Here is a 72,089-nt window from a genome sequence, read left to right on the forward strand (position 1 = left end):
TTTGCATATTTTTCCTAGACATTGAGGATATGTGGCCTAATCAGCAGATCGGCTGACTTTGGAACTGAGGAAAAAGGTTTGAGTTTTGGCATCGGCTCAACAACCTATAATTCTTGGAAAATTGTTCACTCTCCTGTGCCTGAAAAAAAAGAATCTGTTCTTGAGTAATGTAATCTCCTGCCCATGAAAAGTGCTTTAATGCCATTGGACCTGACAGATCAATGCTGTCTCCTCCACGTGCTTCAACACCTTCTACATCCTTCGCAAGACCTTCAAGTGGATTCAACCTAAATCCAGAAAGACCGTCACCCATGCACTCATATCAAGCAGACTGGACTACGGAAACACCCTCTACGCCAGAATCAACAAATACCTGCTCCAAAAACGCCACACCATCCAGAACACCGCAGCCAGACTCGTCCTCGGCATCCCACGACATGAACACATCTCCCACCATCTACGAGACCAGCACTGGCTCCTCGTCGAGAAGAGAGTGACCTTCAAGCTACTCATGTACGCCTACAAATCCCTCCACAACACCAGACCCCAATACCTCAACGAAAGAGTCTCCTTCCATGTATCCCAGAGAAACCTCTGGTCCGCTGACCTCGACCTCGCTGAAACCCCACGCATACGCAGAGCCAGAACGGGTGGAAGAGCCTTCTCCTTCATCGCTGCACACCTTCAGGAAGAACCTATAGAGCTGGCTCTTTGGCTGAATCGGAGCTGCATGACCCCCCAGCACCTTGAGACCCACACGGGTAAGTAGCACACTTCACAAATCCCCGATTGATTGATTGAGCCAAGTTTGTGCTATATAAAACTGCAGAATATAAAAACAATAAACAAAGATACGCTTGTCCTTTGCATATTTGAGTTCATCTTTCAGTAGAAGCCGAAAGATGTGTGGTTACGAGGGAGCAACCACTTGACCATCACTTTACTTCTCATTAGCTTTTATTAGCTGAAGGTCCGCATTGGATAGCCAGATATCGTCAAATATGTCTGAACACAGAAGGGAATCCAGATTTTCATTTCCTTCCCTCTATTATCATTTTCAATCCAACTAACAGACTCACATGTCCACTGCTTAAATTAACTCATATTTCCCTATACTAAATTACTACTAATCCTTTTTGGGTTCTGAAGTAGTGTGCTACTCGCCGAAAAGCACTTTGACGCCTCGTCAGGGGTAGTTAAGTGCTATATAAATATAATTACAATATGTGTTGACATAAAACTTCTATGTATCACTATAATCCTGGTGTGCTCATTTTGTTTATTCATTAATTTATCAAGCTTTTACAGAACATGCAAGAAGCAGGTTGAAACATTTTGACCGCTATAAGGAGTGCACATGATGCACGGTTGAATACAATCAGGCATAGAACAAACAAATCAAGTACAATTCAGCATAGCAATATGAATAATTACAATATAACATACTGGTGTCTGTGGGGGTATTGCTTTAAGCCACTCCAAAGTGGAACACTAGGGACCCACATGTAAGAAAGGCCCCAACTCAACGGTCTTTGTGCCCACCTGGTGAAGCCACGAGAGAGATCAAGCAACAGATGGTGTGAATGCTTGGGGCTGGATGCATGTCGCCATCCGTCCCTGACTGATCCGATCCTCTGGCAGATATATATGTCGTATAAAGTCCCCAGAAGTTTTTTGGGCAACTCCTAGGAGGGAGCAGTTCACTGAAATTCTCCAACTGTGTGCAGGAAAAGAGCATGTCATGTGACCACTGCGCCATAGTAGGGGTGGGGCCGCGAAGCCAATTGATCGCCACTCTGATAGGAGTTTTGATAGGAGAAGACCCATGTCTATCAGTCTGCGCCTCCCTTGTGGAATCTTTTTGGAATAACCCAACAGGGCCAGGGCAGGGTACAGGGGGCGTTCCGAATCAGTTATTTTCGCCAGCTCACCAAAAACCAATCCCCAAAATGTGTATACCCCTGGGCAAGACCAGGCCAAGTGCATAAATGCGGCCGTTGGTTCCGCGCATCTGTCGCAGTCGGAAGCCTCCCTCAACCCGTATCTATACAATCTCTCGGGGGTGTAATATGCCCTATTGAGGTACTTAAAGTGGATCAGTCTATGCCTGCCATTTAGCGAGATACGGCATGTACTGGTGCAGCAATATGCCCACATTGCATCATCAATCGATCGCTGTAGATCTCGTTGCCAGTCTAACCTGGCCTTAGAGTACTGATTTACCCTGTGGGACATACCAATCTTGTAAATATTGGAAACAATCTTGCGGGGCGATTGAGCTTTGATAACATAGGTTAACTCAGTAACCTCAGGCGGCCTCAACAGGTCCTCCCCCAATATATCACGTAAAGCATGCCTCGTTCTATGAAACTGGAATTGCTGCGGAAGGGTATGAGGGGGTTCCCCCTGCCCCAACGCCTCCCATTGTTTAACCACGCCATTATGAAAGAGGTCGCCGGACGTTCACATCTTCAGAGAGTTCAATGCTCGTAGCACCCCCCGGTCCCTGCAGGGGGCAAACATCGAACCCAGTCAAGTGGCATGACTGGGGAATAGAACAGGGCTCCTGCTTGGAGCTGCAGTAGAAAATGCCAGGCGAGGCATGTAGCGTTGATGGAATCGAGTATACCCGTCCTGCGATCTGCATCTTCAAATATTAAGGCCGGGAGTGGTGGCGGATCAGCAATTATCATCTCAAGACGGATGAGTGGAGCGTCAGGAGGGCCATGTATCCAGTAGTATGCGTAAGCACACTGCGCGGCTCTATAATATACGTTTAAATCCGAAGCTCCCAGTCCCCCCATGTGGTACGTCAAGGTTAGTGTCTGCCACTTAACCCTAGCTTTTTTGCCCGCCCATGCTAATTTTATCAATAACATCGTAACCCGACTAAAAAGGGAGTTTGGTAAAACCATGGGAATATTCATGAATAAAAACAAAAACCGCGGCAGCACCACCATCTTCATAATCGAGACCCTGCCTAACAGGCAGAGAGGCAGCCTTATCCAAGTCTCCACGTCGTCTTCCAACCTACTGACAGCCGCACCATAATTTTCCCTGAAGACAACCTCTGAGTCAGGGTGCACCAGTATTCCCAGGTACCTAATCGAGTCCGTGGACCACTGCAGAGGGTATTCCGGTTCGTGCAGCGTCGTGGCGGGCGTGAGCAGGACAACAACAGACTTGGGCCAGTTAACCCGCAGCCCGACAGAGCGCCAAATTGTACCACTACGCGCAAGACGGAGGAGAGATTGTTTTCCGGATCGCGGACGTAGAGTAATGTGTCGTCAGCGTAGGTTGACACTATTAGTTCATATTTCGACAATCTAACACACCTGCGGCTGTGGTATTCACATAGTGCACAGGCCAGCGGCTCAGCCACCAAGGCATATAGTATTGGGGACAACGGGCGGGTGATCTTTAAGGGATCCGTCACCAGGTTGCCAACTCGGACTCTGGCGGAGGGATGATTATACAGCACCCCGATCAATTGTAGGAAAACCGGACCCAGACCCATCCTAGTCAAGACTTGGTGCATGAAGGACCATTCGACAGAGTCGAAGGCCTTCTCCATATCAAGAAAGACCGCAACTGCCTTAGTATATTGTCGAGTATGCTGTGAGACCCCAAATACCGTGCGTAAATTGTTAGTGAGGTTCCTATCTGGGATGAACCCTGCTTGCTCAGGGGCAACAAGAATCTGCGCAAGGGGGGCTATACGGTTAGCAAGGATTTTAGCAAAGATTTTAGTGTCAACGTTTAACAAGGATAGCGGGAGATATGACCCGCACTCCTCGAGCGGCTTCCCCAGTTTAGGTATAGCAACTTGTAGGAGAGTAGGATCTGCACTTATGTTGCCCCCACTTTTTTTCTGATGTTAACACTGGTTTCTGGCTATAGTCTGGCTGGGTCCCTGCTAATCAGGGCCCCAGTCTCTCTGTTCTCTCTAAACAACTGGGAGTGCATAATAGATGCACTAGTGATTGGATACTGTGGTACCTTATGAGCCCCTAGTATATGGTACCCTAGGTACCAAGGGCATAGGTACTTCACAGGCCTACCAGGGGCTGAAGCATGTATTATGCCACCCCTGGGAAGCAGACTAAATCTGACACCACAGGCCTGCTACTGCAGCCTGGGTGAGGTAGTGTTGGCACTCCTCACTGAGGTATAGGTTCCTATATCTCACCATACACCCACATATAAACCTATCAGTCACCCCTAAGGCAGGCCCTATCAATCCTGAGGGCAGGGTGCTTGGTTTACAATGTGAGGGGGTGCCTCTGCCTGAGCAGGGCCCCTCTGCAGCTGGCAGGGTCTATTCCCTGTGGCTGTTTGTGGATGCGGTTAAACCATATACTCTTAAGTGCATTATAACCTACCGGTAAATGCTAACTTTGGAATGACTGCATCAAAACATGTCGTGTTTGGTGTCAAACAACTTGGTATCATAACCCCACATCAGTAACTGGTGTGGGAGTATGATCCCACCCTTCTAGAGGGGACAACATGTACCCACTGTGGAAACACAGTAGAAATCTGAAAGCGCCCTGGCATCACAAAATGGATGCCACCAGCACAGACACTGGGCTGCCCTCCTGCTGCTGACTGAAACTCTCAGTGGAGGAGGCCCAACAATAGGCATCCTGTCACAGGGAGGTGGGTGGGTGGGTGCACTCCTAGAGTGCTTTGAAGTCCTGCACTGGGGGAGCAGTAGGCTCCTCTGTGCATATGCCAGCTCAAACCGGTTCAGGGGCTACCTGTCCCTGCTCTGGCGTGAAACTGGACAAAGGGAAGTGGGTGTAACCACCCCCTACCCTGACCCTCCCAGAGGAGTGGTCATAGAGCTAGTCCCTCCCTGTTTATTAGTATAAGATAGGGAACCCTTGCCATTGCAAGTTAGAGATCCCTGGATGACGTTTTACAAGAAGAATCCTGGTCCTTCGACGTTCCACTACGTTTGGAAGACGGAAGAATCTCCCTTGAAGTCAAGGAGTGACTCCCCTGCTTGGCAGGCACCAAAACTTTGAATCAACGGTCGCAAACTTTCCCGCTCCCGCTGGAACCCGAAGTCCCTGCAGCCCCGGAAGCGGATCTCCTGACTTCGACGGCCATTGTGAGTCCCCAGCAGAGCTGAGGCGAGTTGACCCCACGAGTGACGAGGAACAGCAATACCCGGGTACCGTGCACTATTGTCGAGTGCAACCCCTTCACGACGTTCTACGAACTTGTGCTTTGGACGATTTGTGGCCCAAGCCTCCAGCAGGTTGTGCACCGAAAATCAGAGGCCTACCACATCCCGAGGGACCGTGGGCTCCTGGGAAGCATTTCCTCACGAGGCGTCTTCGCGATCCCTTGTCCGTTGGCTTGTGGGTCCCCTGAAGACTTTCTGATCGAACCAAAGGGCTCCCCTGGTTGCTCCAGGCCTGCCCTCACTTATCCTCGCTGGGTGAGTCCCTCAGACCTTGCTGGTCTGCACCATTGACTAAAGTCACTTTCCACAAGACTTGCTGTTGCCAAGGCTTGTTGGCTCCAATCCGGTTGCCGACAATGCAGTCAGCTGTAGACGTCGTGGGACACTCCGAATCGAGCTACAGGTCATCGTCGATCTCTCCTGGTCCTCGTGAGCGAAGAGTCAAAACACCCTTGATCGCCTGAAATCACCCGACATCCGTGGGCATCCATCTACCTGGCCCCGGGTCACTGGCAAGTGACTGTGAACACTGTCCCTTCTGCTTTCAGGTCATCTTCTTGAATCCAGCCTTGGATTCCACCGAACACTTCTTCAGTCTTCACAAGCAGCAAATCTTCTTTGGCTTCCATAGAAAACAGCGACGCGACCGACACCAAAAGACACCTATGCACCTGGGTGAGGTAACTCGTGCACTCCGGTGCTCTAGTGTGTGTTGGCCCTCGAATTACTTACCTTGTAAGTGGCTTGCTTGTAGACTTCCTAAACCTTTAAAAATACAACCGCGACTTGCTCCATTGAAATCAATAGGGATCCCGCGGCTGTGTTCTCACACTGCATGCGGCTCCCGTGGGTCTGTTACTTACCTGCTTTTGCTGCATTAGTGAAGCACCAGCGATTCTACAGGCCCTAGGCCTTGTACCCTTGCAAGTCGACTTTCCTAAACCTCTTTTTTAGTATATGGTCTGGTACGCCCCTAGGGCCCCAGCCATATTTGTGCTTAACTTATTGTGAAACGTTGATATTTGAATGTGTTCCTGGCTTCTAATCTCATAAAGAGATTAGTAGAGTGTGTCTAGAAATAAATAAATAACTACATATATATTTGATATATATACCTGTGTGGTGTCCTTTCATTTGGTAATTCAAGAGATTATAAGGTAAAACAAGCTTCTTTACATTCCTCAGAGACTTAGCCTGAAGGCTGCTCTCCACAGCTACCACTAGGATAGCTTTCTTTAAAAGGTTGTCTTAAACCCATCTACCATAAGAGTCGAATTGGACTGGTGCAAGGTGGGCACTATAACTAGTGACCAGCATATGCCAGGCCAACTTCTCACACAACTATTACTGCCTCCCTCATTGTGGGCAGCATCGTTCCGGTTTGGCACATGTAATCGATGAGCATAGACAGATGCGGCAAAAGAATATCAAGAAATGCTCTGTAAAAGGCCACGGTGAGGCCGTCTACCCCCAAGGGTGCTGCCTGATCTCATTCCCGTCAGGGCCAGAACTATCTCGTCTTTTTCCACAGGTCTCATCAGAAACTCACGATGGGAATTCGAGAGGAAGGGAAGTTTAATATAGGAAAGATAATCCATGATTTCCTCATCTGTCCCAGATGAGCGGGCAGAATATAATTTTGTATAATAACTTCTAAAACGCGCCGCTATATCTGTCTCCTCCGTGAGCACCTCACCTTCCGCTGATTTGAGTTCCGTGACTTGGGTTTTACTGCGGCGCCACCCGGCCTTTCCGCCTCCCATACGCGCCGGCCGTGGCGTATTTACCTAAGTGTTTAAGTTCAGCATCCACTGCATCCTGGTATTCTTCCAAAAGTGACTTAATTTCAGAAGCCACTGCGTCATCCACATGCACCTGCTATCGCTGCTCCAACACTCCCAGCTTCCCTTCTAGATCAGCCAGGCGTCTGTGGATGTCACGGAGGACTCCCGAGTGCTTGGGCATAGCAATACCCCGAATGTAAACACTGAAGGTTTCCCAGATCATTTGGAAACTGTCCACAGACCCCACGTTATTGACAAAGAACGTCTTGATAGCCTCCGCAAGCTCAGCCTTGAAGGCCGAATCCAGCAGCGAATATGGAGGGAATCGCCATGTGAACGGCAGTATGCGTTTCTTAGGGGTGGCAATCGCTATCAACAGGGGGGGAATGGTCAGACAGAGTGTGGGGGAGGACCTTACAATCCCTGACATCATTACAAAAGGGTGTAGATGCCAACCAATAATCTATCCTAGTATGAAGGTTATAATAAGCAGAGTAATGAGTGTATCCCCCTTTAAGAGGAAATCTCGAGCGCCAGACATCGCGCAGGTCTAGACGAAGCATAGCGCACTCCAACGCCCTAACGGCTGCAGAGGGACGTCTCTCGGGGCCCACCGATCGATCCACACTCGGGTTCCTGACCAAATTGAGATCCCCTCTCCAGAGGAACCGACTATCTTTGCATTTAGGTGCTGCAGACACCAATGAGTCAAAGAATTCTGGGCAGTCATAATTTGGACCATTAATGTTCACCAGAACTAAGTCAATGCCCTTCCCCCGACATCTAGATATTGTATATCTGCCGTCTCTGTCAGTGTCAAGTGGTTCTAGGGTATAGGGAGATTTGGGGTTAATCCACGTAATTACCCCTCTGGCATGTGTAGTAAAACCTGAGGCGTGCGTGTTGTCCCGTAGACCTCTGCTGCGTAGGAAGGGACTGTCAAGTGGAAGGTGCGTCTCCTGTAACAAGGAAACGTCTATAGCATGATTTTGCAAGTAGTGTAATACCTCACGGAGTTTCCTGTAATCATTTAGACCCCTAACATTCCATGTGAGCGCTCGGAAAGCATCAACAGGTAAGTTCTCACTGATATTACTAGGTACCACCATCACACTTGTTTTGTCTCACCCTACATTTTGATCTGTGTTTCTGGCAACAGTCATTCTCACCATGTATGTACCGATAAAAAACATCTATGTGAAATGACATCCAATTGCTTCTCAACACCCACCAACCCCCCTCCCACAGCAGACCTTCCCCAACATGGTAGTAGGATATTCCCCATCACCTCCCCAACTCCTCCCCCACCCTTTCCCTCCCAAAAAAAAAGAACATTCCCAGGTGTTTTTCACGCGTGCGCGGAAGTTGCTCATCAGGCAAAGAGCACCATCAGGACAACCTATAGCCACACTCAACACACCGTCTCAAAAATCCTATGCAACTACCAAATATATGATGTCCCCCCCTCCCTAAGCACAACATCAGCTTGAGGTCCATAGGCATGGCTACCATGCAGGGCTCCGCCAGTACACAAGAGACACCAGGCCGGGCGCCTCATCACAGGTCTTGACCCCTCCATATGAAGTCAGTGCTTACACTCGGTTCGCAAACCAATCACTCATTTGGCTCAGACCCTCCTGCATGGATCCCTCCACAGCACAGTGGAGCAACCAAAACTCATTGGGCAAGTACCCTTCTAGGTCAAAGAGCAAAAACAGTTTGTAAAACAAAATTTCAAAACCTTATTTCCCCCGCATCAGACCCCTCAGGGAGCATCCCCAATGCTGTCCCACGACAAAGACCATACTTACCATACAAAGGCAGCGGACAAAGTTCAGTCCTGTTCCTCCAACGGTCCTCCCACAGCCTCGTCAAGCAGCTGCCTCTCAGGACTGGGACGATGTTCTCTCAACCAGTCTTTAAGCGCCTTCTGTAGGACCTTCACGTCTGTAAAGATGTGGGATTGGCCCTGCCTGTTGACACGCAACTTTGCTGGGTAAAGCAAGGCATAATCCACTCCAAAATCGCGAAGCTGTTTTTTCATCGGGGCAAACTGTCGGCGTGCCTCCTGAACTCGGATCGTAAAGTCTGGGAATAGGAAGATCGTGGAACCTTCAAACCCCAGAGGCGGCTTCTCCCTGGCCAACCTCAGCGCCACATCCCGGTCGCGATAGTTGAGTAGTTTAGCAATGATTGAACGAGGGGGCGCCCCGGGGTGGCCGGGGCCGCAAGGAGAGGTGCGCTCTTTCAACCACAAACATAGCTGAGAACGAGTCCTCACCCAGCAAGGTCTTCAATACCGTCTTGGTAAATTGATCCATATTGCCAGTATTTGTGGTCTCCGGCAGTCCCGTGATTCTGAGGTTGCAGCACCGAGAGAGCGCCTCTAAGTCTTCGGTTTTGTCCTGCAGTACCCGTAGGACTCTACCAAGGTGTTTGTGATCAGAGTCAAGCATGGTGTGTGCTTCCTTTACTTCCATCAGCCTTCGTTCGGACATATCGAGCCTCTCAGCGCGTTTATCTATCCTCTCAGCCATGCAGTCCATTCTGTAGGATAATGCATCCATTTTCGTGCCAAGGGCTGCGATACCACTCTGCAGGCTTTTTTCCATAGCCACCAGCATGCCACGAATATCCGGAAGCGAGTCGTCCGCAGGGTGCTCCTTCATACTGGAGGCGTCTTCAGTGGATGTGTCTCTGGACTTGGATCTTTTCTTTTCGAACGTTAGTTTCAGTTGCGTCCTGTCGACTCTGCCCATCCTAGCCTCCAGTAGGCCGCACGACCGGCAGATTTCCACCGATACAAGGGAGATCAGCGCAGCAGGTGGGGAGAAAACGCCATCCACACAGCAGGCTCCCCGAGGCAGCGACCCAGATAGGTCTTCAGGCCAGAGGTGGTGTCCAACAATATCAGACCAGTATCACTCACTCCAGGGAGGATTCCAGCAATCAACTCAAGGCCCCAGGACCACGTCTCTGCTTGCTAACTCTTATGGTGGTTATCAAGGCTGTCCCCTTCGCTTTGTTGAGCGTAATAAGAGGACACACCGACCCCCAGCCAATTCCGCCTGCAGCCGCTCCCGCACACAGGCGACACCAGATACTGCGTAGGGCCCCCAAATACTGCAAGCAACGCAGCGGGCTCGACGTCACCGATAGGCGAGACTAGGTCACCCCCACGGCTTAGGCCCGTCGATCCCAGCCAAGCAGAGCCAAGTCAAGCAGTCAGGTAGGGCGCTGCATCTCCCTAGCAGCCAGCGGTGTCAAGTAATGTCACAAACTAGGGCATTCAATGACAGAATGGCAGGCCCCGCTCCTGAACAGAGCCCAGCCCCCACCAGAGGCCCCCCAGGGGGCTCCACAATTCTCTACTGGGCTGGACACTCACTGCGATTATATGGACTGAGTACCTCCGGGGCTCCCAGTGTCCAAAATGGCGGCTTCATGTCGTATCCAAGTTCCTCAAGCCACCGCTACTTGATGCGGGGAGCGAGGGCTAATGTCGGTGCGTGCCCCAAGATGCCCACAAGGCACCCGGAGATTCAATGAAGGGTAGCGTGGTGTCTGTTCCCCCGGCGCGTCCAGCTCATTCCTGTAGTGCGCGCTTCTCCGTCGCGGGGTCCGAGGCACACAGCAGGGCCCCATCTCGAACCGCACCGGGTCCCGTGCAGTCGTAAAGTAGGGGATGCCACTCACCTAGAGGCCCCGCTGAGGCAGCCAGTGCAGTGAGCATGCGCCGATAGCGGCGCCTCGCGTGCAGCCCCGGTCTCCACGCAGCAGCAGTCCCAGTCAAACGCTGCCCACCGCACCTACGCAAGTCCGGCGTCTGGGGCCCAGTCAGGCCAACTTCAGCAGGCGGTCCAACCTTGCTCAGGAGGGCAGCACGTCGGTCGGAGGCGTCTCAAAACGTTGCCACAGATCTCCTGAGTTCAGGGGACATTGTCTCTGGTCATACACAGGCTGCAGTTGCCGATTAATTATCGGATATTATGACGGTGTTACGGAGCACTCGGCTCAAGCGGCCAACTTTGGTCGCGAGCAAGCTCCGCCCCTGCCAGAGCTTTTCACTTGTGATGTCTGAAGAAACCCCCGCCTATGCTGCGTTGCTCTTGTCCTATTTACACTGACAGTCACCCTTTTCATCATTTTTAGACACATTGATAGTTCAGGTTTTAGTGCATCAGTGTGAGCCTGTGTTCAATAGCTGTGTTTCTGGAGCACTGCGGTCATATGTATGTCTTTCTACTTGACTCTGTCTTGATTGATTGATATATCAAAACATACCATGCTTTCATGTATGTAGACCTCTCTCTGTGCTGTGAGGCTTAACTCACACTATATTACAAAGTTCATAAATAAATGCAGTGTATAAATTGAACACCCATTCTGACACACAGGTGAGAGAACAATATCAGATCCTAACTAGTTTTTAAACCTACTACCTTGCTCCCAACCTTATTATTGAAAGAACTAAGACACCAAATGGCCAAAGTGTCTTTCCTGTTCTGTGTGAAGAGCTCTGAGGAGAGCCCCCTCAGCAGGAGGCCGAGCAGGGGCAGTTAGGACTATAGTCAGTGAACATCCGGTGCCAGAACCAGGACAGTGGCTATACAAACTGCTGCTGTCAGATCTGCAGATCTTGTGTGCAACAAGGAACAACTTTTCTATATCACCAACGCCATAATGTGAAGCCAGTGGTACAGTGTAACCATCCACACAATACCATTGGTCCAGCATGGATCACATTAGCGCTTGCAGAAAACAGCTAACATTGTCTGCTGCCAGGCGCAAAAAAATGAGAATGAATATTGTCTTGAGTTGCATACTGTGATAGTGCTTGTGTGTGTAAGAACAGTATGCTGAGAGCACTGCACCGACTGCTGATGCCCCACAGGGGGGCTGTCCCAGCTGCCTTTTCTATTCTTCACCTTATACTGCACAGCCTTACACTCTGCCCAGTACTGTTCAAACAACAGCTTTTTCCATTCGATATGGACAGGGATTCAACTGCACTATTTCAGTGCCTAATAAGACACATTGAAACAGCACGAATTTCATATATATTGCATAGCATTTAACATGGAAGCCTTCTTCCACCCCAAACGTTAGTGATTTATAAACGAGGCACCACAGAACTGTTAAATGCACAATTATGCCTTGTTCCAAGACTTGAGCTATTCCCATGCTGTCGCCTCAAACGTGTCCACTCAGAAGCTGTATGCTGTATATTACTATGGGGTTATCACTAACGGCATCCGTGATGTCATCAATGATATCATCTATAATGTCATCAGTATGTCATGACTGATGTAATATGTGAGGGTATAAACAGTGCATGGTGGGGCGGAAGTTGTAGTTAGGCCAGTAAACTATAACTGGTGAATTTCAGACTTTTTTGTTTTTTAAACATTAGCTTTGATATTATTATTACAACATGCAAATTAGTAGTGAAATGCCACTTTCATCAGGATTTTTTTTTTTTTATTTAAAGTAAAAAGTGAACAATAAAACACAGGTACATAAATACTTACCAATTACATGTTACATGTATCATATAAGTTATTTAAAGTGTATAAATACATGAGAAATTAAGCAGTACACATTGTTCCAAAAAGGATATATGTATTTTTTGACATCTGTAGGATGGTTGCAATTTCCATATGCAACAGCCATGCTATTGAAACATCACAAGGCTCTAACACAAGGAAGAAGAGATGAAATGTAATAACTTAAAGCGCATTGTGGAAGACACGCAGCAACATTCATGTGGGTGCTTTAGCCCTAAAAACACACAATTCGTTTCACTGCACCTTCACAACACAAGTTTGGGTGAGACTGGCTGAGGGTCCAACAATCGAGAAACGTTCTCATACAGGGACCCAGCTTGCAACCAGTCCAGGATCTTTAGGATGCAAAGTTAGCGCCTTCCAGCATGTGGTTCTTTTCGGACAGGATGGGAAGCTCTTGCGTTGTTTGTCACCAGGCCTTGATTTGCTATTTCTACAAAGAGCAATCACTTCCAAAAACCCAGGCAAGACTGAAGTAATAGGAAGTCTACAGTTTTATAGGAAGCTTTCCTGATTCTGCCTTATCAGCCCAACATAAATACAGCTGGAAACTATGGGTGAAGAGATGCACTCCAGCATGTGATGGTCGCTCTCAGCCACCCAGCATGTCTTTCTACAATTAAGAACTGGAGGGACTGCATTCTGTGAAGCAGTCTTTTAATGCTGCTAATGTCATGGTTGTACTGTGACTAAGCCGGTAGCTGCATTATATGGAGTTCCAGCAACTATCTGGAGTGTTGACTTGAGGGACCCGGAACCAGAGTCAACCCAATCAGCATTTGATGTTAGAGTGGTTAGTAAGGAGCAAGTAACTATCAAATGTTGGGTTTCACAGTCGAGAACCATTATTTTGTACCTGCTCTAGTGGACTTATCTGCAGTCAGGACAGTGGACCACCAAGCCCTTGTTGAGTGTTTGCACCCGGGGATCTCTGCATCCAACACAACCCTCATTGCTCTGAATCCTTTGCGGGTGAGATGAATCCCAGGCAAATGCAGGAATTGCAGCAAAATTCTGCAGGTTTTACCGCCACTTTGAACTTCAATCTCAGATACTGTCAGCTGACCACAGTAACAAAGTTCCTCAAGCCAGTTCACGTGACATACTGTTGAATGCAGAGATCTGGAACTTTTATCTCAGTAAATTACATCATTCATTTGGACAACTGTCGCATGGATTATCTCAAAATAGATTCTCCTGTGGTCCCTCGTCTGCATCACAGCTCTGCGTACGTTCAGCTTGTGGCCACAGACTCTGGTTCGGTACTGCCAACATGGGAAATGACAAAGACCCTTTACACTGTAAAGTGATCAAAAAATGTCTTGCCTATAGTTATGAACTTGACTTTCCAAACAGGGACAGTGGAACCATCTACACAATAACAACTTGTTTGGGGGACAGAGTTTGACAATTTACAGAGGACTGGAAAACGGAAGCCTTATTGAAGGTACTGTGGGAGAGAAAATCCCGTTTTTCCCTTCATGCAAAATACATTCTGCATTGCGTATCAGAGACTACATGAAATTGATTATTGTGAAAAACGAACAGCACCTATTGTATTTACATAAAGGATATATGCATACAGCCATGGCCGCCATAATATTGCAAGTAATAGCATCTATTGTGTGAGTCCTTTGTTGCTGTCATCTCTCTTGAGCCCTCCAATGGAATTGCTTGCTGAGTGATTGAAACACAAGTGTATGATGGCGTTTTAAAGAGCACTGATGAAGGCATAGCGCCGAAATGCATTTGCTGAAAATAAAATGAACCAAAGTCCCGTGAGTGCTGAGGTCCTGCTTTTTGGAGCTGTTATATTTTACGTGACTCACCCTTCACGCTTGCAGGAAATAGCACCCGTCCTGAGTTCGGCAGAAAGGGTGTACCTGGAGCTTTCATATATATATATATATATATATATATAATAAATCCAAAGGATGCGGCACTCGGGAAAGAGAATTTTCAAAAGTAAATTTATTTGCCAAACAGCTCCACCTGCCCGAAAGCATTTGAGTAGGCACTCGACATCACTCTGGCCATTCAGCATTCAAATGCAGCAAAATTGGCAAAATGGAAATAAATGATGCCGGAAAGACTGCGAGCAATTGATGTTTGTTTGTGATAGCAGCCCTGAGGAAGAGGATTTCATCCTTGAAACGCGTCGGCACAATTACAAAAGCAAAGCATGGGGGCAAGCTGCATTTGAATGCTGAATGGCCAGAGTGATGTCGAGTGCCTACTCAAATGCTTTCGGGCACCTTGGTTTCATATATATATATATATATATATATATATATATATATATACACACACACACACACACCCACACACACCCACACACAAACACACAGCATTCCCCAATACTAGAGCCCCCGACCCTTCACGGCGGCCTAACGACAATGGGCTCGGAGTAACCCATCAAAACACCATTAAGTGTAGCACAGAATGTGAGGCCCAATACTGAAAATGAGGCTTTTATTCTTCCAATTTCTAATGTTTCTGCGGTAATGGCCTTGATTACAGCTGGAAGTAGAGACACATGAATTGCAAAGTGCGTTCGTGCGTGCTTTTAATATGATAGTCACATGACTGGATGTTAAAAATACAAGTCCCACAGTGCATTGTAAAATCATTACAGATGAACGGTCTGAAAGTTCTAATTTTACTTCACCATTATTGTCACGAATTTACGGAACCCACTTGGGCAATACCTGGCTTGTTAGTATGAGCATGCGTTATAAGTACCTGAAACAATTAACTCTGTTAACCGTGAGTTTCCTCTGATGAAGAGGCCGTGAGGCTTTGAAACGCGTAAGGAAACAGACATGTACTATGGACTGAGGAATTGTGGTTTTAATAAACATATGGTGTTAAACCATCCTGCTGTTAGCGAGTTCTCGTATCAGGGCAACCTTGTTTGATGGATATATATATATATATATATATATATATATATATATATATATATATATATATATATATATATATATATATATATATATATATATATATATATATATATATATATATATATATATATATATATTCAGCTCTACACTGCCGATCGGTAATCGTACCGAAACACAGACGACAGCACTCACGGGGGAGAGTTCCAAGAGATAATTTATTTGGGAACTCTGGGCGCGCAAAACAGACGCGTTTCGGCAACTCGCCTTTCTCGATGTTAAGCTCGGAACGCCAACACCGCCATTGTCTTAAATTCATGGTTCGCGCTTGCATTGACAATCAAAATAATAGAAAGACTAACAAAACCCTGAAATCAGGGTGTTAACGTTCCGCCATCTTTAGACGTTCCAAATGGTAACATGAAGCATCAACATAAATGCAATACAAAAATGGCGTAAACAATAATAAAGCCCTGGATGGGCATATGTTCATGTAGCGCGAAAAAGAACAAACTTTCTCAAGTAATAAAGCAAGGGACAGCGGCTTTCAATCCTCGACGCATAATGTTCCAGACAGTGCACAGTATTTCATGAAAAAAGAGAGAGAACTCAACGGATACAAACGTCATATACAGAAACAGACAGAAATTCATATTAAAGATGCAATCGAAATACTTTAGTCTCCCAAATGCACCGCTAACTCCTCACTACTATTCAGACCAAACGGATTTTTACTTTGCAGATCAATAATATAACGTGACTCAAGACGTCTGAGTCTTTGGATCCTATCACCTCCTCTAGGGTTGATAGGTACATGATCTAAACAAAAGTATGTTAACAAGTCTCGGTCCCTTTTGTGACATTGATTAAAATGTCGAGCGACAGGATAGGACTCATCAAAATTTGAAATAGCCCTCATATGCTCCAAGATCCGAATCTTGGCAGGGTGAATAGTACTGCCAATATAATATCTATATATATCTATATATCTATTCACTGAAAAAACCATAGGTTTCACACATATTATAGTTAGCTGGACATTTTACTGATAAAAAACCAATGAAATTCCCCCGTTATAGTTAGTGCAGGCAACTATAACTCACGCGACCGCAATCCTCTGCTGATGACATATGTGTCTTTATGAAAAAAAAATATTTGTAATATATGTATAGCTAAAATTTAATTGGAAGAAGACATGGGCAAATAAGTGTCTAAATACAGTATTAGCATCAGCAGAGGATTGCGGTCGCGTGAGTTATAGTTGCCTGCACTAACTATAACGGGGGAATTTCATTGGTTTTTTATCAGTAAAATGTCCAGCTAACTATAACATGTGTGAAACCTATGGTTTTTTCAGTGAATTTGCAAGGTTTTTTAAATGCTAATTCCTAACTATAACGTGTGTGAAACCTATGGTTTTTTCAGTGAATTTGTACGTTTTTTTTAATGCTAAGTTACTTTACGCCATTCGTGGCGTGCGCGCCCACTTAACGCAGTTTTTCAGTGAATTTGTACGGTTTTTTAAATGCTAAGTTACTTTACGCCATTCGTGGCGTGCGCGCCCACTTAACGCAGTTCGTTCTAACAGCCAATCAGAATCGCGCTCGCGCACGGCACCGTACGCGTACGGTAAGCTTACCGTAAGCGCACGGTAAGCGCACCGTAAGCTGCCACAGATATATATATTGATTTAAAGGCTATTTTCTCAGGATCTACTGAACAGATTTACACCAAACCTACAAAAGGCACTTCCTTGACCTGTAGACTACCTCTCTGCCAAATTTCAAGTAACTCTGTTCAGCCGTTTGGTCTGTAGCTGTGTCTAAAGGTCCTATGGAAAAATGCATGGGAAAAACGCGTTTTGGGACCCCCCTTTTTTCTCAGCCCCCGCTTGACGATTCCCCCCGAGACTTTCAGGGTAGGAGCGGAGGATAGCGCCCCACCTATTTTGAAAATTTCGCGAGGATTCGTCGACCGGCGCCAAAGTTATTCCAAATAGAATGTTGCGGATTTCCTATGGAAACGTGGTCCTAACTATAACTATCTACTGGCGACCGCCAGTAGATAATATATATATATATATATATATATATATATATATATATATATATATATATATATATATATATATATATATATATATAAACACACACAAAAACACACACACACACAAAATATATCAAGATTACATTAAAAAGATATCTGATGCATCAAAGTTGTAGCTTCATGTTATTCATCTTTCTTATGGAATGCAAATTAGTAGTGAAATGCCACTTTCATCAGGAATTTTTTTTTTTATTTAAAGTAAAAAGTGAACAATAAAACACAGGTACATAAATACCTACCAATTACATGTTACATGTATCATATAAGTTATTTAAAGTGCATAAATACATGAGAAATTAAGCAGTACACATTGTTCCAAAAAGGATATATGTATTTTTTGACATCTGTAGGATGGTTGCAATTTCCATATGCAACAGCCATGCTATTGAAACATCACAAGGCTCTAACACAAGGAAGAAGAGATGAAATGTAATAACTTAAAGCGCATTGTGGAAGAGACGCAGCAACATTCATGTGGGTGCTTTAGCCCTAAAAACACACAATTCGTTTCACTGCACCTTCACAACACAAGTTTGGGTGAGACTGGCTGAGGGTCCAACAATCGAGAAACGTTCTCATACAGGGACGCAGCTTGCAACCAGTCCAGGATCTTTAGGATGCAAAGTTAGCGCCTTCCAGCATGTGGTCTTTTCGGACAGGATGGGAAGCTCTTGCGTTGTTTGTCACCAGGCCTTGATTTGCTATTTCTACAAAGAGCAATCACTTCCAAAAACCCAGGCAAGACTGAAGTAATAGGAAGTCTACAGTTTTATAGGAAGCTTTCCTGATTCTGCCTTATCAGCCCAACATAAATACAGCTGGAAACTATGGGTGAAGAGATGCACTCCAGCATGTGATGGTCGCTCTCAGCCACCCAGCATGTCTTTCTACAATTAAGAACTGGAGGGACTGCATTCTGTGAAGCAGTCTTATAATGCTGCTAATGTCATGGTTGTACTGTGACTAAGCCGGTAGCTGCATTATATGGAGTTCCAGCAACTATCTGGAGTGTTGACTTGAGGGACCCGGAACCAGAGTCAACCCAATCAGCATTTGATGTTAGAGTGGTTAGTAAGGAGCAAGTAACTATCAAATGTTGGGTTTCACAGTCGAGAACCATTATTTTGTACCTGCTCTAGTGGACTTATCTGCAGTCAGGACAGTGGACCACCAAGCCCTTGTTGAGTGTTTGCACCCGGGGATCTCTGCATCCAACACAACCCTCATTGCTCTGAATCATTTACGGGTGAGATGAATCCCAGGCAAATGCAGGAATTGCAGCAAAATTCTGCAGGTTTTACCGCCACTTTGCACTTCAATCTCAGATACTGTCAGCTGACCACAGTAACAAAGTTCCTCAAGCAAGTTCACATGACATACTGTTGAATGCAGAGATCTGGAACTTTTATCCCAGTAAATTACATCATTCATTTGGACAACTGTCGCATGGATTATCTCAAAATAGATTCTCCTGTGGTCCCTCGTCTGCATCACAGCTCTGCGTACGTTCAGCTTGTGGCCACAGACTCTGGTTCGGTACTGCCAACATGGGAAATGACAAAGACCCTTTACACTGTAAAGTGATCAAAAAATGTCTTGCCTATAGTTATGAACTTGACTTTCCAAACATCAAATATAAACTCATGACTATTGTTATAGCCAATGGTGTCCTTTCTTTGAACACCTAGACACAAGTCAATTCGCTGTCTGCTGCATATAAAAATATAAAGTAGAGAAAATTCTACTACAGTTTAGCCTACTGGCAGGTTATTTGCATTAAAGCATACTTAACCCTTGCATCGCTCGGTGTAGCTATACGTAACACATGCTTGTTCTTGAGATGCATCTGCATAACACGTGACCGCTGCAAGAGGCTACTGTCTCCTTCCGCCATAACAGCAAGAGAGGACATTAGACCACTGAGATCAAGTTGTGTTACGATGTAACTTCTTATTACAGTAACCATATTCCTGCGATTAAGCAAGTAATCTACCTTCCTGAAAATGCTAGCTTCAGACACTCTCAGGTGTCCCTGATATTGTCGTAGAGTCAAGGGTGGCTGCTGACCTCTGTAAGGCTTTCTTGGTGAAGGTGGTGCACCTCTGCATGATCTCATGAGCTCCTGGCTTCTGTGGGATCTTAGGAACTTTAGATCTAGAGTCTGAGATAGAATAAGACAGCGATTCGTCTGAACCACTTGTCGAGAAGCTCTCTCCAAGCCCAGCATCCCTGCTAAGATGACTTCTTGGCATTGGTTTGCTGATCCCTTGTCCATGGCCCTCTACCGCACCACTGTTCATGTAGAGAAGCTCCGTGTTTGCTGGTGAAAGGTTGACGTTCCTTGGTGATGGGGTGGGCTTCCACTTCACACCACTTGCAGCCTGCTCTGGAAAGACATCCAGCTCTAGAGGTAGTGTGGACCGGACCTTGTTCGAAGATGTGGTGGGGAGGCTGCCGAGCGAACTAGATTGCTTTCGCTGCAGAGATCGCCCCATTCCGCCGGTCCCATCTTCGAAGTTGTTGTTCTGTGACGGCCCCTCCTCAAGGGATGCCCGACGAGGCGGAGTTGGGCAGGCAGCTTGTTGAATGTCTGGCGTGGATGCATACAAAGCATTCTTTGTAACAGCCTGGAACCTCTGATGCGGATTTCTGTATGGCCGCAGGAACATTGATGGGACGTACCCAACCTGTTCATTGTACCTAGAAAGAGAGGTAGAGCATCATTGCAAACAATCCATCTAAAGAAATCAGACAATGATGCATTGGTATTGTAGATGCAGGGTCTGGGTAAGGATGGACCAACTAATCTAAATGTTATACTTAATTTAAAAAGTATGCTTTTGGTAAATACTACAAAAAGGTAGTAGCTGTAAAGGATTTAAAAAATAAAAATTGTTTCAGCTCTACAAAAAAGAAGAAAATGAAATTTGATAACTATGGAGTAAACACAATTAATACCTCCAACCATGATTTGCTTCATGGCCTACAAGACATCCTGGCTGACATCTCAGAGCATTCATAAGGGGCTAGAGCCAGAAATATAAATTATGGTAGACCCACACACCCACACAATACTAAAGTGAGGAGCTTCCAGCAAGCAGTGAGTGCCCCCTCCAAAGCAGACAGGGCAAGTGCTGAGAAACTGATTAAGGAATACCCCTCAAAGCAGGGCCAATTTACACTTGGATTATACACTCATGCAAATTATGCGCACCTTTCTCACTCCTTTTAATTATATTGTATTATATATGTCTCAGGTGTGGCCCCTACCACCAGTCAGACACACCCAGCAGTCCTGAAAGTCAAGGTCTCTTTCTTGAACCTGTTGATCTAATAAAAATTTCCCTCAAATCACCTTGTTATAGAATAAAACATTGCCAACACTATCACACTATCAAAACATAGTTTAAAAAACATGACACACGACCAAAGAAATAAACACAAGTCATAGCCATATTGATCCAACTCAATCAGGACTGTGCTTCCAAAAATCATCTAGGCATGACAGTGACTATCAAATGTTAATGTCCACTGAGACCGACCCCATCCAGCTATCGCTTGCTCATTTCACCCATCTGGTGCGACGTGCCGGGGCGCAAGAAACCAAAACTTCCTACCATCTTGCGTACACTAAACATGCAGCTAAACGATGGACATCTTTAAGACCCCTATTTTAAGAAGACAGTAAGTGAAAGCAAGCGGGGGGAGGGGGCTGTCTGCAAACCTAGGACTGTCTTGTCAGCTACTGACTTTTTTGGTGTCTCTGGAACACCCCCTTTTGCTGAAACCCTGTATTACTGAGGGGGCCACAGTATTCTGTATGGATTAATTTTTTTAAAATGTTCTTTTAGTGTGCATTTTGGAAGGGGTGAGAAATAACAGTATTCAACCTAAGACTAAGGCTCTAGTCTAGTCCTGGTTCCCCAGCCTCAAGTTGTCGGGTAAGGTATTTACAAGTCAGGTCGTGCATCACACCAAAAGGACTCCCAGGACTGGAATTCATTGCAATGGCAGCCTGAAAACCATTCATGGATTGAAATCTCCCCATTTAAAATGGGAAACTTTGGAGATACTTACAGGTCCTGCTGTGTCCACACATTGGGCTCTGTTATAACAGCAATGAAAGCAAATTGTTAGAGACCAAACAGTAACTATCCACAAGATGTCACTGTGACATCTGGGGTCAAAACCCAGACTTTCATTTGCCAAAAAAGTGCATTCTGGGAACTGTAGTCTTCTTTCACTTCATTTGATCCATGCAATCTAGCACAGCTGAAAACAATGTTTTGTAATGGGAAATTCCTAAACTAGAGAAAATGTCATCCCATGAGATGGAGACATCTGGTAACCTTAAGCCCGTGTACGATAAGGAAAGTGAAGGGGACACCAACACGTAAAGCCAAAAACAAAAGAAGCTCACCAGACCAGCCACCAGCCATTGTCAGATTTTTCTAGAACTTCAACCACCACACCAATGTTCATGGACAATTCGTCGGAGTCCTTGGCCTCGTAAGACTTTATTGCGAAGTAAAGCTCTCCTAAACAGAATGAGAAAAGCATTATTTCAGGATGCAACTCCACCCATTCATGGGCATCTGGTACAACCGCTTTTAAACACAGTTGCAAATGATATCTTTAAAAAAAAAACTGACCTATGGTCATATCCGTCTAAACAATAAAGTAAGGGGCTTCCTGCAGGCAGTGAGTGCCAACTCCAAAACAGACAGGCCAGGAACTGGGAAACTGAATCAAGAAGACCCCTGAAAGCAGGACCCCCCTTATTTAGATTCTACACTCATGCATATTAGATTTATTGGAATTAAATTTACAGAAGGGCGTCTCTGGTGTGGCCCATACCATCAGTTAGACGCCCAAAGTAGTCCTGAGTGTCAAGATGGCCTCCCCCCATTCTGTCGATCACAAAGAGCCCCCTAAAGCACCTTGCTATGAAAGACAAGCAACAAGAACACAGAAAGACGACTATCAAAACATGGTTAAATATAGGAAGCATGACCAGATGGCCAACAACACTCAGTAGACCATGTTGTTGTGTTGGTGTCATAAAGTCAGTTGCATGCATTGATTATTCTTCTCTGGTGTTTGAGAGTGCCCAGGAGTACACAGTTCACAGTCAGGACTGAGGACATTAACGCAGGAGAGAGGGCCATATGATTGGTCGGTGTGAAAGTGGGTGATTACACAAGTTTGGAAAAAGAACTCTCAGACTTACCAGTGTCTGTGGACGGGCGTCTCGGAGAAGCTTCTCTGCTGGTTGAAAGTCTGGACAGATAGGGAGCAGGAAACCAGGCCAGGTGCTTCTCCTCGTTCTCCACCAACCACCAGCCTGCAGGAAAGAGCACAGAAGGCCCGGCATGAGCAACAGAGGGAAAGACCCCCAACCATGACGTGCTGTCTGGTTACAATCATGTAGAAGCCATATCTGGCTTGTATGTGATCATGCAAGGTAAGCAAGAAGATGTGAAGCACAGGAAGTCCTTTCTCACAGGAACTGAGCACATATATTATTTGTGAGGGACCCTTAAACACAGAACAGCTACGTCATGGGTCACGAGCACACACACATCATGAGCAACATCAATACCAGTCACCTCACAGGGTGGACAGGAACAAGCACATTATGGGGACAGCAGAGCCAGCTTCTGACAGATGCAGCCGACGCAGCATATGGGCAAGCGCCATCTTCACAGAGATCAGGTGAACCCTTCAACCCAAATAATTCAAAGTTTCTCATCCTTTCAAATGGGATGCAGCCGGCACCTTAAAACTTGTAAAGGAAGGTGTATCCAGGAGGGTGCAAGGGGATGGTCAGGTGAATAGGAACATCTCCTTTTCAGAAGCTCCTTCAAAGTCCGCTGCTTGAACAGATAAAGCTGCTCCCTGTTTCTTTGCGGAAGGCGGTCTGTGTATTGATTTAGCCTGTTTGGGAAAGGGCCTGGGAGTGATTAGGTTTAAAAAGAAGGCTGTATTCTAGTGGCATCAGACGGGTGAGGAGCTGGCTGAGAGACCTACCACTCTAGGATGCCCTGCACTGGTTGATCCTTCGATCACAATTAAAACAGGGGTCTGATGTAGAAAGATGCTTGTCAGTAGGTGTGATTTTTCCTCTGCCTGCTGGGCAGAAGCAGTGCAAGCTTCCATTGCACACAAGTCAATCATGAAAAACAACAGCGCAAGCTTCCGTCACAGGACAGGTAGACTGCAAGTGTAGTGAAGTTTCCAACACAAACCAGGACAGCCTAGGAAGTAGCATTTAAAACACCCCATGCACACGTCAGTAGGGGCAGAGATCTGGCATTCAGTGGCACAGGAGCAAGCTTCTGGCAACCAAAGTAACAACAGTGTGCAGCTAATCCTCACAGGACAGAGGTCATGTAAGCGGCCTCAAAATGCTTTCCAGTAAGCCCTCCGTGGTGTGCAGTTGGGCAAATGGGAGGGCAGTCAAATGGAAACGGGTGGACATGGCCGGTGACGTGATTCATGAGCTAAAACAGTGTGCCATTTTAGGATGGTCCCTGCACTCTGAAGGGGGCTTCACTTGCTGCTTCTAGAAGCAGTATGCTGCCATCCTTTTACTAATGCCCAGGCTAGTGCCTGGAATTCCTGTATCATAATTTGTTACCTGTTAAAGGACTGTGTGGGTACTTGTGTCAGGAGTACAGAGGTCTCAAATAGCCACAGAGGTACATCTTAATGTACCTTTGTCGATGGCTGGAAGCGTGTCAGACATTATCAGTTGGACAACAACACCAAACATTAATAGGTTTTCTGGGCACCTCTATGGGTGCCTGGTTGTGTGTAGGACATTAACCCCATATGAGTACACTTAACATTAACAAGTGTTTGGACACCTTTATGGGAGCCTTGGTCACCAGTGTGCATACACCTGACATTAATAACTGTTTAGGTTCCTCTATGGGTACCTGGGTGTATGTGTGACAGTAATGGGTGTTTGGGTACTTCTAGGGGTGTATGTGGGACATTAAAACATGTATGCCTGAATACTTTAGAAAACTGAAACCAAATCAAATATCTATTATGGGTAACTCAAATGTAACATGTTTCTTCTACGGTTCTTGCTAGTAAGTGAAAACATTTGTGAGTAGGTGAGTACCTGTGGTGTCTTTCAGTAACACGTCCACGAGCTCTCCACGACGGACCTTGAAGGGGCGGTTCTTGGTATCTGCGGCCTCATATGTCTCCAAGCAACAGTACTGCTCAGCTCTTATTGGTTGAATGACTGCGTCACTGGCATGTTGCCTCGACATCTCCCTGCTCCCGTCTCGTGCTTCCGAGGGCATGATGACGATGCTAGAGAATAGACATGGACGCCATTTAGTACAAAGCATAATGCAACAGCAAGAGTTTGGTGTCCTAAGCTTAGTGTGTGGTGGGATGTGGTGAGTGAAATGTTCACAGTGTGCTGTTGTGTTGGGAGACGAGGGCTTGGCAGTCGGACCAGCTGCTGTAAGTAATACAGGGAAGGTGTTTTATCAATGTGGTGATTAACTGGGATGGTAACTTACAAAAAACATGCTCCTGAAATCACATTTTCATGGATTTATATTCACAAGACCACCAACTTTGATGCATTCAAGGAGACCAAAGCAAATAAGAAAACCCCTGCCAACCCAAAACAAACATTCAATTGAACCCCAATACATCTATTGTCAGGGCCAAGTGAGATCTCCTCCCCACTCAACCACACCCTCAACCCCTCTTTCCCGTGAAGCAACCCATGGAACTATAGTGAGAATTTAGGGCACTTATTACCTAGAGTCACATGGCAATGCAGTGTGGGTACCAAACCCCTGCTGTTCTCAACTATGACTGGAGCATTCTTTTCTAACTTGATGGCATATTGAAAACTAGCGATGAGATCTAAGCCACACTGAGGACTGAATATAAAGTGCATTAAAATCTCAGATGCGAGATACCACAGATATCAGACCTAAGGATTGGGACAAAATCACAGTAAGTGACCGGGTAAAGTATCACTCTGGGGCCTGATCTAAGATCTCACACTTGAAGCTTGTCCAAAGCTAGCTAGATAGATCCTGCAGGATGGCTCAAGGCTGGACCTGCTGATCTAGCCTGTCCGCTTTGCAACATCACCAGGTTTAACCAAAGCAGTATCTAAAGCACTGTATCTGCCCCGGGCTTTCATATTCTCTGTTACGAGCTGTGCCGGACTCCCCGCTGAACGCAGGATCCATACCACTCGGGCCAAGGTTTACTTCCCTGTGTGGTTCCTGGATCATAGTTGAGTGATACCCCCACCTGGCCTTTATTTATTTGCAGAGTTTTATATAGTGCTGGCTAGACCCGAAGGTATCAGAGCGCTTTACATGAGGATCAGAAAGTTACATCCGTTGCAGGAATCAAGTATAGGCATAGGAGAAAATCATGAGATAACACAATAAAATAGGTTGCTAGCGCGCAGAATAGCCAAGATGCACTTCTTATAGGAAATGGAAGGTAGGGGGGAAAGAAAAACAGGGGAGGTGAAAGCAGATAGAGTCAAGCAGACCGGCAGGGGGAAAGTATTTAAGGGGGAACAAAGCAGACAATGAGTTAAGGTGAAAGGCATGCAAAACCGTGAAGAAACTGTGAAAAACAATGTCTGATGTCCGGCTGGGTAGGTGACAGCCGAGGGGGTGAACCAGAGCCTGACTCCTCTATAGCTCCATGGGACAGCTCCACCGGGCATCGGTCAAGGGTACTCTGGCTCCACGGTAAGTACAAACACTTAATTGGTTTAACAGGTAGGTGGTAGTTACAGGATGATAGATGGGGAGGTAGAGTAGGGAAGGAAGCATGACAGGGAGAAAGAGGAAAAACGATGTCCAATGTCCGGCTGGGTAGGTGAAGGCTGAGGGGGTGAACCAGAGCCAGACTCCTCCATAGCCAACTAAACAGCTCTATCGGGCATCGGCCATGATTGCTCAAACTCCACAGTATGTACAACATTTATGGTTTCAGCCAGGGAAGACTGCAAAGCGCTGCCCGCCTCAACCTCCATCTCTCCGGCACTCGTCTCTACTCAGCTGGTCGAAGCTCATTCGGCTCGAGTAGTATACAGACTCCGGTCCATGAATAACAGGGCGTAGTTCTATCTTGAAGTCCTTCATGGACGCCAACTGGTCTTCTTCAGTCAGCGCCATGCTGGATTTGGCATTCCACTGCTCTGATGATTGCTTGTTCTCCATGGGTACTCAGAAGTGTGATACCTTGGCTGCATGTAGCAATATTAGGTAGCATAGAGGCAATATCCACCATCTGCGAGGGATACACGGAACCCTCAGCTCGATAGACGCATCCAAAGCCAGGTTTCTGCACTTTAAAAAATGTTCTCTCTGTATGATCTCAATAGGGCGTCTCAAATTACCAGTCAAGGTGTGGCTCTTCGTGTTAAATGTCACCGATGGTGGCCATCTTGAGGTCAGGCATATCCCATTGCTCAGGTTTGCCCATGCGAGAAGTCAAATTGTCTCCTCTCACATGAGGTTTCATCAGGGGCCCGAGTCTTCCCACCGCCTTACGAGACACCTTCCTAGTATCATCGTGTCGCGATTCCCCAGGGGGACACTCCAGCCGCCATCTTATGGTCAGGCGTCATGGGGCGAACACTTCGCTACACTCGGCGTGCCCCCCTTCTCTTTGTAGCTCCCCTCTAACCTCAGGAATTACTAGGGGACAGGACCCCTGTTGGCGTGCAGCGTCCGCACTCACCCCCTCTGCCACAAACCGACTCCCCTTTAAAGGCGACTGCTGTCTTCGTGATGATGCTCGTATTATGGCATTGATGTCAAATTATCCAACTGTAAGAGCAAGCATTTATATCATTCCTCCGGCTGTCTACCCTCGCTCCCTGTCCTGACACCGATAGCACTCAGCCTTTTCATCTCTGCCGAAATTCAAGGTCGGCGGCCGCGGTAGAACGGCACCATTTTGTGAACCGCTGCAGCGCCTGCAACTCCTGCTGCGCATCACTAATGCAGTACTTGCCAGGGCTGTCTTACGGATTCACCTCCGTCACTCAGTGAAATGTCTTTCTCTTGTTGGGGGCCCCGGTCCCGCGGAGCTATCACTGCTATTTCCTCTTTTGCATCACGATAGCGGGCCAGGTACTGTTTCACGGGAGCTCGGGTGTTTATTTCCAATTGGCCTTGGTTCATGAACACTTGTTTTACACTATGGTTGGCATTAGCTCGCATTCTCTGTTACATCCATACTTCTGGGAGTATTGAAGTGTCCTTGCCGTCCTCCCTACTGGACAGATTTAAATACCTGCCCCTCCCCTGTGCTCCATTGTCCCCTTGTGTACATGGCTTCCAGATTTGGACACTAGTCTGGGTGACGCCCCATTGTTGGCTTGTGAAGTGGTACACACTGCAGTGATCTAAGGATCAAACACTGAAACCCAACACTGCCCAGGATCTTGGGTATACTAGGATGTTGGTGGATCTATTAAATAACACATCACAAATGTGTTTCCCCTGCAGTGGCCTCCAATGCTCTCTCTCTGTTGCTTCCTACACCTGGGTCTATCGGCTCCATAAATATTTATTATTTAAATATGGTACAGGAGCGAGCTCCGCATTGAGACCCAGAATACAGAAAGACAGATAACAGCAGCAAAAGCAACCTCATCCAGGAAGCTAGATTTGCCGCATCTTTGACACCTGTCTACGTTACCCTAACTCTCTCTTCCTTTCCAATCCATACGAGATATCACAAAATCCCAAAGACTTTTGTATGGTACCAAAACCTGAAAAGACAACTACACGATACCATTAACAAAAGTGTTATCCAACTCAACAAAAGTACATCTTTAAATATTCTCTAAAGGACAGGAGTTGATCTATGTTTCTCATGAGACTTGGCAGGGAATTCCTTAGAGAACAAGCAATATTGTTGTATTTAGCGTCATCTACACAGAGGCATGACTTCGCTACACTCCTACAGATGTTGTCATATGTGTTTTGGTTCACTGCTGGTTGGCTCCTCTACGCTGTCCCTCCCAGTCCAAATGCTTCCCAAATTCCCTGCCCCAGCTCAAGGGCGGAAGTCATGGTTTTCAAGCGTGGGGTAGGTGGTGCCTCTGGGTCTGCCTCTACGGGGATAGTCCACCTGCTGAAGGATGAGGCTCTAGCACACATTATTCCTCAATCTTACACTCGTCCCTCAGAGTGAAAACGGCCAAAGGTATGCCCAAAACACACAAGATGATGGATGGAATGTTGCACATTGGCGAAACATTCACCCCCAGTCACAGATCTGGGTTTAATCCATCGTTATTTTGCTCACCACGCCACCCCAGTTTAGACTTGGCCATTTGCAAATCAGTCTTGACCCTGTGCCTCCTGGGAACAGTCCAGCCTGAACTGCCAAGCCACGTCTTCCCTGGACCGGAATCAAGAATCCTAGGACCGGTTTCGGGGTTTCACCCCTCTTCAGCCAGGATAGCTTGACTCCAGTGGCGTAGTGAGCACGGGGCCCACATCTGGGCATACCCTTCCCACATAGGGCCAACAGCAAAACACACAAGATGATGGACGGAATGTTGCACATTGGCGAAACATTCACCCCCAGTTACAGATCTGGGTTTAATCCATCGTTATTTTGCTCACCACGCCACCCCAGTTCAGACATGTCCATATGCAAATCAGTCTTGACCCTGTGCCTCATGGGAACAGTCCAGCCCGAACTGCCAACCTACGTCTTCCCTAGACCGGAATCAAGAATCCTAGGACCGATCCTGGCTGAAGAGGGGTGAAACCCCAAAACCGGTCCTAGGATGCTTGTTTCCAGTCCAGGGAGGACCTGGCCTGGCAGTTCGGGCTGGTCTGTTCCCATTGGGCGCAGGGTCAAGCCTGATTTGCATATGGCTGGGTCCAAACTGGAATGGCATGGAGAGCAAAAAAACGATGGATTTAGGCCCAGATCTCTGTACTGGGGTGAATGTATGACATTGTTCTGAATTCTGTCCATCAATAGTTCTTTTTGCAAAGGTATGCCGAGACATGAGACGGATTTGCATATAGCTGTGTCTAATCTGAGGTGGCACAGTGGGCAAAAGAACGATGGGTTGGAATACTACCCTGAGAGACTGTCAGTGATTAGATTTATAGCAAGCATCCTCCCATCTCGGCTTGTGGAAGATGCTTTATTGTTCTGTTACCCCCAGTCTCGCATGCAGGACGTTGCTCCAGTTCCTTGCTCACGGGTAGGCGCCAGTCGTGCATGCAAGGCTGGATTTTGATCTCACGCTGATACATTCAGCACACAACAAACATGCAGTGTAACTTTTTGATTGAAAGTAAAGTAATTGTGGCACCAGACCTGTTTTCGGTGAAGGCAGGATCAAAATCCCTGGTCTGCGGTGTGAAGAAAGCAGTGACCACCTCGCCCTGCGAGATCTTAGGGTCTGTTTTCAGCAGCTCCTGGACGTAACTCTCCAGCAGCTTGAGGCGCGCCAAGAACCTTCTGGACTCCTTCCTGAATGTGAAGGCAGGAGCATCTGAGAGGTGAATGGGGAAATATACAAAAGGTCAGTGACTACTTAAATTTAAAGTGCACCCCAGCTCTGTTTAAGGAGTTCGTACTGTTTTTGTGTGTTTGAGGTTTGACGTAAGATGTAAGCAGCAGCATCAATGGCAAACAATCTATAGGTGTTTTCCTTGAAAAGGCTGGCAAGCTGAACAGCTGATCCAAGTCGTTGCCAGGGAATGGGATCCACCCTGTCCAAAAAGGATCACTAGCCAGTGGTTAATTTGTAAAAAAAACATAAGTGCCAGTGCTCTCGTCACGAGGCAGGTTCCACCAGCCCATTTCTCCTGTTAGCGTTGCCTAACACAGAATCAACTACTAACAATGAAACACTACAAGTGGGGAGAGGATATAACAGGATGTGGCGTAATGGCCAGAGCTGCTGACGTTGGAGCTGGGGAACCAGGTTTGAGTCTTGGTGTCGGCTCAACATCCTGTGATTCTGGGCAAATCCCTTAATCTCCCTGTGCCTCCCAAAAATAGATGTGTCCTTAACTGGTGCTCAAGCGCCGGTGTTGATGATTAAGTGCTGGTGCTGAGCACTGGAAACCACCGGCTCAAATTAATCACTGCACTAGCCCTCACACGAGGTGCTCTCACTTAGTTCCACTAATTTCGACATTTAAACTTGGGCCTCGCACATGTATTCGTGTTACCTTTGAACTTAGGAATGCTGCGCTCAGACTTCCTCATATGTCCGGCTTCAATGGGAAACTTCTTCTTCAGACTCACCTGGAACATAAAAGAGAGCATGTCTGAGTACGCGGGTCCCTTTCCTGTTATTCCCGCCAAAAACAAAGCGCTACTTCCGGGTTGGCGTTTGTGTACTCACGTGGAATTTCTTGAACTCCTCATAGGTCCTGTAGATGAGGATGTTGTTGCGATCAGACCAGAGCACCAGGAACATGTAGGTCTGCAGAGGAAGAAAGGAAAGAGCTATTAGGGGCACAGGACACGTGGGTTTGTAAATAAGAGCCTTACTGGCCAGATATGAGACCCCCGTCGAATGTCCCACCTGCTGTGTTAAGAGACCTTTGGTATTGATAGCGCTCTAAATACGGAGAACAGGACAATTTCCAATTTTTTGCACTAACTCATTCCGTGGTACTGAGCAAAAGGCCTAGAGTTATTTTGTACAAAATAAAGATGTGAATTTTTTTTTTAAAAAGAGGTAAAATGACAACTTAGTGACTATGTGCACCGTCGTTGGTCATTCTAATGATCAAATAATAAAAGTACATACAATACTGTTTACTTTTAGCATAAGTAAATATTCATCATCCAAGCAAGTTCAAATATGCACATCACTCACTCACATCACCACTATTTTCTGAATCCTGGACTCAAGGATTCTGCCCACACACATCCACAGAGGTTGTCTTTTGGTTCCAGGATCCATGCACCGGTAGACACCTACTGCCAGCGGCCTCCCCTCTTTGTGTGTCTGGTCCCCTAAGAGCACATGAGTACCACCATCAGCCACTTTGGGGTGTCCCCAAGCTGGACCTTCACACCACCTGCCCTCGATGGGAACATTGCTCCATCATTCCTGCACCCACTCATCTCCCACAAGTCCCTGGCTACTACTGGGCCCCACTGACCCCATGATCAGAACAGTTCACCCATGACCAGTGATTCACAGGATGAGCCTGTGAAGCTTGGAGCTCCAGGGTGATCTGCTGTGGCTTCTAGATCCTTCCCGGCACCTTTAGTTCCCATCACAATGTTGCAGTTTAAGGCCAGCTGGAGCTGTAATCGGTCTCTTCTAGGGGTGCAAGTGAGATTTTTCTGCAAGATTTTGCAAAAATAATAGGTAAAGGGACCCATGATATGAAGTGTGAAAATGGAATGCGAGGGAATGAATACCTTCTGTTCGAGAGTCACACAAGGTACCAGCAGGAAGCTGTTTTCAGCACAAAACGCCTGGCAGGAACAGTAAAGCTGCTCTAACCAGTCTCTTCCGGGTAAAGACACATGCACAATGCCATGCTCTCAAAGTGTCATGAAACTCAGTAGTGCGAGCCTGGCCTTTCACGGGTACACGGGATTGAATCGACCACGGCTCTAATGGCCTTTCGAATGCAGTAAACTGACCTGTGAATGACTATAATCCAGTCCTGAGGCCTTTTAAATGAATAAGACTTGTGACTGACTCTATCCCAGCCCGAAGGCCTTTCATAGCCACTGGCCTGGTATGTCAGTGCTTCCATCTCCGTACCCACTGCCTCTCAGTTTGAAACGTGACTAATTCCGCCCTTCCGTAATGGCTGTCGGATTCACCAACCTGATCGGTAAGTGACTGTACCGGTTCTACAGGCCTTTCGAGGCATTAGTCAGGCGAGTGACTGGCTCCTCCCCAGCTCTAGCAGCCTTCCAGAGACACTAACTTGACATGTGAGTGGCTCACAGACCTTTCAGCGGTACCATTTTGACACGTCACTGATACCACAGCAGCCCAACCGTCCTTTCATGGGTCAGAGTTCAACATGCGACTGACTCACTCCACCCACTGCCAAACCTATTCCACAATATTCTTTCTGTTTATTCACAGTTTTCTGAAGTGATACAGCGCCCCCTTACGGCCACTTAGGGGTACCGCAAACGAGAATTAGTCAATCCTAAAACAGTCAATCAGTTCGGGGAGGCAAATAAATGATTTCTAGCTGGGCTATGGCGAGGGACATTTTTTTCAACTATCCCAGTTCTATGCCCCGCAGCTCTTGTGAATCATACACACACCTTCGGATTTCATTCTTGCCGCCACCGAGACTAAGACTATTGGGGGGGGGGGGGGGGGGGTTCAAGTGCTGGCTTCACATGCTCTCCTGTTCTGAGGTTTGAAAGAGGGAGGATGTTGGCCTGAAGTTGATGCCTTTGACTGCTACATCTACTGGGGAACAAAAGAGATCGGCCTTAAAGAATACCCCAAAGTTTGTTTTTTTATATTCCAGGGAGGCTGCAGGGAGTTCTGCGAGACCTGTAGGTCACTCAAGAGCAGGAGCTGGGAGCTGCCACCCCCATGGATCGGATTTCATTGTTGGTTCGATCCACACAGGGGGTGTTTTCTTTCATCCATGGGTCTATGTGTTGGAAGTAGTGATATTTGGTTTGCTCCATGAGCCATTCCTCCTCCTCGTGAGGATTTGGGTGCCATCAGCGTGCATTTGGCATTGGACCAGGTGGGTGCACAGCACTTGCATACAGTCCCCTGAGCGCAAAAATCGATACATATTAAAAGTTAATCAAACATTAAATGGCACTGTATTCATTGTTGCCTCACTGGAAGTCTTAACGCTAACGTGATCTGACCCGCAGCGTTGTTTCTCTTTAGTAATTGCATCTGTCACTTTGCTGGTGATGTCACAAACAATGGAACCTGGTGTGCAAGTGATGGTTTGGTTTGAGGTTGTGCGAGTCACGGATTGTGGCACTAACTAACGAGGTTGAGTGTTATCAATTTCTTTCATAACCACGACTACCGTATTTCTTCAACTAGACCCATCTCCTATACTACGCCACATCTACTCCACTAGGCCATAACCCAACCACTAGACCACATCACTACTGCACATCACCCTCAACCACATCTCCTTTGGACCCTTCTCCTTTAAAGCCCACACTGTATGCTGCAGTCAGGCGTGCATCAAATGTATCAAATATGACCCCATCACGGCAGTGCTCTCCTTCTTAAAATGGCTCCCATTAGAGGCAAGATGAGTGTATCAAAGTGCCTTTTAACATACAGGAGGTTACAACTAAATACCCCAAATATCTTTTGCAGAAACCCACCACCTTCAAGGGTTCTTACACAGTTAGGAGATAAATAAACTAGTCCTCACAGAGCAAGCGATTTAAGAAAATATGCCCCGCTAGCCACTCAGGGCACGCAGCTAGGATAGATCTCCTTGCCAAAGCCCCTTAGAATGCAGTACTTACTTATGCGCTCCTTGAAACCTCACCTACCCGAGAAGCGCTTTAACACTTGACATCCCCATCTCCAAAACCAGAAATTCCCTTCTCTTAAAAAAGCAAAGGCTTTTTCAAATTACGCAAACTCCTTTGCAGCATTTGCTCCCCTTCGGTTGTTTTTGAAACAAAGTCTTTGAATTTGTGATACAAAAACGCTGAACGCTCCTTCTGCACCCGACATATTAATTCTAAGTGAGTCTGTGATTGCGTGCATCTCATGTGTACATAGTATTATAAAGTGTATTAATATGAGGCGCTCTGGTGCCTCCCAACACCTTGTTCGTATTTACTTAATACATCCACCCTGCACCCGAACAGAACCCAATCTCAGGTGGCTCGTCTATGAAGACTGCCAACCGATGCATGAAATCACATCTCCCCCTCCCACTAAAGATCGCACCCGATTCCTACTAATGTAATCTACCACATAGAAGCAGGAGTAAAGGCGTGTAATGGTTTCTGTAGAGCACATGGCTAATCTGAAAAACCAAAATCTACTACCAAAAGCCGAAAAAACACAAAAACACCCCACAAACCTGGGGACTTTGAGCAGTGTGCTTCCCAGCGTAGAAACACAACAGTGCCTCATCTCATGGTAGTAAGTACTATATAATGCAATTACAAAACAATACATAACCCACACTAAAACTAATTCACTAACGCTCAGCAGTCAGACAGTTGATTGTAGTTCATACAGGCCGCTTAATAATTCCCTTTTTAAGTCTCGCCTACGCGCGCTTGCGCTGCATAGGAGGACCTTTAGCAGTCGTTCAGCTCTTTTTCGAAGCACATACTCGTGCTTGTAGCGGCATACAGCTTGCGGGAGTGCGCAGCGGCGCGCCACAAGCCCAAGTATGTGTTTTGAAAAAGAGCAGACTGCGTATGCACGCACAAACGCACACACCACTCCCGGGCCAGCAAACACATGCGCGCGCCTCTCTCCTCGCCCACTCACTTGCTCCGCCTGCAAAACTCGGGATAAATAAGTCTTTGCCTAATGCTGAGGTTTGGAGAGGTTAGGTAAGCCAATGCTTGTTAAGTAAAGTCTACTCTAGACCCACATAGTCAAACAAGTAACAAAGGCGTAGTATACATCTTCCTGCCAAATCCCCCTACCCGTCCTCCCCTGGCTACGGCACAAACAGTTTAGACATCTGCGTTTATAGCACACAGAATCTGCCTTTTCTTTGTTCTTCAGGACATCTCTGTTCAGCTGCTCACACATCCTTGGCGCATCCATTAAATACTCAACCCGCAGATTATCAGGGCCGCCCCAGTGTGGCCGCGCGCTGCCCTATCGGGCACTTATATTCCATTATCCCCTAATGGAATATGGCAGCCCTAATTGCAGTTGATGCAGTGATTTTTTTAATTGGCTTTTTTCCTGCTAAATAAGAGTTATACTGGTGATAACTTAGAAATAACAGCTTGCCGCAGCTTCACTCACACAGTTTCAAAAAGATTTAAGGCTTCGATTTATTTTGGTTACATGAAAAAAAAATCTTCATAAAAACAGCATTCTGCTCTAGGACAGACAAGCGCCTCGTAGTTAAGCGCAAGCCGCGATAAAGGGCAAAATGAGCATGAGAGGAATATTAAAATCATTTATTTGAAACCTCTTCATACAGTGGCGGGCTTGCAGAAAAGTACATTTACATAAAAATTACTACGAATCATTTGGGAGCGCACCAGTATTGAAATGCAGCTGCATCTGTTTTATGTTCATCTACAACCAAATTTACAAAGGTAATTACTTTTTCTGCTGTGAAGTTCTGCCATTCTTCGCCGTCCTATTTGATCATTTTGCAAACAAAGCTTTCTCTAAAAGCCACAATTTTAAAATGTTATGTGGTTTTATTTTTGTCTGGCCTGTGCCCAATCATTTTTGTTTGGTTTGCGGGAACTGTCAAACTCCTACAGGAGAGTTCATGGGCCTCGTGAGCATGTAACTTAGATGTGAATTACATGAATTAAACTGTATCTAAAAATTATTTCTGATAAAATTTGAGGGGTGGGGGGCTAGCTAACTCAGTCTCCTAAATCTGTCTTCGCATCAGTCCATATAATACAAACATTTTTGGCTGGGACGCATCTTTGGGAAAAAAGATGTACAGGTAGAACTCAAACCATAAAAAAATGTTGAGGTTCCCAGAACCTCTAGTCTCCTTAAAATGTGGGTTATTCAAATGAATTCATGTATGGTCCACAAAAGACTTGTTTTCTAAATTAGGTCCTGGCAATGGCTTCCTGTTTTTTACGACCCTCATATTATTACCAATTGTTTTGTTTTTGCATATGGGTTTTGTTTATCTTTTGCCCTCTTGTTTGCACTTTTTCATGTCATTTTTGCACACAATGAAAACAAGCATTGGGAAGCCAATAGGTCTCGCCTGTGGGACCTTATAAGTATTTACTTATGCAGCACAATATCATTGGTACAACAGCATCAACTGTTGCATGGCTAAACACTTATCCCAAAGGCGAGACCTATTGGCTATGCCAATGCTTGTTCTGCTTGTCGCTCTTACACTCACATAAGGCAGAACTGCTAAGGGTCATGTCCATCACAAAGTGGTGTACTATTCCACAGCAATAAATCACCCACCACCAACTGAACAGGCATAGAATAATTAAAGAGACCTGCCATGTACTGGCCATAAGAGGATTCTCATATAGTCCAGAACTGCAGGTCCCGACTAGCAACATACTACATCTACGTCCTGGCATCTCACAATGACAATAAGATTTGGGGTGATATTAACAAAGTCAAACCCAGGAGATCACTCCATTACTACTCCCTTTAGCCTATGACTGCTCAGGACCACAAACGTAAACAAAATATCTCAGAATGGACAAATCAGTGCGGTAACCGGAGAAGTGGACTTTTACCAGCAAGTTAGCGGTAGAAGAGCAAAGCTCTCTCTGCAGGAGGTACCAGGTGAACTTTCCTGAAGGGGGATTGGGCCCATCCCGTGTGTTGCTCTGTATACCAAACAGAGGGATTTAAAAAGGACCCTTTCTCTGATACCATGAAGAGACCTACAGAGTCGATAGCTCACAGAAGCCACTAACTGCGTGATTGCCTCTCACACTTCTTCATCCATCACATTGGTAAGCACAGTGTCCTATAACCAGGACCACTGGAATTATTTGCTTGTGTGGCTGCAATTTTTGCATAATTATAGATTTGGCGCATTTCAATCCAATAGCTGTTGCATAAACTACAGATTTAACAAAAATACAATTGTTTCTAACTCAGACGGTTCAAAAGTTACACAACATGTGATAACTCTTGTTGCCGCACAGTGGGAGGCCCTTTGCAAAGCTGGACTGTACATCTTTAAGTTGCGTATTGCTATAGTTGGATGTTAAAGTGGTAATAATGAGGTGCACCCACTGCCCAGAGAGTGTTACCAAGTTTAAAATGATGAAATAAAGAAGTAATACTAGTACAAAATGTGCCACGTTCTGCCGCAAAATTTGCAATTACCTGCCACATAATTTACTCAAATCTGCCACATAATTTGGCCCACTCCTGCCACATAATTCCAGTGGCTCTGCCTATAACACAACAACCACATCTAGGTGATCCTCACACATGACAAGGAAACACCTCCCACATAGGATCAAAAACAAAGACAACATACTTCCGACCAAGCACTGTACACGGTGCAGCTGGCTACCCCATGTAGGCAAGCGCTTCAGCACCCCTCATACGGGTAGTAAGTGATACATGAATGCTGTAATACATCACAAACATATCAAATAAACCCCTCCCTAGATTGGGAGATACACTGGAGACGAGTGAGTGACCCGTAGGCACCTACCTAATGATCACCACTACCAATCTGTTTATGAGAGTTAATGTTGCTCTCTGATACTCACATTGCCTTATTTAAACTAGTCTATTTAACATACCACACTATAGAAGAGCCTGACCCAAAGATGGTGGTACATTGAGCACACATACTGACCTACCACCTCTCATAACAATTGCATGAGGAGCAGCTCCGAGAATATACAAACCCAAAGGAAGAAGTAGAGGACAAACGGAGAGAAGCTTCTAGAGGAGCAGCAAACAGCTGCTCTGTGTGATGAGCTGCAAAAAGTCTCCCCCGAACGACAGGAATGGCCCCCTCCCACTCGCATTGAGAACAAGATTGTACTGGTAATATTCTGCATTGTGCATCCTATCATGGCTGGCCTTTGATATCCTCGGCACGGAGCCACCATTTTGGGGTTTCTTTTCCTCTCCCTCGGTCCGTTTGACCTCATCCTGCCGACCCAAAGACATTGCTCCTCAGCTGGACTGCCTTATCTCGTTCTCCCCCCCCCCCCAGGCCCCCGTCTCTCCTATCACCTATCTCATCTCCCCCTCCCTCCCTCTCTCTACCCCCTTGGATGTCTTGTTTCTCCGTTCACCCCATAGATACTGTCTCTCCTATCACCTATCTTATCTCCCCCTCCCTCCCTCTCTCTACCCCCTTGGATGTCTTGTTTCTCCGTTCACTCTATAGATAAATATTATATAAACGTTTTTAGCCTAATCGTTGTGATAATGGAATCCTGAGTGAATTTTCTATCTGCTGAGACTCAACTCTAACCACCAATATATGTAGTAGTTCGTTGTACTTACTATCACTATTTTGCGATTTTGAGCTTACCCGTTTGCATCTCTCCCCTGAGTGACTCCACAACTTATACATTTCCTTTTCTTCTATCTGTATCTCTCCTTGTTGAACTCTACAACTCACCGACTCCCTCCCTTTGCCTCCCGGACCCTTGCCTTTCGAGGACCCTGTCTTTTTCTGTCTTATGTTCCCCCTCTGTTGTCCTGCCAGTTCTGGCCCTCCTCCTAACCCCCTGTCCCTTGTGCCCTTTGTCTAAGCACTCCGTATCCCCTTGCTGGGGATGGATCCAATATTCATACCCAGGAGTCTCAGTGGCCCCTCTGAGAGAGTCCACAGCACCAAGGGAGCCACTCACAGTTGAGGTTATGGTATGGCCCCCCTTGCCAAAGCTCTCCCTCTCCCCTTGTTGTGGATGGATCCAGTAGGTGGGCCTGGGAGTCTCCGAGACCCCTCTGAGAGAGTCCACTGCGTAAAGGGAGCCTCTCGCTACGGAGATGTTGGATTGATACCATTTCCCCTGGGATCACCGCTTACCGGACCTTGGACGCAGCTTTTACCCGTCTACCGGTTTGTGCCCCCTCCACCCTCCCCCTCCTCTTTCGTGCTTTGTCTCTCATCCTCCCCTACCTCTTTCCCTCTTTCATTCTTTGTCCACTTCCCCTGCTCCTAGCCCCTCTCCCCTGAATCTCTCCCCTTGCCTGCTTTTTTCCTTATGTATATGTCTTTATTTTTTTCTCGACATAACATGTATCTACGCCGCCTAGCCCCCCGTCCCTTGTGCCCTTTGTCTAAGCACTCCTTCTCCCCTTGTTGGGGAAAGATCCAATATTCATACCATGGAGTCTCAGTGGCCCCTCTGAGAGAGTCCACAGCGCCAAGGGAGCCACTCACAGTTGAGGTTATGGTATGGCCCCCCTTGCCAAAGCACTCCCTCTCCCCTTGTTGTGGATGGATCCAGTAGGTAGGCCTGGGAGTCTCCGAGACCCCTCTGAGAGAGTCCACTGCGTCAAGGGAGCCTCATGCAAGGGAGATGTGGGAATGATTCCACCTGCCCTGGGATCACTACCAGACTTTGGACGCAGCTTTTACTCGTCTACCGGTTTGTGCCCCCTCCACCCTCCCCCTCCTCTTTCATACTCTGTTTCTCTCCCTCCCCCACCTCTTTCCTTCCTTCATTCTTTGTCTACTTCCCCTGCTCCTGCCTCCCTCCCCTGAATCTCACCCCATGCCTGCTCTTTCCCTTACGTGTATGTTATTATTGTTTTTCTCAACCTAACATGTAACTATGTAACTACGCTCTGAAACTGTGTTATCTTGTGATGAAGTAACCTGCAACTATGGTCCGATACTCATGTAAAGCGCTCTGATACCTTCGGGTCTAGTCAGCGCTATATAAAACCTTTAAAATAAATAAAAAAAATAAAATACCTTCTTCCTGTGATGCTGCACCACACCCACACCCTTCGCCTCCAAGGGGTACCGCTGGGTGCTGCCTCGCCTCATGCTGCACTCTTCGGGGAGCTGTCCTTGTGCTCGGCTTCAGCCCTTACAAGCAGTGTCTGCCAGTGCCTTCACGCTCTCACCCGGCCTCCTTATGAAGGGGCGAGGGGAGGGGGCCGGGGGCTGCCCGCTGGAGGGGGAGCGGCATCTTGATAAGGTCCGTTTGTCTTTCTCCGCTTGTTTCATTTCTTTACACCGGCTCCTTCCTGGACTCTGTAGACTCAGAGCGTGCAAAAAAATCCCCGGTGCACGCGACTCACAGCCTGAGGAGCTGTCAATCAAAGGTGAAGCAATGCCGGGATGGACTGCAAGGGGAGGGGCGTGCCGGCCGGAAGAGGAGACAGGGACTTGTCACAGAGGACTCTGACCATGGCCTTCACACGCGTGTCTAATTATAGCGCTCTGCGCCGGCTTTCGAGGCACTGTGACAGTACAAGCACCGCACACAGCGAGATACCTCAGGGAAGAGCCCAGACTATGGGCGCTCAGTTGCAGCAATTGTAGCAAGAACGTAGTGTTCACATAGCGCCTGCTACTACAATCTTGCCCAGGTACATTACACAAGGCCACTTTTTTCATTTTTATTTTGCCACGTGGAGATTGAGTGGTTTTGTCCTGAATCACAGGATGTTGAGCCGCCGCTGGGATTTAAACCTGGTTGCCCACTTCACGGTCGGATTGGTAATGGTAAGGCGGGCAACTCGGGAAATGGCTGGAGGGCCGATAGCCGGGTTCCAGCTGTGGGCTGCTTTTTTTGGGCAGCCTGCCTGGGGACTGTGTGCGCTGTTAGGATGCCGCCAGCGGCCCAGTGGGTGCCTGAGTGGCCTTTTAGAGGCAGATGGGCGGAGGTATCACTCCCTTTCTCTCGCTGGGAGGTCCATTAATATATGCTGATTGAGAGTGTGGGGGTTAGGCTGGGGGCCTGAGCAGAAGTGGTCTCACTTGCATTCATGTGTGGGTCAGCAGTGTGAACACATTTGTGCAATTTTTTTTTAAATCTAAGTGAAGTTAATAAAACCTGCCCCCACCCCCTTTTTTTCATAAAACTTCGCTGAAGCAGGGTTTTGCGGAAAGGCAATACGCAAACGAGGGCCCCTTCTTTTTTGGAGTGCCCAGGCCGATTTTTGATCCCAGTTCAACCCTGGACCACTTCCATCGTCAGCAGCTGTAGCTTGTAAGGTCACAACCCCTCTCCAAGAAGAGACTATTTACACGTCAGCGGCTGTTCCCATAAACACCGTAAAAGATGGGGGAAATGGTAGGACTATTACGATGGAGCCATTCAACCATGATGTGTGTCTGTTAGAAGAGCATCTATATTGTTATTGCACTGTGCATGCTGCTATTTTTTTTATTAACAATCAATAAAATTTGGTTAAAAAATATTCATGTTTTTTGTAAAGATGCATTTGTTTCGACCACTTTCTCTGGAAAATATTTTGTGGCAAAATGGTGAGGAACTTGCAATGTGCTGCAAAGCAAAAATGTGTTTAAATTCCACTGAAGGCACTTGTGGGTACAGTTATCAGAACTGATTGCTAAACCAACCACTCATGTGCAATTTAGTAATATTTTTGGTATATATTTAGAGCTACTACACACCTTCGAACCGAACCTATGCCATCACCTCATCTACAAACAGTTGCTAATTTTTATAAGGCAATTCCTTCCTTCGAATGTCCAGTCCCAGAGATTCACTTAGTTATTTATGTAAAAGTGTATTATAGCGCACCGCCACTAAAAAGCACATAAGCGCTATAGAAGAAACTAACAGTTACCAGTACGCCTAAAGCATGAGTCAGGACCTCAGGCACTTAATCCGACAAAGGACCTACCACAACAACACACTTCTTCAACCAAACATAACAGGTCCGCCTGTAATCGCTCCAGACAATTAAAGTGACATAACGACTAACGGCTGTAGCGCTATATACAATTGTCACTTAATATAACATGTCATATTGTTGCCTTGTCGGTTGTAGTACAAATATTGTTGTACAAGAATATCGAGGACAGAACATTGCGGGGTAATGTATCTAAAGGTAAGTACATATAGGGAAGTATAGATTTACTATTTGTAAAGCGATATCTACGTTCCTTGGAGATATATATCACATAGGTACATATGTGTGGAGCTAGGTGTAAAAAATCTATATACATACGTCTATATTTTGGATTCGATATTCTGTCCTCAATATTCAGTAGTGTTTAAATCACTGTGCTATACTGCGAGTGATGACAATTATTAAACACCAGTAGAGTTTAACTCACTGTGCTATACTGAGAGTGATCACAGCTAATAAAAGCCAGTAGTGTTTAACTCACTGTGCTATACTGAGAGAGATCACAGCTAATAAAAGTCAGTAGTGTTTAACTCACTGTGCTATACTGCGAGTGATCACAGCTATAAAAGCCAGTAGTGTTTAACTCACTGTGCTATACTGAGAGTGATCACAGCTAATAAAAGCCAGTAGTATTTAACTCACTGTGCTATACTGCGAGTGATGACAATTATTAAAAGCCAGTAGTATTTAACTCACTGTGCTATACTGCGAGTGATGACAATTATTAAACACCAATAGAGTTTAACTCACTGTGCTATACTGCGAGTGATCACAGCTATTAAACATCAGTGCTATACTGCGAGTGAGTGATCACAACTATTAAACGCCAGCAGTGTTTAACTCACTGTGCAATAATGTGAGGGATCAAAACTATTACACGTCAGTAGAGTTTAGCTCACTGTGCTATACTGTCCTCAATATTCTTTGTCAAAGATGTTCTGGTTACAATATTCAGGGTACACCCGCCCTGTCTGAGCACTCTAAGTAACAATGTTATAACTACTATTCCACACTTTAATTACCACTGACTTCGATAAGGAGTGTCCAGGGCTCCTTTCTATCAGTATATACAAATGGTGCCTACCAGCACTGATTTTTAGGGACCAGGATTTATTTTGTCATCATCAGACTGAGACCCTGGAGCAATAGAAAGAAAGGCAGACAAGGGAGGAGGAAGAAAAAGATAGGAAATCACGGACAGAGGGATGAAAAAGAAAACGTAAGAGTGAGATAAAGAGACAGGGAGCACAGGGAGCAGTGGTGGAGGAAAGAGCTGCGAGGTACGATTAAGACTGGGCAGCGTCGCTTTTCAGCCCACCCAGTGTTCGTCAGTGCCCTCCTAGGAAAAGCATTGGACCCCTGCACTTATTTATTGTATTTTATATTTACAAATGAAACACTTTGTTATTTGACCTTTACCTCGTGACCATCAGATCACTACAAATGACAATAGTGTTTAACTCACTGTGCTATACTGCGAGTGATCACAGCTATTAAGCGTCAGTAGTGTTTAACTCACTGTGCTACACTGCGAGTGATTACAGCTATTAAGCGTCAGTAGTGTTTAACTCGCTGTGCTATACTGCGAGTGATCACAGCTATTAAGCGTCAGTAGTAACTCACTGTGCTATACTGTGAGTGATCACCACTATTAAACATCAGTAGTGTTTAACTCGCTGTGCTATACTGCGAGTGATCACAACCATTAAACGTCAGTAGTGTTTAACTCACTGTGCCGTATTGCGAGTGGTTAAAACTATTAGACGTCAGTAGTGTTTAACTCACGGTGCTCTAATGCGAGTGATTACAGCTATTAGACGTCAGTAGTGTTGAACTCACTGCGCTGTTTTGCGAGTGTTTATAACTATTAGACGTCAGTAGTTTTTAACACACTGCTCTACTGCGAGTGATGACAACTATTAAACGTCAGTAGTGTTTAACCCACTGTGCTCTACTGCAAGTGATGACAACTATTAAAGGTCAGTAGTACTTAACTCACCGTGCTATACTGCGAGTGATCACAGCTATTAAAAGCCAGTAGTGTTTAACTCACTGTGCTATACTGAGAGTGATCACAGCTAATAAGAGCCAGTAGTGTTTAACTCACTGTGCTATACTGCGAGTGATTACAGCTATTAAACATCAGTAGTATTTAACTCACTGTGCTATACTGCGAGTGATTACAGCTATTAAACATCAGTAGTATTTAACTCACTGTGCTACACTGCGAGTGATCGCAACTATTAAACGTCAGTAGTATTTAACTCACTGTGCTATACTGCGAGTGATCACAGCTATTAAACATCAGTAGTATTTAACTCACTGTGCTATACAGCGAGTGATTACAGCTATTAAACATCAGTAGTATTTAACTCACTGTGCTATACTGCGAGTGATTACAGCTATTAAACATCAGTAGTATTTAACTCACTGTGCTATACAGCGAGTGATCGCAACTATTAAATGTTAGTAGTGTTTAAGTCACTGTGCTACACTGCGAGTGATCGCAACTATGAAACGCCAGTAGATTTTAACTCACTGTGCTACACTATGAGTAAGAACAACTATTACACACCAGTAGAGTTTAACTCACTGTGCTATACTGCGAGTGATCACAGTTATTTCTGAATTGAAGGCTTTCTGTGGAGGCAGGAACTTCATTAAACTAAAGACGCTGCTGCGGCTGATTCCATGTGGCCCCGTCACCCTGCAGCGGAGAGTGCAGGGTGTGGGGAATGCCCAGCCTGATATTACTGAAGCAAAAACACACTTGGTAAAACCACCTTAGACTCTGGGGCCGTGACTGCTGACACAGGTGCCCCACAGCCCTCCTCCCAGCACCTTCCTTCACCATAGGGGGAGAGGGGCGTGGACTGCTGCTGTCACGGCCTCAGCGGGGAACCAAAAGCCGCCAAAGCCAAAATGCTCCACCCCGCTCCCTTCCTCTCCTCGCACTTCTTCCTCTCTATATATATTTCCTCTCTATTTTATCCCCTTCTCCGAATACATTCCCTGTCCCTCCCTGCCTCCCTCTCTTTCTCTCGAAGCCTCCCTGTGGCTGCTGCAGGCAATCCCAGCGAGCCGGAGAAAGTGACAGAGGCAACAGCCACGCCCTGGGCTTTAAAACGAGCCTCCAACCAATCACTCCGCCCACTGGGGAAATGCCTGAAAGAATCAAAGCCTATTTCAGCCCCGCCCTCCAGCAGCACTAGAGCCTGTCCTACCCTTTGAGCCCCCCTGACCCCCCCCCCCCCCACCCCCCAGCGCCCACGTAGCACCTGCTCGGGAGCTGGTACATCGAATCCTGGAATCAGGGATAACTATGTGGAAAAGGACGGGATAATCATGGGAACACATGATTATTCCACATTACCTCCTCGTCCAGTCTTCCTCGCCACAGTATTCACAAATGAGCCTCAGGCTCCACACAGAACTCCAAGTAAAATTAAAAGAGCAGCGCTCTAGTCTCCCCTCCCTCCTCCAATATGGCCCCCAGTGTCTTCAGCCAATCCCATAAAGGGATACAGAACCAACATCACGACCTGTTCTTTTTTTCTGCACTTCTCCGAGTGCTGTGTTGCCTGTGTTGACCGGTGGTGTCATCAGGTGAGTGGGGCTGGGTTCCTGCTTCAGCGGTCCCGTTATGCCCTTGGGTATTTAGTTTGGGGGTAGTAGTGTGTTTTTAATCGATAGTTTGTTTAATATGTTGTATTTGTACCTCCTACTACTGCCTTTGAAGCCGCTGGTCCTGCTTTAGCGGACTTTCAGTGGCGTTCATCTTGTTTTTTCCTGTGTCGTACGGTGACACTGACGATCCCTCGTGGTCTGTTTCATTTCCCGGCCGCGCGTCCTGCTCAGCGGACATAGCGCGGCCGGATGCATTTGCTCTGGGGGCCCGAGGCTCCCGGTATCATTGTTACCTGCTATTAATGCCGCGTGTGCGTGCTGTGGGGGCGGGTAGCTCCCGTAGGCATTTCTTTGCCTGCTTCTTAGTTGTGAGTTCCTTGTTGTTCAAAGCTGTCTCGGTCCTCGCTTGCACGGTATGTGGATGCGCGCGGCTGTTTCTCCTCCCTTTATGGTTGGTTTGTCTGATTACAGGTTCTGGCTGGTTTGGTTACCTAGCGACCCTGGGGCCTTTTAAGCCAGGCGTGTTGTCTTCTTCCCTGCCTGTGTTCTCTTCATGCGTTCACTGGTGTGTTGATATTATGGAGAGTGGTTCTGTTCCTGATTCTGCTCCTGGGGCTTCTGGTTCTGGTATCCAGTTCCCGTCTATGGAAGTGTTACAGCAGCTGATCAATTCTGCTGTAGCTGCAGCTATGCAAGGTCAGACGCCTGTTCCTCCTGCGAAGCGGGCTAAGGTGGATGTAGCTGCGGCTGCTGATTCTGACATGGAGGAGGATGTTGATGTCAGAGGTCGTTTTGTGCAGGGTGCCGACCTGAAGGAGGTGCTGGGTCACATTAGAGAGAACTTGGTGTTTCCTGCTTCTGTTGTTCCTCTGGATGACGATCTCTTTGCACAATACCAGCGTCCTGCGCCTGATTCTTTGCCTTTACACTCTTCGGTCTTGAAGGTCCTGGAGAATGAATGGAAAGATGTGGACAGAGGCTCCTTTCCACGCTTTTTGAGTAAACGGTACCCGCTGCAAGACTTTGATGTGAAATTCCCTTCTTCGGTGAAGGTTGATTCATTGTTGGCCAGCATGGTGTCTCATGGAACTGTAGTGTCTGAGGATTCTTCTCCTGCTGACCCGGTTGACCGTAAAGTGGATGGTGCGGTGAAACGCACTTTTGCGGCTGCTAATTTCTCTATCAGGGCGGCTGCCTATGCGTCTTACACTATACAATCCTTGCTTAAGGATTTTCAGTCTCTGTCTGAATTGATGGACCAGGGGGAGGATGTTTCTTGGGGGAGGATGTTTCTTCTACCCTGGCGATGATGGAGCAACAAGTTCGGTTGCTTTCGGATGTCTCCTTTGACTCTTTAGGTGCTGCTGCTTCCGCAGCTGGGTCTTCGGTGGCTGCGAGGAGACAGTTGTGGCTTCGTTCGTGGAAGGCTGATGCTGCGCAGAAAAATCTCCTGATGAAGATTCCTTTTTCTGGGGTTAAACTTTTTGGGTCACTGATGGATGACATGGTTAAGAAAACGGCGGAGGACCGTGAGCTCAATTGCTCCTGAGAGGGCGGGTCACTTCCGTTCCTTTGGTTCTCAGAGGGCTTTTGGCCCTTCTCGGAGGGGTCGAGCTGGTCAGCCCTTTCGTGGGAGGGGGCGTGGCCGGGGTGCTCCTTCCTTTGGAAAAACCCGGTTCTCCGGTTCCTCTTCCTCCTCCACTCCTGCACCAAAGTCGTGACTGGATCGCTCCTGGTATGGGTCCGGTTGGGGGTCGCCTCAGTTTCTTCCTGGAGTCTTGGAGACTGTCTGTTTCGGACAATTGGGTGCTGCAGGTGGTTTCAGAGGGTTTGCGGATTGGATTTATCCTAACTCCCCCAGACTATTTCAGGGCTACTCCTTGTCCCAGAGATCCTGTAAGGAGATTGGCGCTTTTGGAAGGCATCGACTCCCTGGTGGTAAAGGGTGCGGTGGTTCCTGTTCCCGTCGATCAGTTGGGGTTGGGTGTGTATTCCATCCTATTCCTGGTGTAGAAGCGCACTGGAGATCTTCGCCCTGTGATGGACCTGAAGTGGGTGAATACTTACATACCTCACAAAAAGTTCAAGATGGTTTCCCTTCAGTTGATCCTTCCTCTGATATCTCGGGGCGACTTCCTTGCATCGATAGACTTGAGAGATGCTTATCTACATGTCCCGGTTCATCCGGATTCTCAGAAGTTTCTCCGGTTTTGCGTGATGGGTCAGCATTACCAATTCCAGGTAATGCCATTTGGACTCTGCTCTGCTCCCAGGGTCTTTACTAAGGTTCTGGCTCCTCTTATTGGCCTTTTGCATGGGGAGGGCATTAGTGTGTTTCCTTATCTGGACGACATTTTAATTTCTGCTTCTTCTCTTCCCAAGGCGGAGTTGCATGTCAAGAGGGTGTGCCAGGTCCTGGAACGTCATGGGTTCCTAGTGAATGTACCGAAGTCCTCCCTGGTTCCTGCACAGGAATTGACTTTCATTGGGGCTCTGTTCAGGACTCAGTTGGGTATGGTGTTCCTTCCTCCTCCCAGGATTCTGTCCCTGATGTCTGCTGTTCGTGCCCTGTTGGTGGGACATTCTCATCCTGTGAGCCTATTGCTGAGGGTTCAGGGTCTGATGTCGGCGTCATTGTTGACGGTGCCATGGGCTCGACTACACATGTACCCGGTGGTATCGCACGTTTTGTCGCATTGGGACCCCTGTTCCCTAGATATTACTGTTTTGATTCCTATGTCGGAAGAGGTTCGGGTGGTCCTGAGTTGGTGGTTGGACGAAGGTCATCTGTCCAGGGGCCGCCCATTTCTGATTGTTCCCACCCGCGTGGTCACTACCGATGCCAGCCTGCTGGGGTGGGGTGCTACTCTGGGGGATTCAACGACTCAGGGGGTTTGGCCTCAGTCGGTGTTGTCATGTTCCTCCAACTACAAGGAGCTGAAAGCCGTCCTTCTGGGTTTGTTGGATTTCTCGAATCTGGTTCAGGGTCACCATGTGCAAGTTCGAACGGACAATCAGGTTGTGATGTCATATATAAACCATCAGGGAGGGTGCAGAGTTCAATCCCTCAGTTGCCTCAGCCGTCGGATTTGTTGTTGGGCGGAGTTGAATCTGGAGTCCCTGTCTGCCATTTATCTTCCTGGCACGGAGAACACTGTGGCGGATTGTCTGAACCGGGTGTTTCCTTCCATGGGATCTTTGTCCCTGACGCCTGTGATTTTCAGGAGGTTGCGACGGATGTTTGGTTGTCCGATTGTCGACCTCTTTGCTTCCCGGGACAATTTCAAGATCCGTTGCTATTGCACAATTATGCCTTGCCGGGATGCTTGGAGGGTGGATGCCCTGTCGTTCCCTTGGCCGAAGGGTCTCTTGTATGCCTTTCCTCCTGTTCCCCTGATTCCGGCGGTCTTGCAGAAGATCAGGAGGGAGGGATCCTTTGTGCTTCTCATTGCTCCGGGTTGGATGCGTCGCCCTTGGTATCCCCTGATGTTGGAATTAGCTGTGTCTCCGGGGTGGGCCTTGCCATTCAGTCCTTACCCTCTGTTGGGTCCTCCTCTTCCTCTGCCTGTGTTCCGGTCCTTGGGTCTGCGGGCCTGGCTCTTGAGAGGGATTCGTTGATGCGAACTGGCTGTTCATTGGCTGTAGCTGGGGTCATTCAGCAATCCAGGAGACCTTCTACTCTTAAATCCTATGCTAAACACTGGGATCATTTTGTTTCTTGGTGTCTGGGTCGCGATCTGTCGGTGGCTTCTTTGGATCCGGCTCGCATTTTGGATTTTTTGAATGATGGTTTTGTGCTAGGCTTGGCCATTTCGACTCTTCGGGCTCAGTGGGCTGCGATTCAGGCGTTCCATGTCCTCCCTTTGATTTCTGTTTCACCTTTGGTTGCTAGACTTTTTAAGTCTCTCTCTTTCCAACGCCCCCGTCCTATTATGTGTCCTCCACCTTGGGACCTGCCTTTGGTTTTGCGCTCCTTGCAGTTGGCTCCGTTCGAGCCTTTGGAGTCGGTGGAGTTGAAGTTTTTGACACTCAAGGTGGTGTTTCTTGTGGCGATTGCTTCTGCCAGACGTATGGGGGAGCTGGGTGCATTCCTTCGTTCTGCTCCCTTTTTGTTGGTTTTGCCGGACAGGGTGGTGTTGCGCCCTCATCCTACGTTCATTCCGAAAGTGGGTTCTTATTTTCATAGGTCTTCTGAGGTGGTGCTTCCATGTCTTTGTCCTGATCCTTCCTCGGATGAGGAATCCCTGTTGCACCTCTTGGATGTTCGGCGTGCTTTATTGATATATTTGTCGCACACGTCTTCATTTTGCAAAGTGGACAACTTGTTTGTCAATTATGGTTTGTCACGTCAGGGACTGAAACCCTCCCTCTCGACGATCAGTCGATGGATTAAGGAGGCCATTTTGTTGGCGTATGCTTCGGTTGCTGAAGTTCCCTCCCTTCCGGTTCAGGGGCGTTCCACCCGCTCTGTTGCTGTGTCTTGGGCCTCCTTCAAAGGGGTGTCCATGGAGGATGTTTGCCGGGCTGCTACTTGGTCTTCACCTCATACATTCATGTCCCATTACCGCCTCCAGGTTGGGGGTGGGGGTTCTGTTTCATTTGCATCTTCTGTGTTGACTGCGGGGATGCCTTGAGAGGTTGTCTTTGATTGCTGTACCTCTGTATATTAAATTTAGTTTCACTGCAATTTGATGTGGTCTTTTCCTTACATGAAGCTGATTGCTTTGGTATCGGCTCATTTGTGAATACTGTGGCGAGGAAGACTGGACGAGGAAGTAATGCCCCGATTACTTACCGGTAATCTTCATTACTCCGAGTCCTAGTCTTCCTCGCCACAGTATAGTTTCCCTTCCCTCCCGGCCCTGGTGGTGGCTTCATGTCTGCGGCTTGGTGTATCAGGTCGTGATGTTGGTTCTGTATCCCTTTATGGGATTGGCTGAAGACACTGGGGGCCATATTGGAGGAGGGAGGGGAGACTAGAGTGCTGCTCTTTTAATTTTACTTGGAGTTCTGTGTGGAGCCTGAGGCTCATTTGTGAATACTGTGGCGAGGAAGACTAGGACTCGGAGTAATGAAGATTACCGGTAAGTAATCGGGGCATTACTGGGACTTCGAAATTGAAATTAGAGGTTGAGAAATGACAGCCAGGAGTTTGTGATTGTAGCACTGGTAATGTCGGTGCCCCAGCGCCGTGCAACTCCTTGTCAGCACCTATACAGCTGCAATGTGCAGCAAATGTTTTCTGAAGAATTCAATTTAATAGTTAAAAAAAAACCTAAGATAAAAGTGGTTCATGCTGAAAGATGAGTTTACAGCATTGTAAGTGTCTCGATATATTGGTGTTTGTGCAGCTGAAACCTCTCTGGTGGACAATGGTGCAAACGAGATAGCACGGACCGAGGCACCACTAGGTGTAAATCAGAAGCAGCCACTGGAATTATGCATCAGGGGAGGGCCAAATTATGTGGCAGGGTTGGCTAAATTATGCGGCAAGAAAAGGCATATTATGTGGCTTGATGCGTCACGTTTTGTGGTAGTACTATTTCATTAGTCTGTCATTTTTACACTTGTTACCACGGTGCGGGTATAGGTTGCACCTCATTGGTACCAGGTTGAAACATAAATATAGAACTAGGCAACAGAAAAGGGACCAGTCAACCTTTGCAAAGATCCTTCCACTGCGCTGCAACACGTCACTGCGTTTTTAGTAACCTTTGAACCATTGGAGCTCGAAAAAAAATTTGGAGGCAAAATCTGCAGATTTTCCTTCGCCTCCAAACACTGAGTACACGGCACGCAATGTGGACAATCCACCTCGGTAGGTTAAAAAATTAGAGGTGTTTAAATAACCCTTTTTTACTTTTCATGGAAAACGATTCTTCCTGCGGTGTTTCCTTCCCCAAACCATGGAGTGTACTGATGTACTTGATGTATTTACACACATTTGCAGCACTCACACCCAGGGTTGCACCTGGCAGTTTTTTTTTTTATCAGTCTGACAGTATTTTAATGTCATGGATCCTACAAAAATTAGGAAAATCACCTAAAGCTGGTAAGTTTCCCCCTATCTTTGCATACTTATAGCAGTAATTCTAAGAAGAAAGCATTTTAACGTGTTGTAGAGCTGCCTGAACGATACATGGCCGATTACTAAAGAAAGCAAAGGCGGAAAAAGGCATGCATGTTAAAATAAAAATAGACGCTATTATTTAAAGTTCTATTTAAGTATCATGTCTGGCATGGCTGAGTCTTTGCAGAAGCTTAAAGGGTGAACAATTGGCTAGGAATGGTCTCTGGGGAAGGTGGCAACGCCACACCTGGCCCATGTAGGGGGAGGTTTGCAATCGTTGATGAAAAGTCACAAAAGTCATACTTTGAGGGAGTTCACCCCAAATGCCTTACATGGTCTTGAAGACCTGAGAGAACCACTCTTCGGGGCGACACTTACGACTGTGGAAAAACTGCAGGTGTACGGACGTTCGTATGTGCACATCACGTGCCACATCCTCACCGCCTTAGTGATTTACCTTCGGTTTTGCATTTCGGATTTTCTCCATGAGTAAGTCACACTTCACAAGGGAGAAGCTTTGTGGTTTGGCCCATCCCGAGATGCAGCTGCCAATTGCATTGGGAAAGTCAAAAGGTGTGATCTGTTGACTTTGTCAATGCTTGTTGTGCTGTGTCTTATGTTAACAGCATCAGAAGCAGGACAATGGCGGAAAGGAACGTGGAATCAGTAACTTGACCATTGTCCAAACTGAAATCTGTTGTCCTTCTCGAACCATCGGGGGCAGGAAGGGCGTCTGTCTCCTCCAACAGGTGCCACCCAGAGCAACCAACTCCATGTCCCTGGGCCATCAATTTTACAGCATAATCTTTTATTTAACAAACAAATGTATTTTGCGAGTTGTAGACTTTGGTCACTTTAATTGTCCCATTTGGAGGAAAGGGCACAGTCTAGTGTTTTGCACAAGGAAGGCCAGGCATAGAAGCACAGTGATGTGGAGTCATTTGACTGACAAAGACATTCTAAGGTGGTCCACACCGCGCACATCAACAAGAAATTTGACGTCATGTTCAACATTTATTAAGATAGCAGTAATGGAAACTGAAAACTAATCAATGTGATGGTTTTAATGGACGGCAGGTGACATAACGAAACAAGCTTTGGCAAGGCAAATGGGTCTGGCGTGGGAAAGTGTGCATTTGTATTTGCAAACATATGAACTATTAAAAAAATAGAAAAATATATATAAATAGTGGAAGAGCTCAGCTGCACGCGCACAGCAGCCCTGGCACGGAAGCGCACACTTTTTCAAGTAGCTGTGCACGTGCAATCCGGAACAATCGCGTCATTCAGAGTGCAAGGCAGACAACTGATGAAGGGGCGGACCTGACCTGTTGCTCGATGCCTTTCGCTTTGGTGGGCGGAGCAAAGAATGAATGACACTTGAAGAGTTCAGTGGATAAATAAAGACAACCGAAGAACCTGTCTGAATGTGCAGACATATGTTTCCTTATTATTATTATGGTAAATATAAGGTACACGAGACAAATAAACCTGTCCCTGGGCCACACCTAAGAAAGTGAATTATAGCTTAATTACAGGCAAGCAGACTTGGGACTGGTCGCTGGACCAGAGGGGGAGATGGGCACAGGCACAAAAAGTTAAAATTAAATTATAAGTGAGAACATTGAAGGTATGTAAAATATATGTTGAAAACACCTCTTTCCTGCCTGAAAAACACAATAAACTGCTAGAGAGATGCCAATAAAAACTCCAAAAATAGTAGGCCTAGAAGCAGAGAAAGAAGACTGATTGAAAATAAATAAGATTTATTTTCTCGACTTTACTGTGCAAACATCTCGAGGGAAAACCCAGACAAACAAGGAAATGAAACCTAACCAAATGAGCGGAGTGGCTACTCCTGGGTTATGCACACAGCAGCTATCTTTACTTCTGTGCACACAATGAACTCAAGATAAGAGCTGAAATCTTTGGCCCCACCCGAGCACCTAGAGGAAGGGGGGGTGCAAATTCAATACATCCACCATGGGCGTCCGCAACATTGTTTCAGAGGGGGCATAATTTTAGCATCATCCATCCTCCCAACCAATGTTATAGAGCAGGGGCATAGTCTTTTAAAGGGCAAGTGAAAAATCCAGGGGGGTGCACGCGCCCTCCCTTGCCCCCCCCAGCAGATGCCCATGACATCCACCCGAAAACACACTTTAAAATTCATGCTGAAATAAGTCTCAGCTCCTGTTGTTGGTCCTGTGAAGCAGTTAGGCGAATCTCTGATGTCTGCTGTAAACTTAAGTGACCTATTTAAATGCACTTTTAATGCACATTAGCGCGCTCTCATTTTAACTTTCAGCCTTGCTTGATTTTATTTCAGTACCTCTACAATCTTGGGGTGTGTGGGGACTTTTACTCTGCACTGTGTGCGTGCACTTTCCACCTCAGCTGCACCGCCAGGGGCGTACCGTTGGGCCCCTCTGGGGATCTTTGCTCTCTCCGGTCCGCCACGGACTGTCCCGATTGTGCGTAGAGTCCCCTGTACTGGAACACTTTCCTGGTTGGCCGCCATTTTCGGAGGTTGGCGGTCCAGCTCCACATACGCTTCCGGGTTAGGGCATTGAATGCCAGCACAACCCGGGTGCGCAGAGGGCACATCGCTGGTGCGCTGAAGGCTTGCCAAAGACGCTCTTGTCTGCGCCCGTCCGCGCCTGGACAGCGTCAGGGGCCAGGCACCCTGCCCGTTTTTCCTCAGACAGTAAGGACCCCCAGGTCCGAACCTTTTCCAGGACAGGCCTCCTGAAATTACACCCTAAACGTTTTCCCAGAGAATGCGCAGCCAAGGAGATCAGTGCACTGTCCACACTGCAATTTCAGACCCACCAATGGTCTGATGTCCACTCTTAGCTCCCGCACAGTGACCCGAGTACTAGGGGGTGGTAAGACCAGCATCAGGACCGGCATCACAACTGGTCTCAAGTCTAGATCCATTAGGGGGGGCGCTGTTAAATGCCCACTCCATGCCCAAACATAAAACCGAAATTGCTCTGACTATCCTGACCCCTAACTTGAACTGTCTATTTGTCACCAAGACATGGGCCAAAGACAACTCGGGCCCTGATCTGGTGGACGCTGTTCCCCCAGCATACACTATCCTCAGATGTAGTTGCTCTGAGCGCAGATAGGGGGTCTGGCTTTGGAGGCCCGTAACGTTTTTAGATGCAGCCTCACCAGGGTGGACGGGGATTCTGTCTCACCACTGGAAGCTGCTTCCTTTAAGATTATGCTGTCCAATAGCTACAATTTCTCTGGCCTACTAGTGTACCACCCCCCGGGCTTCAGAACAGGGTTCATCGAATCATGGTGTCAAATACTGGAACCATTTGTCACTACTTCTCACACTACCATTCTAGGAGATTTTAACCACCATCTTGAAAAAGAACAGGACAATGACTCAGGGCACTTCCTAGAACTCATGTCATCCCTGGGATTTGAGCAACTTGTTCAATCCCGCACCCACACCGCCGGCCATACCTTAGACAGCATTTTCACCAATCGTAATTTAGTGATTGAGAACTTTAAGCCTCTTAGCTGGGTGGACCATTGATTGATAATGTTCAAGGTTTGTCCTACACTCCCCATCATTGCGAAGGAAAGCACCACCCCCAGGTATATCAGCTGTAGGGGACTTAACAAGCTTTCAGCCCCCAATTGGGAGGCTGGTTTGGCCTGAGTTGGTGCCGGAAGGCACAGCCCATTCCCCCCTATGGCCCAGGGTTTCCACAACTGGATCACAGAGGCCCACAATATTGTTGCCCCCCCCTTAAAAACTGCACTTGTGCTAGGGAAAAAGTCAAGTAGAAAGCTCTGCTATAGAAGTACAAATCTTTCAAGCCAAATCTCACTTCCTCACCAATAACATCCTCGCCGCAGGCACCTCTTCTAGCGTGCTATTCAAAGTGATCAAGGATATCTCTGAACCTCCAGGGACACAGTTGTTGTCCCTCTCACAAGACCTCTGTGACAGAATAGCTGCCTATTTCCATGACAAGGTTATCGCCGTTTTGTAGGGAACATCGCTGGAAAATCAGCGATGTTCCCTGCAAAAGGGCGATAATCTCGCTATCGCTGAAAATTTTATCGCCCTGGAGAAACGCGTTGTTAATAACGCGCTACCAGGGCGATACATTCCAGAGATAGCCTGCGATAATATTATTATCGCTAAGCACAGCCAGTGATAATTATCGCTGGGCGTTGATAATATACCCCTAAATTTTCTAAATTTCTCTACGGAAATGGTTTTATTCAGTCCCAGTTGCATTTGTTAGGTTACATCATAGTGTTTCCCATATCAGTCTCTTTTGTTTTCTTGTACATATTATCTTGTAACTCTTCTAATTCTATGTCTTCTATCTCTCTTTCTCTTATTTCTTTCTCTTTCCTTTTCTTGTTTTCTCTTTTTATCTTAGTTTGTAATTTTCTTCTTTTTATGCACACACATCCTAATCTTAATACTAACACTAAAACAATCACAAAAGTCACAGGTATCAGTATTTTTCCCACAAAGGAGCTACCTAATTTTGGTAATAAATTCTTAATAGTGGAAAAACCCTTACCAAGTTTCTCCCATACACCTTCAACCTCCAGTGGAGCAATTTCTTCATGCAAATCAGTTATATTCTTAATATATTTCTTGAAATTCTGACTCTCGTCAGGAATATAAGTACAACAATGTTGTACCTTCAGCATTCCACAGACTCCTCCCTCTTTGGCCAATATAATATCAAGGGCAAGTCGAATGGCAACCATTTCGGTATTTTCCAATAAGAACCCTCCAGCTGTGCTGGTTGATAAACAATCCACAACTGTAGACAATTTTCTAATTTTATGTGCATTCAGAGATATTCCAACTGCTGGTATCAGTGCTCCAAAGATATCACCTATAATTTCTGACCAACTCTCCCTTCTTCTACGTGTTAGTTGTCTACCTATCTCGTGCAAACCGTCATCTCCCCTTTCCACATGAAATATTTTTGGAAAGACCAGGCCTAGGTAACGTCCCATACCAGTGGTCCGGCAACCTATAATAAGCTCTGTTCCCACAAATGAAATATATTCCAGGGAATACTGGATTTTTTCCTCCTTTAAATCCCCATCCTCCTATTATTCTATATAAGTCATGGCATTCACTTGCACCTACAAAATAATTATCATATACAGTGTTATCTCTACTTATGCATAACTTCCCTTTCTGGGGCCAATCCAAAGCCATTGCTGGATTTGTTTCTCCCTTTAAATGATTTTCCTTCCCAACATCCCAAAATATTGTTTCCATCTTATCCCCAGTCACCTTCTTTTGCATTTTAATTCTCCTCTCCTCTACCATATTCAGGAAAGTTTTCTCTTCTTTTCTTAAACTACAAGTAAGGTTATTCTTAAACACTTCTTCTAGAGGCAATTCTCTTTTTTCTAGGAAAAATTAACCAAGAGTTTTACCAGGCGTTACCCTATTCAATTCAGGAACTACAGGAATTTGTGAGAAAATATTATCTATATCAGTATAATAGTATTCTAATTTTCCTGTCTTATAAAACAGACTAGCTAAAACACTACAAGTTATCCCATATGTCAAAGGAAGGTGATGATAAGTAACACCTTCTGATACAGATGCAGGTAACTGCATGCAGAAATAACAGTCTCTAACCTCCATTGTTTTCACATATTCGTACAACAATTTTGAAAAAAACATTATTAGAAAAATCGTTTATGGACTTATCTTTGTGAAGCTCTGTTCTATCTACCAGTTTTGTGACATGATTTTCATCTGTCCTTGCATCATTAGTTCGATCTACTGTATGTTCATCTATATTTTCAAATGTTACTCTACATGAAATTGTTATTGCTAATATTATCCAAACAAGCATTAGTAATCCTGTACAACAAAAAACACATTTTACACCATCATCGGAGAAACCCACATGTTGGATTTCTATTTTCACAGTTTGCCATTTTGGTAATGATCAGTGTCTATTGACTTAGCCTCTTTCTTCAACAATTTACCTTTGTCTAAACCTAACGCTTTAGTTGCCTACTTGGTTCTTTCGGTTCACATGTCTTGTCCGTGTTTTAATTCCTTGTGATTTTCCTTTGCCACTCAATCCATGTATGAATCGTCTTTGGTGCCGATTACGATCCGGTAAAAAAATTCCCCGTACGACTCGTATCCGGTCTTTTTACCGTACGAATCGTACAAGTGCCGTACAAACTGCCAATTACGATTCGCATGGTAAAAAGTCCATACGAATCGCATTCGGAATTATTCCCCACACGTCCTCGGGTCGGAAAATGTGTCCGACACGTCCACGGACGATTTACCGTACAAATGTGAAAAGTGAAGTCCGACCGCGGAATTACTATCCATCCCGTGCGTCCGATGTTACAACCGTATGGAAAAAACACCGTCCGCACCGAACTCCCATAGCAACCATAGAGACATGTGCCCGCATACGCGCTGACCCCCCCAGCCCCCGTACGTTCGAGTCGTACCCCCCCCAGCCCCCGTACGTACGTGCCGTACCCCCCCGGCCCCCCTACGTTCGATTCATACCCCCACCCGTGTATGTACACCCTTGTACGTGTCGAACCCCCCCGTGTATGTACACCCGTGTACGTGTCGAACCCCGTGTATGTACACCCGTGTACGTGTCGAACCCCCCCCGGTGTATGTACACCCTTGTACGTGTCGAACCCCCGTGTATGTACACCCTTGTACGTGTTGAACCCCCCGTGTATGTACACCCGTGTACGTGTCGAACCCCCCCCGGTGTATGTACACCCTTGTACGTGTCGAACCCCCGTGTATGTACACCCTTGTACGTGTCGAACCCCCCCGTGTATGTACACCCGTGTACGTTCGAGTCGTACCCCCACCCGTGTATGTACGGTGCGTAACCCTAGCGGCTGGGGGTACGCACCGTACATACACGGGTGGGGGTACGACTCGAACGTACACGGGTGTACATACACGGGGGTTCGACACGTACAAGGGTGTACATACACCGGGGGGTTCGACACGTGCAAGGGGTGGGGGTTCGACACGTACAAGGGTGTACATACACCGGGGGGTTCGACACGTACAAGGGTGTACATACAGGGGGGGGGGTTCGACACGTACAAGGGTGTACATACACCGGGGGGTTCGACACGTACAAGGGTGGGGATTCGACACGTACAAGGGTGTACATACACCGGGGGGTCCAACACGTACAAGGGTGTACATACACGGGTGGGGGTACGACTCGAACGTACACGGGTGTACATACACGGGGGGTTCGACACGTACAAGGGTGTACATACACCGGGGGGTTCGACACGTACAAGGGTGTACATACAGGGGGGGGGGGTTCGACACGTACAAGGGTGTACATACACCGGGGGGTTCGACACGTACAAGGGTGTACATACACGGGTGGGGGTACGACTCGAACGTACACGGGTGTACATACACGGGAGGTTCGACACGTACAAGGGTGTACATACACCGGGGGTTCGACACGTACAAGGGTGTACATACAGGGGGGGGTTCGACACGTACAAGGGTGTACATACACCGGGGGGTTCGACACGTACAAGGGTGTACATACACCGGGGGGTTCGACACATACACAGGTGTACATACACGGGTGGGGGTACGACTCGAACGTACGGGGGCTGGGGGGGGGTCGGCGCGTACATACGGGGGCGGGGGGGGGTACGGCGCGTACATACGGAGGCTGGGGGGATACGGCGCGTACATACGGGGGCTGGGGGGGTCGGCGCGTACGTACGGGGCGGGGGGGGGGGTACGGCGCGTACCGGGCCACCTACTCTGGTCGTTTCGCGTCGTACTTCGCTTTTCCGGCACTTTTTGGGTGCCGTGAAAATATTGCCGTCCGGACTGCTGTCGGTTCGAATCGTGGTTCCTGGGTCATGAAACGCTGCCTGAAAGCGTCCCGACGTCACGTCGCAGCATGCCCGGATCACATTCGTATGTATATTTTCGTCGGTCGGTGTTTTTTACGATTCGTACGGAAATGGTGTTTCCGTGCGAATCGTAATTCCATGTTTGTGAAGTTTTACGCTCCGACCGACGGTTCGTACCCGGATTTTACCGGATCGTAATCGGCACCTTAGTCTTTAAGCTCACTGTCCTTGTTCAGACTTTCCTGATCATCCGTTTCTTCTCTGGCGTCAGACAAGATAAGTCTCAGGATTTCCGAATCTTCTTCTCCTTCGTCCACTTTTTGCACAGTCACTCTTAGACTTTCTTGGCTAGCCGCTTCCTCTTGGATATCAGGAAGTGCCACATACGTCCATTCCGGTGACTTGTAGTTCTGGTTTGGTTTCTTTATCCTCTTTGCTCTTTGCAAGTGTTTCTGATCATTGTCCTCTTGTTTTTCTTGACTAGACACTTCATTCACTTGTTCAGCATTAGCAGATTTTATTCTTGTTAGTCGGTATCTCAATCTTTTAATTTTGTTGGGCCAAATATCTTCTTTCAAAGGACTCAATTTTGACCTTTTCCCTTCTTGCTCTGTTTTCCTCAAAGTCCTTTGCTTTCTTCTTCACTTTCTTCAGATTCTGTATCTGTTTGAATTTTACTTTCTGTAGATCTTATCCTCAAGACCTCATTTCTATCCCTCCTCGTGTTTCTTCCACGCAATCTTCCTGCTGACTATCTGTCCCTTTTTCTCCCTGTGTGTGTTGCGTCCCTACACCTCCTCGGGGTTCTTCCGCAATTATCTCACCCTCACTTTCTGTATCTAATTCCTCACCTTCTATCGCTATGATTTCTGGCGGAATTTCTCTTGTGCTTGTACTCAGGATTTCTTTTCCAGAGATTACCTTTTCAGTTTTTCTAGTGTCCTCATTTATTCCCACTGGTTTTGTCTCAGATTCAGAACTGGTATCAGAAATTTCAAGGCGTCTTCTTAGTGGTATATTTCCTTGCCCAACATTTTGACTTAATTCCGTTTCTCCTGTTTCTGGGTTTTGTCTTGTTCTCGTTTCTTCGGATTCTGATTCGAAACTGGTATCTGATACTTCTCGTTGTTCCTCCTCAGATTGATCTTCCGTATTTGGGACTCGGAGAGTGTAACTGGCATGAATCCAGTTCTTCACTCCTGCACACTTCACAGCAGTTGTTGTTGTCAGAATCACTTGTCGTGGTCTTCCCCAGTGTGGAACCAGACAATTTCTTCTTCTGTGTACTTTTTGTGTACCCAATCTCCAGGACTCAAGTCATGAGCTGGCTTCTTTTCAAGAGTGGTCGCATCCGGTCCAACCTGATGAAAAACAGAATGTACCATATCAGCCAAACCTTTGCAATAATCCAAGACGAAGTTATCAGATATAGGCAGCAGTTTGTTGACGGGAAAAAAACATTTCTCATCGCTCTACCCATGATAATTTCATGGGGGCTCAGACCAGTCTTCCTATCAGGAATTGATCTAATTGTCATGAGAACCAGAGGCAAGATATCTGGCCATTTTAGACCTGTGGCCAAACACATTTTTCCCAATCTGTTCTTTATGGTGCCATTTATTTGCTCCACCACTCCAGAAGCCTCTGGTCGGTAGGCACAATGCAGTTTCTGTTGTACATTCAATGCTTCACAAATCAACTTTATAATTTTATTCTGGAAATGTGTTCCTCAATCTGTTTCAATCGTTACCGGGAAACCAAACCTAGGAATTAACTCTCTCAGTAGGAGTTTTGCTACAGTAACTCCATCATTCCTTCGGGTCAGGTAAGCCTCCACCCAACGTGAAAAGAGACAGACAATCACCAGTACATATCTTAGCCTGTTACATGAGGGCATTTCAATGAAATCAAGCTGCATTCGAGTGAAAGGACCTCCCTCCCGTCCTATGGTTCCCAAGCTCACCACAGTTTTCCTTCCTGGATTAAATTGCTGGCATATAAGACATCTCTGACAAAGGCTCTCAGCTATAAGCCGAAACTTTGCGTTATACCAGGTCTGTTTAAAAAGTCTAATCATGGCATCCCTATCTATGTGAGCCTGCCCATGGTACACCCGTGCCATGGTAGAGATCATGCTATTAGGCATTACTGGTCTTCCATCATGATAAACCCAAACTCTGTCTGCTTCTCGTGGTGCACATCCTGACTTTATCCACTGTTTCTTTTCCTCATCCCCTGCCTCTTCCTGCAACTGTCTCACTTCATCCAATGTACTCACGGTGTTAGTAAAAAGCAAGGGACATAAATCCATTTCCTTCTCCCTGTTACGATTTAATGAAGTTGGGTTTCGTGCACAATACTGTGCTAGGTCACTGGCAAACTCATTGCCTGCTGACACGTAGTCAGTACCCTTTCTGTGAGCGCTACACTTTATAACAGCAATCTGTTTAGGCAGCTATATCGCCTCATGTAACTTTCCAACTATTTCTGCATTTCTGATTGGAGTTCCACTCGACGTCAAGAAACCTCTTTGGGACCAGATTTGCCCAAAGTCATGCACCACTCCAAACCCATACTGACTGTCAGTAATTACAGTGACTCGCAAATTCTTCCCCAACTTGCATGCTCCAATCAGTGCAAACAGCTCAGCGACTTGAGCAGATCGTACTCCTCTCAGACAAGATGCTTCCAACACAGTCGCTACAGTACACACAGCATATGCAGCACTCAAAATCCCTTCTCCAGTTCTTAGACAAGACCCATCCACAAACATCACATAGTCACTCTCTTTCAGAGGCACATCTTTTATGTCAGGACGCGGTTTGGTGCAAAAATCAAGCACTTCCAAACAATCATGATCAACATCATCTTTCACCTCCGCATTCACAGCATCAGGTAGTAATGTCGATGGTTTCACATTAGTGCACCTTACAAGACTCACATTTGTAGGACCCAAAATCACCTTTTCATATTTAGTTAGATGGCTATGCGTCATGAATTGTGTTTTACTTCTTGTCAAAAGGATCGCCACATCATGGGGAACAAACACTCTCACACGGTATCCCATTACAATTCCTTCACTTTGTTCCAAGCTTTTACAAGTTGCTGCCACGGCTTTCAAACAACCAGGCAACGCTACAGCTACTGGAGCTAGTACAGCTGAAAAATATGCAATCGGTCGTCTCAATCTTCCATGTCTCTGCACTAATACGGCAATCTCTCTCACTGCAATAAAGTTTAAATTCTTTTTCATAGTCAGGCATTCCAAGAGCCGGTGCTTCACACAAGCTTTCTCTCAATTGTTTAAAAGATTTAACCTCTTCTTTATTCAGCTCAAGGGGATCTTTCACATCACTCTTTGTCAAGCGTACCAATGGTTTTGCAATCAGCGAAAAGTTGCTGATCCACTGTCGACTATATCCCACCATTCCGAGAAACATTCTGACCTCTCTCTGTGTCATTGGTGCTCTCATTCCTTTGATTATTTTAATTCTGTCAGTTGTTACTTTTCTCAGGCCCTTTTCAATCTTATGACCTAAGTATTGTACTTCTTTCTGACAAAACTGTGATTTTGATGGGAATACTTTGAGTCCTCCATCGGCCAAATGATTCAACAGTGCAACTGTGTCAACCACGCATGCTTCTCGCATCTTCGATGCCACCAATAGGTCATCGATATATTGCACAAGCACTGAACTTTTGGGCATTTTTAGATCTTCCAGTGACTTCTTTAGAATCTGATTAAATATTGATGGGCTCTCTGTATACCCTTGAGGGATACGGCACCATGCCAAAATACGTGCACCAAACCGGAATGCAAACATTTGTTGGCTATCAGGGTGCAATGGAATAGAAAAGAAAGCATGACACAAGTCAATGACTGTGTACCATTCTGCATCATGGGGAATCTGATATAGAATTACTGAAGGGTTTGGCACAATGGGACAGCAAGGAACAATAATTTTATTCACCGTTCTCAAATCCTGTACTATCCTAAAGGTCCCATTTGGCTTTTTCAAACCCATGTTCGGAGAGTTACATGGACTGCTCATTATCTCTCTCAAAATTCCTTGTTCAATTATTCTGTCTATTATAGGCGTTACTCCTGCAATTATCTCTGATGTTAATTTATACTGAGGAATATTCGGGTAATTCACTTCTTCTTTTACAGTTATTTTCACAGGATCTACCCTTTTCATTGATCCAACATCCTCTCCTGTGAAACCCCACACTTCTGTATTCACTGTTTCTTTCAACTCTTGAGGCAATCCTTCTGGATCAAATACAACAAATGCCTCAGTAATTTCAGGTTCTAAGTTTGCCATTGTCATTCTATACAGTACGTCTTCATCGGGGGTTTCAAAAGCTATACCATCAGGGGTACAAAAGATGGTGCAATTCATCTTGCACAACAAATCTCTCCCCAACAGATTTACAGGACTAGTGTCGCATACGACAAATCGATGCATATCAGTGAACTTCCCATTTCAACCTTTACAGGATCAGTAAGATAAGCTTTTATCTGTCTGTTTGAGACTCCAACTACTTGGATTGTTTCACCCGAGAGAGGAAGATTTTTCACTTCAGCTGATCTAACAGTTGAACGAGTAGCACCAGTATCCACTAGGAAGGTAATGTTTACTTCATTCACCTTTCCATCCACAAAAGGTCCTGTCTGGTCTACCTCCAGAGTTGCGCCAAGTACGCACTCCTCTTCCTCTCCTAGGCACCGTCAATAATTCTGTTCTGACTCTCTCTCATCGCGTTGCAGCCAATACTGCGAAACGGCACCAGCGCGCGGTAGCTTTGTTACCTGTTCTTCATTGTAGAATCCTGTCTCATTACTGTATCTTTGAGGATTTACGTTCTGTGGAAAAGGTGGCTTTGGCACCTGACACTGTTGGGTAACAACCTGCTGCTGTCACGGCGGTTGGCAATTCACCTCATTCTGCACCTGTGGGTTCAATGATGAATAATCACCATTAGGTCTCAGTGGCAATTTACACTCGGATTTCCAATGCCCTAATTTTCCGCAATTATAACATGGTCATTTCGTTTTTGCTTCCTCTATGCTGATCTGTCCTTTTCCTTTTCCAATATTAGGTTTTTGTTTTGCTTGCCCCATTCCACTAGCTTGCTCGATTAACTGGGCTTCTTGTCGCCCGGCCACCTTAACCTGTGCCCACATTGCCTTCTCTTTCAGTTTACGCTGTTTGGCTTCAATTTCATCACTAAAATATTTTGCATGTCGTAACACTTCGTTTATCTTTGTGTTCTGCCAATCTACTGTATGCTGTTTAATCATTTCACTAACTTCCGGCCTTAAACCATAAACAAATCTGTACACAAATCGACTCAAATACTTTTCACTTAATTTCTCATCTCCACTGTATTGGTTAAAAGCCAACAGTAACCTTTCTTAATACGCATGCACTTATTCTTTAGCCTCTTGGTGGGTTCTGTCAATTTTTACCCAGTCAGTTTCTTTCAGCTGTACTTTTTTTTTCAAAAAAGTAATTACCTGATCATATTTTTTCATTACTTCTGGATCGGGGGCTCCCGTCTTAGGATCCCTAGGATATTCTTGTGTTGGCCAATCCATTGTAGTTTTACATTCGGCCCATAAATCTGCAGGTACAATAATATCAAAAAGACCATTCAGATCTATCCACCACACCTTTGAAAGTTTGACAAACCTTTCTACCTGTCGGTACCATTCTACTGGTTTTTCTCTTAACCTTGGAAAAACATTGGTAAATGACAAAATATCCTGTCTAGTCCATGGAACATGCACATATCCTCCTCCAGGAATCTCTCTCATGGGACATTCTGTTATCACTGGCTCTTTTTCTCTCACTGGGAAAGTGAGAGAGGCCTTATCTGTAGTTTCCTCTCTTTTTCTAAACCATCTACTCTTCCATCGATCCACATCACCCCATTTCCTTAATAATGCAATCAGTTCTTTAATTTGGGTCAGTCTCCCTGCAGTATTCAAGTTTTCAATATCTTTCTCAGAAAAATCTACCCTGTATGGCTTTTGTAATGACCTTATTTTCTCAAAATGGATTCCCATTTCGCTCGCTGTCTCTTTTAACTTTTCATGCAAAGTTCTTGCTCTCCAAGTTATGCTTTTACATAAAAACATCAACTCTTCATCTTGATATGCTTTTAATTTTTCAGTTGGAATTGTTCCTACGATTAACTCCTCAAATGTTATCTTTAATTTTGCTACTTCTAAGGGTTGTGGTTCTGTATCTATTTTCTGTAAACTTCTTAACCAATCACTTAATTCTTCTCCGATGTTGGTCCTACAGGGGTTGTCTCTATTCTCATTTTATCTATCATTCTCTCTGGGGTTTCGGTTGCTGATTCTGTTGTCATAGATGTCTTACTCGCTGGACTTTGATTTACAGTTAAATTTTTAGGAGTTCTTAATCCTGATGGTCCTGCTATATTCTTCAAATCATTTTCTATAGAACCACTCTTTTCTTTCTCCTTTTGCATACCACAAATATATGGGACTGTTAAGCAATGCTCACTATCTTTCTGTTTATCAAAAACAGGTATCACTGGTCCTATAGTTACAGGTACAGTCACTGCTTCCATATTCTTAGTTAATTCTCTAATTTTCTCAGTTAATTCCAGTGTAGTTCTAGCTAACTCTGCAAATTTTTCATTTTCAGCTCTTACAGTCTGTGACATTTCAGAATCTTTAAATGGATTATTTTTCCCCAATTAGATGGCATTCGCTCAAAATTTTTGTTCATTACAGTTTCCTTTGCCGGTGCACTCGGCGTCACCAACGCAGAATTCTGTTGATATGGAGGTGAGTTTTTATAAAACATGTCTTCCAGCACCTCATCTTCTGATTCACTCACTCCATATCTGTAACCTTCTGGCCATGTGTTATTTCTCTTTTCTGTGCCTTTTCTGCCACTCATCTCTCCAGCATTTCTCAGAGGAAACATACCATCAGTCATATTCGCATTTCGTCATCTTCTCATCCTGTCATCATGACTCTCTTGACCACAATGTCTACCAAACATATAATTATACCTTCTCCCACTCCGATGCCTTTCCCTTTCATACATCTCTTCTTCCCATTCAGTCAAAGCCTCGAATTGCGTAGGTCTGGGTTTCGGTTCTAACCTCATCAACCTGTCTCTTAAGTTTCGTAATACTGCCAAACTAAATGAACCATTTTCCGGAAATGCTAGTACTGCATCAACTTTGGTATACTTTGCCCAATTCTCTAACCAAATACATGTATGATAACCATATTTCGCTACCATAAAAGATGCAGGCGATTTCGTTGGTGGAAGTATCTGTCCTTCCCTAGTCACAATCCGCTTATCCTTTTTAAATAAACCTTTGATTTTACCAAACCATGATTTTTTCTCTTTTTCAGGTGGACCGTAGTACATCATTTTTAATTTTCAAAGTTCTTTAATCAACTAAGCTTTGCAAATCACTTCCATTACGGCTTCTCCGTATTCTTGTCCAATCCCAGCGCAACTCACACTAGCGCACCAATCTTGGGCGTCTACGTCACTCCTGAAAATCTCCAATCTCAGCGCGACTCACACTAACGCACCAATCCTGGGTGTCTACGTCACTCTGGTGATTCTCCACTCCCAGCACGTCTCACACTAACACACCAATCAGTGAAAGCTTCGTCATTCTACAGCTGGCCAATCCCAGCGCGGTCTTTTCTGACATCAGCCTTTCTCGCTACTCCTGCTCTTGCTGACCCCTTCTTTACAAAATGTTATCGGCAAATTTCCTTACGTTTTCTTTATTCAAAATCTGTTAGTAACAACATTAAACATCTCCATTGCCTGTTTCGCTAAACCAAAGAGATAGCTTTGTTCATTTACACAAGAATTCTGTCTTTCCAGTAGGAAGCGCTTACCTCTACCCTACATCAGAATGTTCCGTTACTCCTAAAAAGTAGCACATCCCTCTACTTTACCCTTCTATCAAGCAAAAGGCAAACTGTTTCTCTGGGGATAAAACACATGTGGAGACTACAATGCTCCTGAGAGTTAAGTCCAGAGTTTCACAAGAGAACCTATTGCTATTCCACTCACACACATTCATACGGAGATTTCCCTATCATAACACAATTCCGTGTTATCACAATTCTTGAAACCAGGCAATGTTCAATTCAATGTGACTTCTCTTGCCACATAAATCCACTCCCTACTTCCCGGAAGCTTCAAATTTCCGACTACATTTAATGTGGACAATACTCAACATAAAGTGTTAAACATAAATCGATAATCACCAAACCAATACAATAAAGCCATCAAACTGCAACCATGAAATCTGATGCAGCACAAAGGGCAACATTTACATATTCTCCCTATGTCACAGATTCGTAGTCACAACAACTCATCCATTCACTCATTCGTTGGTGGGGCCCAAAACACCAACACGCACTCGTCTCATTCGAATCCGTACATAGGAAAAAAGCGCTGGACATGTGGGTACCTTATTACCTATCAGGATTCATTTTCTTTACATTATTTACATTTCATACATATGTACCTACCGAATCCTGCCCTTAACATCAAGGCACTCCACCACTTGGTCGATGGACCAATTAGTTGGACTGGTCGATGGTGAGTTAGAACCAGCTAAAACACAATTAAAGCCTAGGAAAGATTTGATTATTTTCGGTAATCAATTAAAGAACCACAAACTCATTTCTTATTAATTCAATTTTTGTTTATCTAATCATAATTTTCTCTGCATTAGCATTTATGCACTACAGATCATAATATAAAGTCAGTTTATTTTTCAAAGAGAAAACAGACATTTAGTAAATAAGTATAAATTTAGTAAGCGCATTTAATTAGTTACCAATTACCAAGTGTCTGCGTCTTACTGAATAAACAGAGAGTTATCCGCATTCTCTGGAACAATATCCGGGATGAACTGTCCGACCCACAGCAAAGATCAAACAGTCAGATGAAATAACTTTCAGAAAACCAAAGAAACCCAAGGCAAACCATGGAAATCTTCACCAGCTCAATGCAGACCCAACGCCATGAAATATCAGCCCGATGACCACCCCCCCTTTGGCGGATGATGACTTTTTATACCCTTTTTCCATATTACTTCATGTTAACATGCAACAATTTAGGGGTAGAGAAATGTTCTGATTGGACACTTCGGGGTTATCTGTGAGTTTTTCTAAAGTTTCCCAGGGTAAACTGGTTTTCCCATGAGACTTGGCATAGAAAGGCGTAATTTGTGCAATTTCCTTTTCCTCCCAGGCGAAAGTTGCAAATGTAACATTTAGAATGAGAGAAGCTTATTTCCCCACAGGTTCTGAATTGTCTCTTCTGTTGTTCTCACAGCCTCATCAGTTGGCAGACAAACACGTTTATCCTTGACAAGGAACACAGTGTCACAGGTCTGAGGTCATTTGGAGATCTCCATAGCCATCCGATTCTGCGCAGAAACCATCGCGCTCACATGGTGGCGATTGCGGGAGAGACTCCATCTTGGGTACTGCGGCCTAGTAGGTCCGAATGCCAACTTAAGCAAAAATAGACATTTTTCTTTTTAAACATACTTTATTAAATTTCTTTTCCATTTACATCGCAACAATGTGTACAGCTTGCTCCGTCTTTGACATCCAAACATGGTTACATATGTCCGCTGCAGTTCTCCACTACAACCCAGGTACATATAATATCTTAATGCAGCTATTTAACAGTCTGTACATGAACTACAAGAGATTAATCATTTGCTACAATCATATTTCAACCGTATTATTTTTAACTATGCCCAACTCCCCTTTCCCCACCCTTCCCGGTCTCACACATACTTCTCTTTCCTGCCTTGCATGCATAAGAATCAGTCTAGGCTTGTTGCATGGTCACTTGCATGTATTTTAATACATCCTGTGTATGTTTCGTCGTTGGGGCATGGTTATCCTTCTGTGCACTTGGTAATGGCACTCATAGCGGGACTTCGTCTATGGACTTTGTGGCTTCTAGCAGACCATCCTATTCCAACGCTATTGGTACTTTTCGTAACCCTTTGAGCTCTTCCCTACGTAGTGTTGCGCTCTCTGCAGTGCCCCAGCGTATTAGTTCCGTGTGCCATGTCAATACCTCCGGGGATTTCCGTGACTTCCATCTCATTGTAATGTTTCATAAAGCTAGTATAAGTGCTAGATCCATAAAACGGTATTGCACTTTATATTTGGACGTTTGTTTATGCAGCCCTAAAATGCACTCCTCCACCGTGTCCTGCACTTCACGGTTTGCCGCTTCTCCTATTCTATGCCTTATGGTGTCCCAGTATACCCGTAATCTTGGACAGGCCCATAACATATGAATTAGGTCTGCGCTTTCTAACAAACATCTCGGACAGTGATGCTGTGTTTGAGGAAACATTCTGTGCAAATATAAAAGAATGTCGTCTGCGTATGACGAAAAAAGTTGCTGTGTGTGTCCCAGTAATATGCCCCGCATCGGGAACTCTTTCCGCAGAGTTATCGCCAGCGGTTCCAAAGGCAGTATAAATATAAGAGGTGACAGGGGGCAGCCCTGCCTAGTCCCTTTATGAATTGTGTATTCTTTTGAAATGTGGTTGCCCGTGCGGGCTCTAGCTACAGGGGCCTTATATAGTAGACGTAGCCACGCGATATATCCCTCCGGTATGCCAAATTTCCCCAGGGCTTGAAACATGTATTCCCAATTTATGGAATCAAAAGCTTGTCTTAGGTCAAGTGAGAAACAGCCCGCGTGTGGGTATTGGCTTGGGGGTTCCGACATCAGATGGTGCAATTTCCTGATATTCAAGGACGTGCAGCGTGACGGTAAAAACCCGGTTTGATCAATATGTATGAGCTTAGACAGGGAGGGCAGTAACCTGTTAGCCAGCACTTTACTTAAGATCTTGTATTCTGTGTTTAGTAGGGACAACGGCCGATAGTTGGCCATATCAGTAGAGTCTCTCCCCGTCTTCGGGAGTGATATAACTAACGCTTGCGCTGTTGTGGGCGGCAGGGCTCCCTCCTTCCACACAGTTTTGTACAACATTTCCAACTGAGGGACTAGTAAATCCGCGTATGTACTGTAAGAGTCTATTGGGAGCCCGTCCATGCCAGCGGTTTTATTTCGTGGGAGGCTCCTTATGTCCTTATGACGGTACGTATCTCAGATTGTGTAATGGGCCCGGTAAGGCCTTTCTGCGCCTCCGCTGTAAGCCTTGGGTACGTCAAATTAGGACTCCAGGTCGTGGTCCGTGGCACTGTACAATTTGGCATAATAATGGCAGAAAGCTGCATTAATGTCTGCTTGGGTATGTACCTTATCTCCTTCCAGTGTTATAATCTCATGTATAACCACTGTAGGGGAAGCATCCCGGATCAACTTGGCAAGCAATGCGCCAGACCTGTCCGCTTCCGCGTGGGCTCTCTTCGTGTATGCTTGGTAGTCAATGACCGGCAGCGTCTCTAGTGTTTCTGCATGTTTTATTCTCGCTTCCTGCAGCGGGCCCTTACTGTCAGCGCGTGTGACTGCTTCCTGCTCTAGCTTTCCCATTTCATCTTCTATCTCCTTAATTTCGTATGTATTTCCTGCCTGACACCCACTGTCGTACTGATTGCTTTCCCCCTTATCACTGCTTTAAAAGCATCCCATTCTATCAGTCTGCTTGTCGCCATGTTGCTGTTTATTGCAAAGTAATGGTCAATGGTCCCGGAAAGGTCACTGCGGAACACTGGGTCTTCCAGCATCTGCGGCCATAGCCGCCATGTGGGGACTGGCGTGGGTACCTTCCCCCAGGCCACAATAACCTCTAGTATATCCTGTCTATTCTTGTGTGTAGGTCATGCACTGCGGAGTAATAGGAATATTCTCGATGTGTGGGGTGTCTCATCCTCCACACATCACACAGTTCCCAGCCCTTTGCCCATCTATCCAGCGCCTCAGCTTGCCTAAACACACCTACTCCATGCAGCGGTGGGTGTGACCTATCTAATGCCACATCCATCACCGCATTGCAGTCCCCTCCCAATATCCATGGCTGTGATTCCCATCCTGCCAGTGCCCCACTCACTACATCCCAGTACTTATCTTGTTCCAAATTCGGAGCATACACCGTGCCAAGCACTACAGATTGACCATCTAGTGTTCCTTTCACAAATATGTATCTGCCGAGCTTATCCAACCTTTGTTCCGTGGCTTGAAATGGTACCCCATGCCTCACCCAAATTGTGGTTCCCCTGGCATAGCTGGAGTAGGAGGTGGAGAAGATTTGTCCCCTCCATTTCTTGCGCAGCTTTACCGCTTCGCTATCCATCATATGGGATTCTTGCAGATATACTATTTGTGCTTTGCGGCGTTGTAGCTGCGCATGTATCCTATGCCTCTTCTGCACTGTTCCCATGC

General features: G+C 46.0%; 1 protein-coding gene across 1 annotated transcript; it reads right to left on the reverse strand.

Moving 5' to 3' along the window:
* Positions 1-17,727: 17,727 nt before the first annotated feature.
* LOC146796701 (NADPH oxidase organizer 1-like) lies at positions 17,728-40,497 on the reverse strand. Its single transcript, XM_085629382.1, has 8 exons — positions 40,153-40,497; positions 30,957-31,037; positions 30,781-30,856; positions 29,918-30,095; positions 24,687-24,883; positions 22,785-22,898; positions 21,975-22,092; positions 17,728-20,254 (listed from the first exon to the last, which is right to left on the reverse strand). Exons 1-8 carry the CDS (start codon positions 40,225-40,227, stop codon positions 19,567-19,569), a joined length of 1,527 nt encoding a protein of 508 aa, XP_085485508.1. The 5' UTR covers positions 40,228-40,497; the 3' UTR covers positions 17,728-19,566.
* Positions 40,498-72,089: the final 31,592 nt, after the last annotated feature.

The sequence above is a fragment of the Triturus cristatus genome, chromosome 10, assembly GCF_964204655.1.
Source record: "Triturus cristatus chromosome 10, aTriCri1.1, whole genome shotgun sequence".
NCBI classification, from domain to species: Eukaryota; Metazoa; Chordata; class Amphibia; order Caudata; family Salamandridae; genus Triturus; species Triturus cristatus.

Excerpts from the sequence above, each read along its gene's own strand:
- LOC146796701 (XM_085629382.1), bottom strand. The coding sequence starts at position 40,227 with ATGAGGCGAGGCAGCACCCAGCGGTACCCCTTGGAGGCGAAGGGTGTG. Across the intron at positions 22,899-24,686 it reads GTTACTGAAAGACACCACAG|GCTGGTGGTTGGTGGAGAAC; the intron begins GTACTCACCTAC and ends TCTTTCCTGCAG. Across the intron at positions 22,093-22,784 it reads ACGCCCGTCCACAGACACTG|GAGAGCTTTACTTCGCAATA; the intron begins GTAAGTCTGAGA and ends CATTCTGTTTAG.